This window comes from Papaver somniferum, unplaced genomic scaffold, assembly GCF_003573695.1.
Source record: "Papaver somniferum cultivar HN1 unplaced genomic scaffold, ASM357369v1 unplaced-scaffold_10, whole genome shotgun sequence".
Classification (NCBI taxonomy): domain Eukaryota; kingdom Viridiplantae; phylum Streptophyta; class Magnoliopsida; order Ranunculales; family Papaveraceae; genus Papaver; species Papaver somniferum.
Genome location: NW_020618825.1, coordinates 5,203,665 through 5,275,753, shown reverse-complemented (window position 1 = coordinate 5,275,753; position 72,089 = coordinate 5,203,665). Strand labels below are relative to the sequence as shown.

General features: G+C 38.1%; 2 protein-coding genes across 2 annotated transcripts; both read left to right on the top strand.

The window, feature by feature from the left end:
* The first annotated feature begins 48,024 nt into the window (after positions 1-48,024).
* On the top strand, positions 48,025-50,855 carry LOC113326204. Its single transcript, XM_026573973.1, has 6 exons — positions 48,025-48,716; positions 48,797-49,132; positions 49,218-49,314; positions 49,403-49,896; positions 49,998-50,088; positions 50,550-50,855. The coding sequence occupies exons 1-6, from the start codon at positions 48,025-48,027 to the stop codon at positions 50,853-50,855; spliced, it is 2,016 nt and encodes a 671-aa protein (XP_026429758.1).
* Positions 50,856-52,080: 1,225 nt separating this feature from the next.
* On the top strand, positions 52,081-54,929 carry LOC113326203. Its single transcript, XM_026573972.1, has 7 exons — positions 52,081-52,504; positions 52,594-52,803; positions 52,913-53,178; positions 53,267-53,461; positions 53,527-53,728; positions 53,878-54,513; positions 54,721-54,929. Exons 1-7 carry the CDS (start codon positions 52,081-52,083, stop codon positions 54,927-54,929), a joined length of 2,142 nt encoding a protein of 713 aa, XP_026429757.1.
* The last annotated feature ends 17,160 nt before the right edge of the window (positions 54,930-72,089 follow it).

Here is a 72,089-nt window from a genome sequence, read left to right as displayed (position 1 = left end):
ATATGGAAGGACAGTGTTGAGTTCGGTTAGAACGTGTTTTATTGTTACCCTAGTTTCTTCACCCAACTACCTGGTATGAAGAACACGAAGAACAGTTCAGTTCTATAGGATTTAAAACTAGGTTACCGAACTATGAGTTCGGTTATTTCGCAACAATCGTTGAAACTGCCATGTAACCGAACTCTACACATATTACCAAAAAAAAAAAAAATCCATGTAACCGAACTGTTTTATTTTTCTCAAAACTTTTAGTACCTACATAACCAAACTTTAGCAATTTTGTTTGGTTGTTTCGCATAAATGTTTAAAACTGCCATGTAACCGAACTCAACCTGTATTACAAAAGAAAATTTTTTTTGTCATGTAACCGAACTGTTCTTTTTTTCCCTATATGTTTAGTACCCATACAACCGAATGTTTTCCAATTTGTTCGGTTGCTTCGGAAAAAAATTTGAAACTGTCATGTAACCGAACTCTAACCATATTTGAAAAGAAAAACAAACTTTTCCATGTAACCGAACTTTACTATTTTTCCCATTATGTTGAGTTCTTTTATAACCGAACTATGTCCAATATGTTCGGTTTGTTCGCAAAAAACCTTGATAAACCAAACTCTTGGGTAATTACATATATATGTGGAGTTCGGTTTGCTCGCAAAAATTCTTGAGTGACCGAACTCTACCCTGGAACACGATTTGTTTTCTTGAGTTGTTTTTTTTCCGTGAATTATTCCTTATTTCTTTTGTTTTTTTGTTTAGTGGCAAAGGTAAGAAATCCAACCAACCATTACTGGATTTGAGAACTCCCAAGCCTCGAGGGAAAGTACATTGTGATGTCGGTAAGTATGGACGTGGGTCATTACCGGGTGTTGTCATCCAAGACGATGTCAATAGAGATAATGTTGACAATGTGATACAACAATTTAATCAAGAAATTGTGTAAGACATGGGTAATTAAGAATATAATCAAGGAGGAGAAGAGGAACTAGCTGAAGTCATGGGTGGAAATGAGGATGATGGGGATGACAATGAAGAAGATAAGAAAGATAGAGATAAGGATGATGGGGATGACAATGAAGAAGATGAGGAAGGTAAGAATAAGGATGGAGATAATGAAGATGAATAAGCAGAGGACGACTCAGATGAAGAGGAAGTTGAACAGGAAGAAGTCAAGAAAAAACCTATAAAGGCGGCTAAAAAACCTTGTGCTAGATATGCATACATTCCTGATGATGATCTGTGTTTGCCACCAAAGAACCCAACTTATGGTACTCCAAGATATGGAGGGGAGGTCTTGTTGGCTACAAAAACTCATGGGCTTCTAAGATCTATTCGGCTAAGGTATTGAATCTTGACCATGAAGATTTCTCAATGATTTTATTATATTTTGACATATATTTTTCTATATATATTAGTATATAAGATAGGATGTTGTTATTTTAGGACCATAATAATGTTGTCCGTGTTTTAAAACGTCGAAAGAACAAGATATAGAATATAGAAAATGAGTGTGATGAGGTCCAGTTGGCGGCATATGATTGTGTACTTTGGAACGCGATACAACACGTCCACCAAAAATTTGATGCTGTCACTGTTACTGCATTTGCCGAGAGGGCTTATCCAGTGACTGATACCTTTCATCTACCATTTGGTGAGATGACATTAACTCCGGATGATTGTTTTAGAATCACATGCCTACCAATTACGGGAACAAGTGTTCAAGAAGGCTATGATCACTCAATGAGTTATGAACGTCTTGAAAAGTTGGTCGAAAAGTGTCTAGGATGGAGATCTAGCAAGGCACAATGTGAGTTTATAAGAGTTGCAAAAGAGACTGACGAAGGTGATGAGCATAATTCGTTTAATAAAGACCGAACGTGCAAGAAGATGTTGAAAAAGATCAAGATGACAACCTTGTTTGATGAGTTTAGTGGGACGAGCAAGTTGGTTCTTAAAGGAAAGTCGGTGATGACCGAGGAGAAGATTAAGCACCATATGACTGCTTATTTGTTATATCAACTAGGAACCATTTTCTTTCCCGAAACTTCAGGTCACGTGGTAAATGCCCATTACCTCCAGTTATTGGACCCCCTTGATGAGGTGAACAACTACTGTTGGGGCATTGCGGTTCTTTCATTCATTCAAGCGGAGCTCAGAAAAGCTTCGAGGCTTAGGAGTGTTTTCTTTGGAGGATTATACACCCTTGTCCAGGTACGCCGTTGAATTATCCTTTGTGTGTTTGAAACTTCTCATTGCGAACAAATTGAACTTTGTTTTTGATAAGTGAATGAATGTGTATTGTTACTAATCATACTGCGGATGTATCATTTGTGGGTTATTCTCATAGGTTTGGGTGTACAACCACTTCCCTAAGATGATATTGTCTCATGCTCACAACCCTTGGCCTTATGGGAAGCCTACAGCTGGTAAATATGAATTTTGAACTCACAGGACAAGAATAAGGAAGAGAAGGTGTTGAGGTTGAGGGAGAAATTGGATGATTTAACGGTTGAAGATGTAGTTTTTCATCCATACACCCTTAATGAAGATGAAGAAGAGGAAGAGGAAGATGTTGATGTTATTCATTTCTCACCTGTCGCGGGTTACAATGGACCGTTGTTTTATCCTGGGGGTTGTACAATGTACAATCCTCGAAGAGTATTGAGACAATTTTCTTGCGTCCAAACTGTCCCAAAAGCGGAAAAGTTCAATTTCAAGGTGATGAAGCAAGGATCTAAGAACACCGAAAAGAATTTTGTTCCCAAATACAAAACTGCTCCATCTGTGTCCCATTGGAACAACTTTGTGGATTATATTGTTTCAAATGAAGACTTGCCAGATTCGTATGATGAGCCAAATGCCGCTGATCCAGGATACATTCACTGGAATGAAATTTTTTCTCATCCTCGTGTGATAAACAAAGTCCAACAAGCCCGTGCTGAGAAAGCGAAAGCGAATGAAGTGGAGAAACAAGATCAGAAGATTATAATGAATATGCCTACCTGTGGTGATGAGGCCTTGGTCTTATGGAATGCGGCGATAAGAGATTTACTCTTTTTTCTGCTTTTCAAAATGTTATGAAATATTGAAAAATAAATAGTCATTTATTTATGCTTTTGATTGCAAAACGGTTAAGTCAGGTGTTAAATTAATGGCAAAGATTCAGACTGGAGACCCCATGGACACTCGAGAAGAAACTGACCTCTACAACCAATTGTATATTGTTTTTTCACCCAACAATGTTGATGATCCAATGCCGGTGAAAAGAAGTCTCCAAGAAGGGAAGATTCGATTCGAATGGTTCAACAACAAAGCAGTGGAGAGGACACTCATAGTGACGAAGGAAATGCTAAAGCTCCTAAACGCAAGAATAGAAAATTTTCTCGTAGTGGTCGTCGTAAATGAGTGATTGCAACAATTAGTACTTTGTTTTCATATGTTTGGAAGACTTTTTTATTGTGGATTTGGAAGTTTGATTTCTTATGTTTGGAAGACTTTTAAATTGTGGCTTTGGTAGTTTATTTTCTTATGTTTGGAAGACTTAAAACAATTAGTTATGGTATCCTTATGTTCTTGATGTTCAACTCATGTTTTCCATTAAGGTAGTTCGGTTTGACGGCTATATTTCAGGTATAAACGAACTCACAGTTCGGTTTGATCGCAATATTTCAGGTATAACCGAACTCACAGTTTCGCTTTGATCGCAATATTTGAGGTATAACCGAACTCACAGTTCGGTTCGATTCAAAAATTGAGGTATAACCAAACTCAACACTAAAAAAAAACTCAGAAGTTCCATTGTTGGGTTCGGTTACCTGGTAAAAAGTGCCAGGTTACCGAACTTATTTGTTCAATTCCTGCGAAAAACGGTATGTTACCGAACTATGGGGTTAAAAACGTTGTCCTATCTAATGTTTTGTTCGGTTACCTGCAGAAATTTACCAGGTAACCGAACCCAACACTGGAACTTCTGAGTTTTTTTTGAGTGTTGAGTTCGGTTATACCTCAAATTTTGAATCTAACTGAACTTTAGCTCTGAGACAACAATGTACTTGATCTGACTCAAAGAACGACTATTTTTAAATCTGTTATACACATCAATGGTATATATATGTGTCTCATGGTTACCATTTTTTCAAATTTCATAAAAATGGCAGTTTCTAGTCATAAATTTACTTTAGAAGAAGATCTTTCTCTTTGTAGAAACTACGTACTATGCTATCCAAAGAGTGGTGATGAACGAAGAGTGAATGGTATTATGAGTAATAGTTTTTGTGGGAAAATTCATGAGAAATTCTGCTCCGACACAGGTAACCCTCCTAACCTTGACCAAATGGCTTTGTTCATTCGATTTCAAAAGATTAGAGAAAGAGTTGTGGAATTTTTGCCTTTATTTCGGATTGTAAGGAGGAATTGACTTCAGGGTGAAACATACGAGAAAATCGTTTTAACATCAAAAAATGAACGACGACGATGGAAAAGAAAGGATTTCAAATATGAAGATCATTTCCGCATCTTTAAAAACTTTTTCATAGCGTGTATGTGGTATTAAGTGTTATGTAATTTTATTTCGGCAATGTCCTGTAATTTCATTTCCTAATCGAACTTATGTCATGTAATAGTTTGAAGATGTCCTGTAATTTCATTTATTCACCGGACTTATATAAGATGCATTTCAAAAAAAACAAAAATATGACCAAATAACCCAAAAATAAGACCAAATTCCAAAAAACACAATCTTTCATTCTTATGTTCATGTTCAAAGCATACTTAGTCTAACTAATGGTACATTTAATCATCCTCAAGTGAAATTGTTCCTTCGTGTATAATTTTGTCTGAATCCCACAAAGCTTTCCACATCTCCATGTTATGTTCTTACATAATGCACGAACCCAACATTGTGTCGGGCCGGGTTAAATCCATTCCAATAAGAGTGACTGCATATCAGAGTCAATGGACAATTTTGTTGTAACCGCAGACCGATAAAATAGTTGTTTTCAATCAACGCAATCACCACTCTTCTACATCTAAGTTCCTCGACACATATGGTTGTTTTCGGAGTGTATGTGTGTTGATGGTGGTTTTTAACTTAGGGTTTAAATCGTAAAACCGCACATCTGACATGACGTCAGTATGACCATTAGCACATTTAGTGAATATATCAGCATGCATATGTAAGAATTACCAGGGTACCTTTTTTTTTATGTGTCATGTTCCAGGGCAGAACCCTTTTTCATCTGCCAACCATGCCAGCCGCACCACTGTGCCAATGGCAAACCATGCCATCCACATGTCCGCGCCAATGCATGCCAACCATGCCCTCCGCACCACTATGCCAATAGAAAACCATGCCGGCCATGTCTCCTCGCCAAGGCATGCCAACCATGCCAGCCACACCACTGTGCCAATGGAAAACCATGTCAGTCACATCTCCGCGCAAAGGCATGCCAACCATGTCAGCCGCACCACTGTGCCAATGGAAAACCATGCCAACCACATCTTCGCGCAAAGGTATGCCAACCATGCCATCCGCACCGCTGTGCCAATGTCAAACTATGCTAGCCATATCTCTGCGCCAAGTCATGCCAGCCGCACCACTGTGCCAATGGCAAACCATGCCATCCACTTCTCCGCGCAAAGGCATGCCAACCATGCCATCCGCATCACTGTGCCAATGGAAAACCATGCCAGCCACGTCTACCGCGCCAAGGCATGCCAACCATGCCAACGGTCACCCATCCATCCTATATGAAAATCCTAGCCGTCCAAGGTCGCCAACAACGCATGGTATCCTTTGGCCCAATACCCTAGTTTTGGCCACGCCAAACCGCGCCATGGAATGCGATGCCACATGTTCCAATGGCATTCCAACCACCTTGTCGCGCCATACCATTCTGGCCTTCCCTATTTGGCTACCAAAACGAAGGCGTGCGACGATCAACGGCCACCCTTAAATCCTAGCCATCCAAGGTCGCCAGACAACGCATGGTAACCTTTGGACCAAAACCCTAGTTTTGGCCACGCCAAACCGCGCCAAGGCATGCCATGCCACATGTGCCAATGGCATTCCAACCACCTTGCAGCGCCATACCATGTCGTCCTTCCCTATGCAATTACCAAAACGAAGGAGTGTGATTATCAACGGCCACCCTTCAATCCTAGATGCAAATCCTACCCGTCCAAGTTCGCCAGACAACGCATGGTAACCTTTGGCCCAAAACCCTAGTTTTGGCCACGCCAAACCGCGCCAAGGCATGCCATGTCACATGTGCCAATGGAATGCCAACCACCTTGCCGCGCCATACCATGTCGGCTTTCCCTATGCGACTACCAAAATGAAGGCGTGCGACGATCAACGACAACCCTTCAATCCTAGATGCAAATCCTAGCCTTCCAACGTCGCCAGACAATGCATGGTAACCTTTGGCCCAAAACCCTAGTTTTTCCACGCCAAACCGCGCCAAGGCATGCCATGCCACATGTGCCAATGGCATACCAACCACATTGCCGCGCCATACCATTCCGACCTTCCCTATGCGACTACCAAAATGAAGGCCTGTAACAATCAACGACCACTTTTTCATCTAAGGTGCAGATCTTCCAAGGTTACCAGCTAACGCATGGCAACCTTTGGCCCTAACTTTTTGCCGCGCCTAAACTAGGCCATTTTAAAGCCATGCTGATCATGGTTTCATGCCACTGGATACCAAACGAAGGGTTGCAATAATCAACGGCTACCTTTCCTCTTAAGATGCAAAATCTCAAACTTCGAAGGTCACCACCGAGACGGAAAGTCTCCCAAGCTCAACTTGCCAGACAACAACAACGTGCTACATGTTTTCCACAAAAACACTCGAGACATCAACGCATGTCACAAACTAGGGGATGCTCATTGGGTATTGGATTGGCGGTTCACAGCGTGCGGCATACACTACGCCCGTTATAAGAAAGTGTCATAAGGATGAGGCGGTTAGTAAATACAGGGAGTGATGGTGAAACTCTTTCTTTTATGGAACATCAATTCCAAGAATTACCGGTTACCACCTCCTCCCATTTACTCACCCGTTTTCCATTTCTTAATGAGACCAGAGTACGTTTCACTTCGGCTTGTATAAATAGGAATTACCTATTTCCACCGAACAACAAGTTCTGGTCAGGAGCATACAACAATCAGAAAACGCTTGCTAGCTTTCCCATCTGTTAGCTTCCCACTTTCGGATACAAGTCACAAAACAACTACTCTTCCATAATCAACTATTCTGGTCTCAACACTCTCTTCGCTTTCCTCCCCAAAACCAACCCTTCTCCTCCACTTTGTGACCGAAGCAAGTCTGGAACGACCATTTCTTGGTTTATTCCGGACTTGTACATATTGATCTCTCGAATCTAAAGTACCCCCTTGCAGTACATTGTTTAGGGTTTAGATTTGTTTCTCACCCATATCACACCAAATTACAAGAAACCAGCAGAAACTGTTTTTACCCTCAAATAATTGGCGACCACAGTGGGAGATTGGTCTTTAAGTATCAATGTCAATTTTGAATCCTCGATCTCATACTTCGACCTAGACGTCAGGACGGTATAGGCAAACGATCCGCTCAGGGATCGACGACTCAGTTACCCGATGACCCGATTACCAGTCATGACACGGCAAGGGGCGACTGGGGACTTCTGATAGACGCATTTATGTGTCTATTTTGATCCCAATTGTATATATTGTTAGTGCTCGATTTTGTGCTTATTTGGTTATTTTATGTCTTTGTAGGTGTTTTTGGAGAAATAAGCTTTTGCGGCGAAATTGGCTCGAAAAGTTACTCGAGGCACCCCGGAGGACAGTTGCTAAACGGACCCCAGAATTGGCTAAGGAGCACCCAAGGTTATGTGTAACCCATATTTGTCCACAACACCCATATTTGTCCTCAGTACCCATTTCGAATAAAAATATCTCTGGCAGTTTTGGAAATCGTGATTTGGAGGAGTTTGAGGTCGATTAAACCTCTGATTTTCATAGGATAAACTCCTTATGGGTCTAGGAATCAGATATGGGTGTTAAAATCGATTAGACTGGGCTCAATCGACGAATTTTTATCACAACAGAAATATATGGAAAGTCACGTGTGTGACCTGTTTTAGGGAATTTTAGAGAGATTAAAGTGCTATGAACCTTCCCAAAGATTTGTATCTATCTAAGGAAGAGTTTATAATAAAAAGGAAAGCTCAGAAACGCGTAGAAATTCTAAAAGAAGAAATTTCCGCATCTTTGCCGTGAAGAGAGGGGAAGAGATTTTGGAAGATTTGGGAGAGACTTAATCGGTGTTTTTGATATAAATAGATTGTTTGGGTCATATAGAAGGGGTGTCTAGAGTTTAGGGACCTGAGGAGGTCCAGAGAAGAAGAAATCAAAAACTTTTATCAAACTCTGTTTCTGCTGCTGCTGCACAACTCAAGAACACGAAGAACATTGACGCACGAAAAACAGTCGCAGAACAGTATCGTTGTTCAACAACAGAAGAGCAGTAACGTTTATATACAACAATTAATCATTGTTCCTCTTTGTACTAGAGATTTGTAACACTTTTACGTTGTTGAAAATCAGTTGCTTTACACCTTTCACTCTTTTAATCAACTTTTGAGCAACAAACATGTATTTTGAGCAAGTGATTAATATGAGGAGCTAAACCCCAACACTGGGATGACGGAGAAATCCATATTTCATGCGTGTGGTAATTATATTTAATTCTTTTTATGACTTTTTTCATTAATTTAATCGTTTTATGATTTTTCTTAATTAGTTGTGAAGTCTTATGATGATGTATGCTTGGTCTAAGTGCTTTTTATGCATCATGCTAGTGATTTACAGTTAATATTTTTAAAATCTACCCTGGCAAAGAATTAGAGTCAATAAACAAGAGCTATAATTGTCTAAGAATTAATTTTTGAACCACATGATATGAGGTTTGGTGGAATCCCGAGTCTCAGTAATCTCTCGACATTGTGACATACCTTGTGTATATATTTTCTTTATTTTTATTGTTTTCTATTTTTAAATCTGAAATCAGTCTCAACAAGTCCAAGAAACGAACACTTTACTTACCACTACAAAATTACATCAATTTTTGAATACCCCCAAACTTATTATTTGCTAGTCCTCGAGCAAATTAAACAAAATAAATTCCTAACTCACTGTCGCAGGCATCGTCGATTTCATTTAGCGTATGCAATAAGCCTTTAAACCCCTAGGTGTCTCTAGTGGCAGAGTGTTGTCTCCGGAGCGCTTACCAGAGGTATACCCACAAAACCTTTATACTCCAGACCCTAACTATCTACACAGAACCTTGGAAGCCACTAAAGAATCTCCTTGGTTGGCATACTTATTGACTACAGGAGGAAGTACCGTGATGCGAAATTCCAATTGTTGTACACGAGTTCCCACTCAAGCATACTAAAATTCATATAAAGTGACAGAGCTCTACTCAGATAGTCGCACTATGGACATCAATATCCGGAGTCAAAACTAATCACATGGATAGATCAAGAAGATGGATATAGAGAAAAACATAGATGGTTTTGATGTTTACTAGGTTAACGTTGTTTCTCATATCTATCTGAAGGCCTCCGCCAAAATGAACCTATCCTAATGGACTGAGATACTAGTCTGATTAATATCAACACACTGGCATATACAAGGGTACCAGTGGTCGATAATCCTAACTCTAGGTCAACACAACTGGCATATACAAGGGTTCCAGTGGTCGACTTTATTGAATTTATTCCAGTTGGTCTGATGGTCTGGTCTCAATTTCTCTTTTTTTTTTTTCTTTCTTTTTTCTCTTTTTCTTTTTCTTTTTCAACTCTTTTTTTTTTTTTTGTATCTCAATCACTCTAATTCACCCTAGCATTGGTAACAACTTGAATCGTGAGCCCCACCTAATCAATTAGAGAAGCATAGTTTAAAAAAAACAAAATAAAAACAGAAGTGAAAAGGACTCAACGAGATATGGTGAAACTATCATGTTATTTCTAACACCTGAGCTTTGTGCTTTTATGAATAAACTCTTTAGATGTTGCCATCTAGTCAGATTGGTTCCTCAACTCCTACAACCACTTAGATTGGTTAGTGCCATCCTTAATAGGCATAAATTTCTAGGCTCTGGAGTTTAATTATGCAACTAAAAAGTTTCTCCTATATCCACAAACTTAAATCTAACATTGTCCTCAATGTTCCAAAGGTGAAATTAAAAGCATGAACAAGGAGAAACTGTTACTATTTGAAGCAAAAGAGATAAGAAAAGATATTACCGTGTTGCATGAGAATGGGTTACCTCCCAAGAAGTGCTAAGTTTAACGTCTTCAGCCAGACTAAGAAAGGATTAGTCACCTCATAGAATCATAAAGTAATAGATGAAATATCTGTGGGTCATCAAAACCAAATAGAGCTATCACAAGTAAAAGTAATCTGCAACATGCCAAGAAAATGATCAAATAAAGCACACCCTTGTCTAGTTTCCTATTTAAGACAACTACATCTAGCTGTGGTTCAGGTTCAGGTTCTATAACTGGGTCCAAATAAAATATTTTCATGGGTTGCGTTTCCTCGTAGCTAAGATCCGGTTCAGGTATTAGAGTCTGGAAAAACTCAAGTAAAAGCTTATAAGCACATAATAATAACCTGAACAATTGCGGATCTTTAAAGTCAATTAGTTTTGACTCACACATTTGACCACGATGAAAGTGATGGTCAATCTTAGGCAAATGTGTCGTTTCTAATATCCTACAGTACTCGGGTTTAGTCTCAAACTCAGTAACTGACACATTTGAAATTCATACATCCCTACATTTGGAAGAAAAATATTTGGTGGGAAAACAAAGTCAATCTTGGTATCATAGCCTGGGAAAACCACATCAACCAGAGGATGGGTTTATAACAACTGAACTTCCTTATGGACATCACTAGTTTCAGGAAAACGTGTATGAAGATAATATTTTAAAATGGTTGAGGCACATATGTCAAGTCCCAAGTAAGGGATCTCTGTAAGAGCTAAAGGTAAGGCACAAGGAGAATGATAATCACCCCCAAACTTAGAGTTTTGGGTGTCTCTAGATAGACTAGCTACAATTTCCCTAATTTCTAGATCATCAGAATCCTGAAAATCCTCGTTCCTCTAAACCATTATTAGCTTCGTAATCAAAAGGAAGTATTACATCGCCTAAAACGGGGGTATCTCTAGTCAAATCCTCGTCCTTTTGAATAGGTGAATAATTATTAAAATTATTTGTATTTGAACTAGAAATAATATTATTATTAAGCTCATTTGGAGTAGAAAATTCCTAATCACTATGTCTATTTATTTCAAATTCTTCATCAACACTATCCTCATCATAATCATTATAATAACATGAAAATGGTTGAACCTCATCTAAAAAACAAGTAGTGTTACCAATTATATCCTCGTCATCTTGATTATGCAAATAACTATCCTTATTTTCAAGGGTAATATTGGAAACACTATATTGGAAATGAAGACTATCTTGAGCAGTTCTTTCTTGGGCCTCTAACAAAATTTTCTGAGTCGACTCACATGACTTCCTGATTCTATCTAGGAAAGAAGGTTCACACGTTGCATTGCTGTTATTTATAACTAAGTTATTCATCTCAGCTGAACTATGTGTCGACTCAAGTAACTTTTGTGTCGACTCAGCTAACTTACATGCGGAATCTAGTAGAGAAGAATCGTACGACCGGTGGGCGTACGGATAGTAATTGGGCTCACCATGGTATGTACCATAAACTTCAAAAGTATGATGTTCCCAAACACTATTCACACTATGGTCAAAGTAGTAACGTCCATTTTGAAACGCAGTCGGATATTCGTTGTATTGGCTATTGTAATACCAGTTCGGCATTCTATTGCAGGGGTGTGAGTTGTCACACAAAATAAAACCCACAGACAGAGGATTCGTGGGTGGATAGAGGCTTACCTCCCGTACTAGACGGGCGATGAACCGTTGAAGTCGACTCAGGCCACCAACTCCAATGTCAGTGTACGAATTCGAGGGGCCGAGACAGTATCGTAACTGTCGTCCTTCCCTGCAAACAGTTTATATTTAATTTTAACCCTTCCTTAGGGTTTAAAAATAAAAATGTCCAGGTCCAAAAATAAAAATGTCCAAAAAGGAAAAGAAAAATTACAAAAATAAACCCTATTTACAGTTTCTAAAAATAAAACAAAATAACTAGATACAAAGTCTCCTTCTTCACTCCTTTCAGATTCCTTTTTTCTTTCCTTCTCTGGCGATGCTTTCCTTTTATAGCACTTTTTCTTTCCTTGTAGATTCGCTCCAAATCTGAAAAGAATCGAAAAATACCAAAACGCGTAAAAAAGAACAAAAATAATAATAAAAAAAAGAAACCTAAAACAAATCTAAATACAAGTCCGCGTTGGCGGCGCCAAAAATTGATGTAATTTTGTAGTGGTAAGTAAAGTGTTCGTTTCTCGGACTTGTTGAGACTGATTTCAGATTAAAAAATAGAAAACAATAAAAATAAAGAAAATATATACACAAGGTTTGTCACAATGTCGAGAGATTATTGAGACTCAGGATTCCACCAAACCTCATATCATGTGGTTCAAAAATTAATTCTTAGACAATTATAGCTCTTGTTTATTGACTCTAATTCTTTGCCAGAGTAGATTTTAAAAAGATTAACTGTAAATCACTAGCATGATGCACCAAAAGCACTTAGACCAAGCATACATCATCATACGACTTCACAACTAATTAAGAAAAATCATAAATTGATTAAATTAATGCAAAAAGTCAAAAAAAGAATTAAATATGATTACCACACGCATGAAATATGGCTTTCTCCGTCATCCCAGTGTTAGGGTTTAGCTCCTCATATTAATCACTTGCTCAAAATACATGTTTGTTGCTCAAAAGTTGATTAAAAGAGTGAAAGGTGTAACGAAGCTGATTTGCAACAGCGTAAAAGTGTTACAGATCTCTGGTACAAAGAGGAACAATGATTAACTGTTGTATATAAACGTTACTGCTCTTCTGCCGTTGAACAACGATATTGTTCTGTGACCGTTTTTCGTGCGTCAATGTTCTTCGTGTTCTTGAGCTGTGCAGCAGCAGCAGCAGCAGAGTTTGATAAAACTTTGATTTCTTCTTCTTTGTCCCTCCTCAGGTCCCCAAACTCTAGACACCCCTTCTATATGACCCAAACAATCTATTTATATCAAAAATACCGATTAAGTCTCTCCCAAATCTTCCAAAATCTCTTCCCCTCTCTTCACGGCAAAGTTGCGGCAATTTCTTCTTTTAGAATTTCTACGCGTTTCTGAGCTTTCCTTTTTATTATAAACTCTTCCTTAGATAGATACAAATCTTTGGGAAGGTTCATAGCACTTTAATCTCTCTAAAATTCCCTAAAACAGGTCACACACGTGACTTTCCATATATTTCTGTTGTGATAAAAATTCGTCGATTGAGCCCAGTCTAATCGATTTTAACACCCATATCAGATTCCTAGACCCATAAGGAGTTTATCCTATGAAAATCAGAGGTTTAATCGACCTCAAACTCCTCCAAATCACGATTTCCAAAACTGCCAGAGATATTTTTATTCGAAATGGGTACTGAGGACAAATATGGGTGTTGTGGACAAATATGGGTTACACATAACCTTGGGTGCTCCTTAGCCAATTTTGGGGTCCGTTTAGCAACTGTCCTCCGGGGTGCCTCGAGTAACTTTTCGAGCCAATTTCGCCGCAAAAGCTTATTTCTCCAAAAACACCTACAAAGACATAAAATAAACAAATAAGCACAAAATCGAGCACTAACAATATATACAATTGGGATCAAAATAGACACATAAATGCGTCTATCAACTTCCCAGAGGTTAAAAGCAAATGATCCGCCCAGGAATCGAAGACTCGATTATCAAGTGACTCAGGGACGACTGGGAACTTTCCACGATTGCGGTGCTTTTCACAAAACTCGGACTTGCACCTGACTCATTTTTCGTTAGCAGATCCAGAAAACCGAGTAAGTCTTGCCTAGAAAAAATACATGGTTTACTATTTCAAGTTTTCACGGGAATGATAAAATCGATAGCCATCATATGTTTCATCCCATGTCATCTACCGACACACAACGTTCACTGTTCCATATTTTTCTTGGGATGTTTTTGTCACTTAGAATCATAACCAAAAACGGCATCATTTTAAAACAGTTCATCCCGAATAATAATCCAAAGCTCTCATAGGTAACACTTGTCTATCAACCCAAAATTCCAGAAAATAAAAACCATAAAGCCAGGTGTTTCATTTTCCTTTCAAAAAAAAAAAAAAAACAACAAAATAGAAGAATTTCAGAAAACAAAAGTGCATTCAAGGAAAGCCATTCAACGGTGTTTAGCTCTTCTCGAAGAAGGCGTCCTTCGTCATTTGGAGGACCGCATGTTTCAGCTCCAACTCTTTAGACAGCCTTTCGACCTCCGCTTCTTGTTGTTTGACCACGTCCGCTGAAGGACCTTCGGTCACCTTGGCCTGCAACTTTTGGATACCAGAGAAACCCTAACGCCCAGTTCCTCGTGGAATCAATCACCTACGCGTACGTACCTACTTTGCATAATAACGATTACCAGTCACTATTCATGAGGTAACCGATGCTACTACAGTGATATTCGAAGAGAAGAACAATATTTCTACAGATTCATGGAAGGCATACATATGGCCAGGATTTGCCCCAAAACAAGAAAACAAATTGAAAGAGAAACGCTGGAGTACATAGATGGAATACGCTTGCCCACTTTATTGCTACCGCTAAACACCAGGACGTAACAACAAAGATACGAGATAAAAAGGAGCGCCAACCCCTTTCATACGCATAACACTTTTGGAATTTGAATAAGGAAATGATTTCCTATTTGATCTACGTATGGAAAGAGGCAATTGGGCCCGCAAGAACAAGTTCGCGCCACGCCAAGCCAGCGTCCACGCCAAGCCAACGCCCATTTCAAGCCGATCCAGCGCTAACAGCTTGCATCTTTTCAGCGCCAGCAGCTTGCATCCTTCCAGCGCTAACATCATGCATCTTTCCAGCGCCAGCAGCTTTCATCCTTCCAACGCTAACAACTTGCATCTTTCCAGCGCCAACAGCTTGCATCCTTCCAGCAGCTTGCATCCTTCCAGCGTTGCCCTTTGAACGCCCAGTAGAAGGGAATCAGAAATCCAATTTCATCACACGTAAAGATCAGGAACGACTTCTCCAGAATCGAAGCAAAGAAAATCAACAACACCCCCGAGTTCACAAAGACTCTCTTCCTGTCAGGAGATGCATGATTTCCGGGGACTTTGCCCACAAAATCGTGCAGTCTATGAGATTCTGTAAGCACAACGTCAAGACATATTCGCAGCCCTCAACCGCACTGCATCAGGAAGCAGCTGTTTCCAACCATAGAAACCGTTCCAAAACCCCAAACTCTCCTGGAAAGCATGATTGATAGATAGAACTGGGTACTCCTAACCATTGTTCTCTTGAAGGGTGCCCTGTTTGACAGCATACTGATTAACGTAGCCGTTCCGCTTCAACGTTCGCTCCAACAGCCGCTTCACTTCAACGTCCTCCAGTAGCGGCTCCGTTTCAACGTTTGCTCCGACAGCCGCTCTGCTTCCACGCTCGCTCAAGCAGCCGCTTCTCTTCAGCGTTCTCTCCATAAGATGCTCTAGAATCCGAAGCCTAAGCTTCAGCTTTTGACTACTTAAGTTTCAACATCCTTTCCAAGAGTCGAAGTTGTTTCAATGTCGTTTCTTCCTACAAAGGATCGTACCACCACGCTCCCCTTGTCAGGGACCATGATCACAGCCAACCAACCTTCGTAGTCATGAGCGCCTTTTGATCCATCTCGCCAAAACTCGTGATCATGGACAGTTTTCTCACCTATGCGTCTAGCCAATCCTTTTACTTCCATGGATGCCCATACAATTCCAGCCAACCTACTTTGTTACCACGACAATGTTGTCTCTTCTGATTGCATCTTCTACCAAGAACTGTTGCCGCTCATTTGTTGATACCAGCTAAATCTTCACCAAAGCAGTAATCACTACAAAAGTTACCTGTACTCCTCCATATTTTAAGTTCCACGTGGAAGAAATAACAAAATCACCAGTACGAACGCACGACGTTAATGTATTTATTATGGTCAACCCACTGACTATACAAGATGGAAACATGTAAACCATACTTGGGGACTGAGGATATAGACGGAATCCCTTCAACGTCAAAGCTCAGAAGAAACGTTCAACCAAAAGGTCATAGCCACAACAAGGTCATGTACTCTTCAAGGGTGCAGCGCAAGAAAATCATCACCTATCTGTCCAGAAGACGCCTTCAACACTTTACAATGCCACGGAGGATCCCAAGCCTGCTCAAAGGAAAAAAACTTCAGAAACTGAAGAAAAATGCGACTGGGGACTGCTCATCGCAGTCCATCCCGACGACCATCAAAGACTCATGAGATAACTCCAGAGATGCGGCTGAAACATTTTCTTGAAGAAACAGAGGGAACCATGATAAACAACATAACTCTATCATTCCTACCACTTCACTATCCAGGATATTTCATCATGTTATATTCTGATCACCCCAGCGTCACATCCAGAAGAGTACGATAAGCTTATATCAAATCCCGTGGACGTGGATTCAAAGCGATGCAATGAAAGTAGGTTACACATGGGGACTACCAACATGGGACGCTTTCACTCCCCTCAACCAGGTTATTTCTGATTTCAATATCAACACTGTTGAAGTTTTACAAGCCGAAGGAATTTCTCAACATGAAGCCGTACATGTGCGCCGAAGACTCGAAATGCACGCCACAAAGATACATTCACATATTCGGCCAAGCCATCGGATCTAACAGAAGCATAACTGGGGACTGCTCATCACATCCCATTCCACATGATAGTCCAAGATTCGGAAGATGGTTCGAAGGATGCCACTTGGAACCAAGTCCTTGAAGACTTGATATTAGCACATCTCCACCGAAATGTCTCCCAACTTATCTATTTCATCCGGTGTCTCCGGAAGATTTCGACCAATACAAGCATCCACAACATATTGTCATCGCGATCAAAGGGTCCAGGCACTGAACAACCTAAAATCAAGGATAGACCGAAAACGCAACCACATCCATCCGTCCCAAGAATGCAATGGAGTTTGATAAATTTTGGAATCCACTGGAGAGACACTTCATACGAAAGCAAGGAAACGGACGAGCAACAGAAAACAGAAGAAGGTCAATATCTCTTTTCATGAGGACGGAGTTTCTAGAGTTTGAAAAAAAAAAAGATTCCTTCTCGCTCCATGAAACGGATGACTGGGCGCGACTATGCCACCTCGGGCCCGCAACATCCCTCATGAGTTCTTCCTGAATTTTACTGTCGAGTTGTTTTCGCCTCCCGAACGAGCTCAAAACCTAAATATTCCCGCGGCGGGAGATAGGAAATTCTTTTCTGTTTAGAATGGAGGGGCAAACCGTCAAAATCCGAGTTCGTACGAGAATTTTATAGCGATTCTAGTAAGGAGCGCTAATTAGGGTTGTAGTATGCTAAAATCTGAAGAAAGTTGTTACCTTCCCGAAGCCAGTTGTCACCTTCGCAGGGAAATGAAGCAAGTTTTTATCTTCCTAAAGCTAGTCGTCACCTTCCCAGGGCACTGAAGCAAGTTGTTACCTTCTAGAAGCCTATCGTCACCTTCCCAGGGAACTGAAGCAAGTTGTTATCTTCCCAAATCCAGTCGTCACCTTCCTAGGGAACTGAAGAAAGTTGTTGTCTTACTAAAGCAAGTCATCATCTTCCCACGGAACTAAAGCAAGCTCCCATCATTCCACGGGCCCGCAATTCTTCCTGAATTTTACTGTCGAGCTGTTTTCACCTTCCGAACGATCTCAAAACCTACATATTCTCGCGAAGGGAGATAGGAAATTCTTTTCCATTCAGAATGGAGGGGTGGACCGTCAAAATACGAGTTCGTACGATAATTCTATAGCGATTCTAGTAAAGGGCGCTAATTAGGGTTTTGGCATGCTAAACCCTAATTCAGACAAAGTTGCCATCATCCCATGAAACTGAATCCGGTCATCATCCTTCCACGGAACTGAAGACAGTCTTCATCCTTCCACAGAACTGAAGCCAGTCTTCATCCTTCCAAGGAACTAAAGCTAGCTCCACTCCAAGCCGAGCAACGCAAGCAGTTATATTTCAAGACGACCAATGCTGACGGCTCCCATTCCAAGACGACCAACGCCTGCGGCTCCGATTCCAAGCCGAACAACACCTGCGGATGCCATTCTAAGCCGACCAATTCCTGTGACTCCCATTCCAAGCCGACCAACGCCTGTGGCTCCCAATCCAAGCAGACCAACGCCTGCGGCACCCAATCTAAGCTAACCAATGCCTGCGGCTCCCATTCCAAGCCGACCAACGCCAGCAGCTCCGCTCAAGCCGCACCAACACCGACAACTCGCTAATCCAACGCCTTCCTGACCATCTTTTCACGACTTGTTGTTTCGATTTTTGTCCTAGACTGTCACCATCTTATGATTATCATGCAATGATGCTCCCGTTCCGAGCTAAGAATGTAACTTAATATTGATGGTGGTTTTTAGCTTAGGGTTAAAATCATAAAACCACACATCTGACATGATGTCGCTATGACCATTAACACATTTTTTGAATCGATCAGCATGCCTATGTAAGAATTACCGAGGTACCTTTTTTTTATGTGTCATGTTCCACGGCAGAACCCTTAACATTGACCGACATCATCTATGCCAAACCCTAATTCTCATGCTACCGCGCCAAGGCATGCCAACCATGCCAGCCGCACCACTGTGTCAATGGCAAACCATGCCAGCCACATCTCCGCGCCAAGGCATGCCAACAATGCCAGCCGCACCACTGTGCCAATGGCAAACTATGCCAGCCACATCTCCGCGCCAAGGCATGCCAGCCGTACCACTGTGCCAATGGAAAACCATGCCAGCCACATCTCCGCGCCAAGGCATGCCAACAATGCCATCTGCACCACTGTGCCAACGGAAAACCATGCTAGCTACATCTCCGCCAAAGGCCTTCCAACCAGCGGCACCACTGTGCCAATGGCAAACCATGCCAGCCACATCTCCGCACCAAGGCATGCCAACCATGCCAGCCGCACCACTGTGCCAATGGCAAACCATGCCAGCCACATCTCCGTGCCAAGGAATGCCAACCATGCAAGCTGCATCACTGTGCCAATGGCGAACCATGCCATCCACATCTACCACGCCAAGGTATGCCAACCATGCTAGCCGCACCATGCGCCAATGGCATGCCAAACCATTGGCCCACCATGCCAAGCCAAGCGCACCTTTCCTTGGCCCCAACCATGCTAGCCACACCTTGCGCCAATGGCATGCCAAACCCTTGGCCCCACCATGCCAATCCCACCGCGCCTTGCCTTGGCCCCAACCCGCACCATGCGCCAATGGCATGCCAAACCCTTGGCCCCACCATGCCAAGCCAACCGCACCTTGCCTTGGCCCCACCATACAAGCCGTCCGTACCAAACCCTTGGCCCCACTATGCCAAGCCATCCTCGCCATTGGCCTTGGCCCCACCATGCCGGCCTTCCCCATGCGGCTACCAAAACGAAGTCGTACGACAATCAACGGCCACCCTTCCATCCTGGATGCAAATCCTAGCCGTCCAAGGTCGCCAAACAACGCATGGTAACCTTTGGCCCAAAACCCTAGTTTTGGCCACGCCAAACCGTGCCAAGGCATGCCAAGCCACATGTGTCAATGGCATGCCAACCACCTTGCCGCGCCTTACCATGTCGGCCTTCCCTATGCGGCTACCAAAACAAAGGCGTGCGACGATCAACGACCACCCTTCAATCCTAGATACAAATCCTAGCCGTCCAAGGTCACCAGACAATGCATGGTAACCTTTGTCCCAAAACCTTAGTTTTGGACACGCCAAACCGCGCCAAGGCATTCCATGCCACATGTGCCAATGGAATCTCAACCACCTTGTCGTGCCATACCATGCCGGCGGCCTTCCCTATGCGGCTACCAAAACGAAGGAGTATAACAATCAACAGCCACCCTTCCATCCTGGATGCAAATCCTAGCCGTCAAAGGTCGCCAAACAACGCATGGTAACCTTTGGCCCAAAACCCTAGTTTTGGCCACGCCAAACCGTGCCAAGGCATGCCAATCCACATGTGTCAATGGCATTCCAACCACCTTGCCGCGCCATACCATGCCGGCTTTCCCTATGCGGCTACCAAAACAAAGGCGTGTGACGATCAACGACCACCCTTCAATCCTAGATGCAAATCCTATCCGTCCAAGGTCGCCAGACAATGCATGGTAACCTTTGTCCCAAAACCTTAGTTTTGGCCACGCCAAACCGCGCCAAGGCATGCCATGCCACATGTGCCAATGGAATGTCAACCACCTTGTCTTGCCATACCATGCCGGCCTTCCCTATGCGGCTACCAAAACGAAGGCGTGCGACGATCAACGACCACCCTTCAATCCTAGATGCAAATTCTAGCCGTCCAAGGTCGCCAGACAACGCATGGTAACCTTTGGCCCAAAACCCTAGTTTTGGCCACGCCAAACCGCGCCAAGGAATTACATGCCACATGTGCCAATAGCATGCCAACCACCTTGCCGCGCCATACCATGCCGACCTTCCCTATGCGGCTACCAAAACGAAGGCGTTCGACGATCAACGGCCACCCTTCAATCCTAGATGCAAATCCTAGTCGTCCAAGGTCGCCAGACAACGCATGGTAACATTTGGAACAAAACCTTAGTTTTGCCACGCCAAACCGCGCCAAGGCATGTCATGCCACATGTGCCAATGGAATGCCAACCACCTTGTCGCGCCATACCATGTCGGCCTTCCCTATGCGGCTACCAAAACGAAGGCCTGCAACAATCAACGACCACTTTTTCATCTAAGGTGCAGATCTTAGCCGTCCAAGGTTACCATCTAACGCATGGAATCCTTTGGCCCTAACTTTTGGCCGCGCCTAAACTAGGTCATATTAAAGCCATAGTGATCATGCTTTCTTGCCACTGGCTACCAAACGAAGGGTTGCAATAATCAACCGTTACCTTTTCTCTTAAGATGCATGATAGCCATATTTTTTTGTATGATATAATCTCAATTGTATATATCGTTAGTACTCGATTTTGTATTTATTATGGTTTTTTTTGTCTTTGTATGTGTTTTTGGAGAAATAAGCATGTGTGGAAAAAATGGCTCGAAAAGTGTTTTTTGCGTTCATGGGAGGAGATTTGCTATTCGGACCCTCATTTTGGATAAGGGGTAACCTAATTACTAAGGGGAATCCCATTTCCAGTCATCTGTTAATCGCACCCCTACTCTGGATAAGGGGCAACCATCTTCACCATTCAAAAATCAGGTTTTGGCGGGAAAAAAGTTTAGTTAAAGAGCAGTTTTGGCAATCGTGATTTGGAGGAGTTTGATGTCGATTAAACCTCTGATTTTCATAGGATAGACTCCTTATGGGTCTAGGAATCTGATATGGGTGTTTAAATCGATTAGATTGGGCTCAAACGACGGATTTTTCTCACAACAAGAAAATATGGAAAGTCACGTGTGTGACCTGTTTTAGGGAATTTTAGAGTGATTAAAACGCTGTAAACCTTCCCAAAGATTTGTATCTATCTAAGGAAGAGTTCAGAATAAAAAGGAAAGCTCAGAAACCCGTAGAAATCCTAAACAAGAAATTATCGCAACTTGGCCGTGAAGAGAAGGAAAGAGATTTTGGAAGATGTGGGAGAGATTTAATCGGTATTTTTGATATAAATAGATGTCTTGGGTCATATAGAAGAGGTCTCGAGAGTTTGGGAACCTAAGGAGAGCCAGTGAAGAAGAAATCAGAGCTTTACCAAACTCTGTTTCTGCTGCTGCTGCTGTTGAAGAAGAAGAACAGCTGAAGAACATTGACCCTCGGTAGACAGTTGCAGAAAAGTGTCGATGTTTAACAGCTGAAGAACGTTAAGTTGTTCAGGGAAGTCTTATTTCAGGGCAGTCTTAAATCAGCGACAAAGCAACAGTTTTTCTGTAACAGTTCCATTGTAACAGCTGTTTTGCAACACCAATACACTGTTGCAAACAGTCTGTGTTATTACTTTTCACTCTTTTAATCATCTTTTGAGCAACAAACACATATTTTGAGATCATGATTAATATTAGGAGCTAAACCCCAACACTGGGATGACGGAGGAAGCCATATTTCATACGTGTGGTAATTATATTTAATTCTTTTTATGACTTTTTGCATTAATTTAATCATTTTATTATTTTTCTTAATTAGTTGTGAAGTCGTATGATGATGTATGCTTGGTATAAGTGCTTTTGATGCATCATGCTAGTGATTTACAGTTAATCTTTTTAAAATCTACCCTGGCAAAGAATTAGAGTCAATAAACAAGAGATATAATTGTCTAAGAATTGATTTCTGAACCACATGGTATGAGGTTTGGTGAACCTGAGTCTCAGTAATCTCTCGACATTGTGACAAACCTTGCGTATATATTTTCTTTATTTTTATTGTTTTCTATTATTAAGTCTGAAATTGAGTCTACACAAGTCCGAGTTGAACGAACTTTATTTACCACTTTCAAAACTACATCAATGCAAAATCTCGACCGTCGAAGGTCACCACCGAGCCGGCAAGTCTCCCAAGCTCAACTTGCCAGAAAACAACAACGTGCTACATGTTTTCCACGAAAACACTCGAGACATCAACGCATGTCAAAAACTGGGGGATGCTCATTGGGTATTGGTTTGGCGGTTTACAGCAGGCGGCGTACGCTATACCCGTTATAAGAAAGTGTCATAAGGATGAGGCGGTTAGTAAATATAGGGAGTAATGGTGAAACGCTTTCTTTTATGGAACATAAATTCCAAGCGTTACCAGTTACCACCTCCTCCCATTTACTCACCCGTTTTCTATTTCTTAATGAGACCAGAGTATGTTTCACTTTGACTTGTATAAATAGGCATTACCTATTTCCACCGAACAACAAGTTCTGATCAGGAACATACAACTATCATAAAACGCATGCTAACTTTCCCATCTGTTAGCTTCCCACTTTCTAATATAAGTCACAAAACAACTACTCTTCCAGAATCAACTATTCTGGTCTCAACAGTCTCTTCGCTTCCCTCCCCAAAACCAACCCTTCTCCTCCACTTTGTGACCGAAGCAAGTCTGGAACGACCATTTCTTGGTTTAGGACGGAGTTGTACAGATTGATCTCTCGAATCTAAAGTACTCCCTTGCAGTACATTGTTTAGGGTTTAGATTTGTTTCTCACCCACATCACACGAAATTACCGAAACCAGCAGAAACTGTTTTCACCCTCAAACAATGTGAAACTAGCACCTTTTGAGAAATAGTGAACCACGCAATTGAATGTGTCGGCGATTAAGTTCCCACATATCGGCATGATCATCCAATGATCCCTTGTGATTGGATTGGCCTCGTGGAGACGGGTTTGATACCTAACAAATTCCATATTGAGACTAGCATCCCCATCGGACAATATTGTCTTGTAAAATTCCGGTTTCTCCTTTAGCTTCATCAACAACCTTTGACGGACATAAGTGATTTGATTATCATTATATAACTTGGCACCATGAATGAAAGTCCCTAGTTGTTGTACGACAACATGGAAACCGCAATTACCATCCGGAGGTACGTCATCGGTGGATATGACGTAATCTCTAATGTAAGGAGGTAGATCTTCCAAGAACCTTTTATCAAGATTGGTCCTTTCTTGAAGAGGTGGTGTATCATTAATTGGAGCCTTGAACTTCACGTCTCGTTGAGTTGGTTGGCTTGGTTCCGACGGAGTAGGTTGAGAGTGCAACATTGGTCCTTTCTTCTTCATATCACTTGTCTCACCCTTTTCAATAATATTCCTAGCCCTTTTCTTAGAATCTTCTTGGTACTTCGCCGCGGTATGCTCATGCCCCGAAGGATCTCTAGTAAAATGGTTATTTCACTTTTCTTCTTAGCTAACACCTTTGCGTATTCTCTAGTAAAAGGGGTCATTTCACTTTTCCTCTTAGCCAACACCTTTTCCCTTTCCTTTATTCGGTTCTTGCACATTCTAGAAAGTGCGTGGATAAACGATTGGCCGCATGTCATCCCAAAAGATTTGCCTTTCGAGTTTTTTCTTGTTCCGATACATCTCGATAACGATTCTACCCATTTCATTTTCACCAAACTCTTCTCCGACATCGCCCTTCGGAGGAGGGACAAAACTTAAGTGTTTCCAATGTGGATCTATATCGCTTGAAGGGATTATTCCATGTTCATACTTAGCTATCATATGGCGACAAGGGAGTCCCATAGACTTCATCATACTGCAAACACACACCTCGTCCGGCTTGGTTCCCCATATGTCGATCAAATTCACCTTAACCATTAAAATATTAATGGAAGCATGTGAAACATTATAGTGTAGTCCCTTGAAAAACCGAAGGTTCTCCATTTTATTGATGTTACCACCTTTGTCTATAATCTTTTTGTACTTCATGTTGCGGCTTTTTTGAAACTTCTCTTTAATTCTCTGTATCTCGCAGTTGAAGTAACTCTCCATTGCGTTAAACACAACCACAAAATTATCGACACATCCAAAGAGATTTTTCTTCAATCGGTGGTGAGCCGATTCTACCAAACTTGTCTCTTGGTTCCCAAAGTATTTATGGTGGTTGGTAAAACCATAAGCGAAGCGCTCTTTGTGCGGTTCCAACCATTGCTCCACCACATACGTTATAATATCCTCGGAATATTCGGGGCTAAACCAATGTTCGGTAAATTCGGAAAGATTTAGATAATACTCTTCTTCGGTGAGAGATCAAGTCAATGCCTCCCATTCCCCGGAGAAGGCAACCCATTTAGCATGATTTATGGTGTATTGTTTATCGAATACCTCTTTTGCATCCCCTTGTTTATCTTCTGGTAGCTTACTAATATCTTCCAATCCTATCCTCTTAGGTGGACAAAGTTGAGGCTTGCACCTATTCATCACATTGCACCATATATGAAATGTACAAAGCATATTATGTGCCAATGGGAAGACTTTCTATATTGCGTTCATCAATGCTACCTCATTGTCCATCACGATAACCCCGGGGATATCATCATCTCGGTAGATCGCCTTCACTTGTTGTAGCGCCCAAGTGTAATAACTTGGTTCTTGCTCGTCCTTTAGAAAACAAAAAACAACGGTAAACGGTGACTTCGTCGACGTACGACCAACAATGTTCAACAATGGCATCTCGTATTTGTTTGTCTTGTAAGTGGAATCCATTATAAGAAATTCATGGAAGGATTGAGCCAATTGAACACTCTACGGATGAGCAATGAAGAGATGAGTTATTTCGTCTTCCGGACCTACCTTATTTTGAACCGCGTAGCCTTTCTCTTGAGCCAAAAAAAAACAATTGTTGCATTACTTGTCTATCCTTCCATTCATTCTTTTTAATTGTCTCAATTGCATTGTAAATGGTGGACAAAGATGATACGTTATCCGGGTTATCTTCCTTTAATAAGCGAAGCATAACGGAAGGTGGAATACTCATTTTCCTATACTTAGAATTTTTTTCCATTTCTTGAGGAGTGAGCCTTGCGGCTATTGTATGTCCTTCAAGATCTTCCGGACGAGGGTGGTTATGACGACCTACCACCTTATCCATAGATAGAAACCATTTCTTCGTTAATTTGCTCTTGCTGAAAACTATCTTGAACGGGCATTTAATTTTCTTTGAGCATGTTGTGTTCTTCCTCGTCGTCTTTCCTTTATACTCATAGCCCTTCCTCTTGTGACTAACATCGGGATCTCCACTTCTCTCACAAACCTTTTCAAAATGAGTTTGGCTTTCTTTTCCATTCAAAACTAAGACGCACTTGAATCTCTTAGCATGTTCTCTAGCCCAATTCTTCGCATCAATAGGTAAGTCAAATACCAACTCATTAGCATAGTGATGAGATGTATCTTCGAATAACATATTAACCGGAGAAGGTTGATCATCCATTGGTATAGGCTGGCATTCCATCTACAAGAAATGTAACAACATTAATTAGAATTACATTAGAGTTCGGTTACTTGTAAATTTTATCGCAATAACCGAACTCGAGGTTCGGTTCATAAAGCAAAGTTGACATGTAACCGAACAAAGAACAAATAAAAAGTTCGGTTACTTCCTATTTTATCTAGGTAACCGAATAGAATCCTGGAACTTCAGATTTTTTTTTGTTTGTTAAGTTCGGTTGTTTATGACATTGTTTCGAGTTTGCGAAACAACCGAACTTAATACACTTAGTATACTCTTATATTATGTAAAGTTCGGTTAGCTAGGTCATAAACATGCAGTTCGCGAAACAACCGAACTTTGTACACTAAGTTAATTCTTATTTGTATGTAAGTTTGGTTAGTTATTGGTTAATTGGTTGCGAACCAACCAAACTTTGTACACTAAGTTATATCTAATTTTTACGTAAAGTTCGGTTTGTTAATTTGTTGCGAACCAAGCGAATATAACACTGGAATCCTAGAAACTTTCATTAATGGAGAGTTCGGTAACCTACGTGTTTCGAGAAAGTAACCGAACAACACTTTCAGATGAGTTCGGTTACTTGCGTGTTTAGCTAACGTAACCGAACTACACTTCCAGATGAGTTCAGTTACCTGTTCTTCACATAAGGTAACCGAACAAGCCCAAATCCACTTGAAAAATTTACATTTTTAGGAAATTTTTGACCAATTCAACATACATTATCTAAGTTTGAGCATACCTGGACACCGAAATACTCTTCCTCCGGTTGTGGTTGATAAAATCCATCATATTCATCTTGAGATTGAGTTTGGGGAAGAATAGAATCACCATCTAAGAAATAACTCATATCCGGATCATTGTGAAGATTAAAAAATACTCTAGGAGAGGATGGAGATGAAGAATCAGATGAGTTTTCATCACTTGAATACCCAAACTTGGTGAATTGGAAAAAAATTTTATTTTCCATGTTTTTCTTCTTCATCTTCTCTAACTTGACTCTCTCAATAATTCTACTCGTCTAATAAAAAACCCTCTTTTAATTTAATCTCACCAATTATTTTTAACTAAATCATTTCACTAATCATAACCTAAAATTAATTATGAGGATAGTTTAGGTATTAATATAAATATCACATATGGGGTGACCTAGATTTACTTCTAATGTATTTACCCAAAATAAAATCATGGTCCCCCAAAAAACAGTGGTGCCCAAAAAATCGTTCTTTCTAAAACAGAAATGTTTGGTGTAGCGCAGCAATACACCCTGATGTGCACCGTGATGTTTGATGTGAGAGAAAAAAAAGATTGTGGACCCCACCTTTAACCCCACCCCTGCAAATCTCTCCACAGCTGTCCTAATGGCCCTTGGATCTGATCACGGTGCACTGCTTCGGTACTGTATCATTTATGTTCCTGAAAAGCCAATTAAAGAAAGAGAAAACAGCTGTTGATCTATCCTTTATGAAAACAATTTTCTTATTGGAATCTGACAAATTTAGTTGCTCTGATCCATAAATATATCCATGATTCCATCACAAAAATTAAAAGAGAAACTACATCCATATCACTGCAGGACGGATTCGTTGTCGTATTCTTCTTATTTCACATCATAGTCCACAAAAATGAAATGCATCCGTTTAGTTCGTTGTTCATGAATATAATATTTTAATTCAATTAACTGTTTTGGGAAAGAATCTATCGACGACCGTGAATCCGGGAGTCCACTAAATTACTTGTTAACTAACTTCATTTATTTATTATTTAATTAATAACATTTTCTTATGAATAATGATCTAATCTAAGCAGTGTTAATCAATTAATTGATTGACAATATTTAGATTTATTCGAGCAAGGGTTAGTGATGGGAGCTCTCATTGGATTTGGAGGAGTTTGATCAACATAAATCAAATTAGGTGTTATTGTGGAATGAGAGCTCTCACCCGCTCACCAAAAATCTTACATGCATTCATTCAATCGAATGAGTTTCCAACGGTTTTCACTAGAAGGTTGAAGATCTACCTCCGTAAAACGTTTGAAGTTGCGCGGTCATGAAGTTGAGAGTCTGATGTTCAGCGTCTTGAGGAGATATTTAGTTTTTTTTGTTAGGTTTTAAGCTCTTTGACGCGGGTTCCGTAAATTTTTTATTAAGATAATAAAAAAACTTAGGAGACACATGTTCAACAGCTTGGAGAGAATTTTTGTCTCCAGACAGCTGAACATAAGCCTCTTAGTCTCTAGTTTTGCTCTTCCATGGTCAGATTTCACTCTTCAAACTAGTGCCTCGTTGGATTTGGCAGTAAATGAATGTTTTAAAAACACTCATTCCACGGCCCTTACTCTTAGCAATGACCAAAGTTGTTTTCTTCTGGCGCCATTGAGTAGGTTCAAAGGCATATTTTGGTTAGCACATTGCTCTTTCTGATTACTAATTAATGCCAGTGATTTAATTAATTTTTAATACAAAAAAGGTTATTCAGTTTTACTGGAATAATCATCATAATTATCAATATAGACTTAGAACTTGTCTGTTTTAATCAAACATAACAATAGATATATGGGATATTCTTATTATGGGTCAGAAATTTTATTTATTTAGAGTTTGGGTCACAAGATCGTCGTTGACCATCTTGACAATAAGGAAATAATTTAACTTATGTAGACTAAATTATTTTCTAACTTTTAAGACGGACAACGACGGTCTTGTGACATAAATCTTAATTTTAAAAATATCGTGAATCGAAGGAAATTCTGGTTACTTTTTGTGACCCAAAGTCAAAATATCCCTAAATATATTCATATGAATACAAGAATTATAAGAGATACAAGATATATATAGTTTGGGTTACAATATTTAATTAAGGAAATTAGAAACAAACATGATTCACTAGTCATGTTTGTTATATATTTAACACTCCCCATCGATCTAAGTGTGTTGTAGATGACATCGAGCTTAGAGCGTAAGCCATAAAAGTGATCATCTGGAGTAGACTTCGTAAAGATATCTGAAACTTGATCCTTAGAGGAAACAAAAAATACATCAGGATATTTTATGCGAACATGAAGTACTGATTCATTGTGAAATATATCCAAGGTGATTACACCAAGAGTGCGATGAAATTGAATAAAATCCTTTAGTTCTCGAAGAAGAAATTCAATCCACATTAATTCAGCAGTTGCAATAGCCAAACCACGATACTAGATTTCAATATTTGACCTAGAGACTATACGTTGCTTACAAGAATTCCAAGAAATAAGATTAGAACCAAGATAAACACAATAGCTACTCGTAGAATGAGTATCAAGATGATCACCCGCAAACTCGGCATAGATATTAGTCTAAAAACTAAGTTGCAGATTTTGTTCTAGACGAAGAATAATACCAAAGGTAGAAGTATGGTGCAAATAATGAAGTATATGCTTAAAAAGAACCAAATGAATTTTTGTAGGTTTATGCATGAATTGAGATACCTCACAAAAAGCTAAGAAAATGCCTAGTTTTTCCATAGATAAATACTGAAGACCGCCAACTAAACTTTGTACTTAGAAATACTGAATTGACGTACCGACTAGGGCTGCTTAGAAACCGAGCAGAACCGCCAAACCGAACAGAAACCGACATAACTGGACTGAAACCAAGCCGAACCGTTCATCTAACAGTCGGTATCAGTTTGAATTTTCATAAACGTTAGATCTTCGGCTCGGTCAACAGTTTGACTATCCAAACTGAACCGTACGCGAATCGTCTACATATATACCACTGATTTAGAATTTTATTTTTAATCCTTGCTGTTAGAGCATAAGTCGGTTGAACCCACCAAGCGTTGGTATGCCAAGTTTGATTGTCATATATTAGTGAACCAAAACTCATTTAAAGAGTCGCTTGATTATATGATAGAGTCAACTTCGTATAGGTTAGCTAGAAAGTTACTAGGATATGATACTTACAAGTATTACGTGAAGACTTGAAGAATGTGAAGAAGTAAAGATCTGCATCGACAACATCATCCTTCCTCTTGAGGTTAGTAATATTTGACTTGAACTTTTTCATTCCTAACGTATCTTTCAAGTCGTTCATATTGAAAACATATGTGAAGCTGTGAATATTATACTCTAGTTAGACATAGTATTAAGGAATTACAATACGAAGTATAACGTCTATCTTTTGAACTTCGTATATAAGACATCGACATAATCGTATGAATGCTATTGTGATTATGTACAGGTATGGGTGAAGATTTTGTCCTAGGAAACAATGTTTTACATTCGTTTGAAGGAAGTAAATTCGTGAACTTGTTTCTTGAATCGAAAGGGAAATCGCTAGGCTTATTGGTATTGTTATTCATTGCAAATCTTTGGATTACCAATATGTGTGTTTAGTATAACCGTTCATAACTTGTTTATGTATCTTGGTAAAACTATTCACAAGGCCTGACTTTTGTATCGGTATGAGTTTTATTAGTGAAACTGATCTTAAGTAATCACCTAAGATGGTAATATAGAAATCTTGAAATTGGTGTGACTAAATACTATTCATTGCGTAAACGATCCTAGTAAGAGCTGTGACCGACCACAAGAGAGTGTAATCTATCCTTGTAAGAGGTTTACCAAGTTTAAGTAAATTGGTGTAAATGATCCTATAACTTGGTCAACCAATCACAATTTCTACCTTAAGAAAGTGGTAACCGATCCTAATACTTAGTTAGCCATTTTATGGTAACTAGTGTAACCTATACTAGTACCCACTTGGAGGTAGAACAGAAACTTTGTGTTGAGGTAGAACCGTGAAACCCGTTAATGGTGATTTGATAGGATAATCAATCACATGGTTCTTGGAAGTCAGGTGACCAATTCTAAACTTGTTTGGAAGTGTGGCAAATCGGTTCCAAGATTATAAATATGAAAAAAGATTTACAAAGTAAAGATGTCGACATACTTTGAAAGTGTTCAATAATTCTTATCCTTTATTATTCAAAGATATTCCTTAATAGCTAAAGGAGAATCCCGAATCGAAATAAATTAAGAATCTTTTAATTAAGGTTTTTAGTTTTATATGCTTTTAATTTCCAGCAATTAAAGTGCATATCTTTAGAGAATAAAAATTAGTAATGTGCATTTACTAATTGGAGATTTTCTACTGAGATTTCGGTCAATATTTGGACAGTGCATTTCCAGGAATTATGAAAACCGATTTTGTGTTTATTGCATATCTTTGAGAATATTCGGTTTTGGAAATTCCTTGGTGTCCAGACTTCCTTGTCTATAAATACCGAAGTTTTCATTTCTAGCAAACTAATCCTCAGAGCCAGAAAAACTACCTAGTTTTGTTGTTACTGGTGGAGCCGTCTATTCGTAGAGGAAAGTACCCTAATTCGGCGAAATCTCTTACGACCGCTCATTTTAAAGATTTCTTTGGGATTGGGAAGCTCTACGAGTACCGTTGGTGGGAAACTAGATAATTTCAGTTTATTATTAGTTTTCGATTGATTTGATTGACTAACGGTTGTTGAACTTTGATTGCACCTAGTTTGTTTATGCTTGAGAATCTTCTATTCTGATATAAGATTCACTCATACTAGATCGAAGTGTCGACGAGGATCTTTAGAACTGTTTGTAGATCTAAAGTCGTCTTGTGATAATCCATCGTTAACAGACTCCGTTCTGTGTGTGATTGATCACAAGAGATTCAAGTTATTTGTGTGCATGTGTTTATTGAAGATCAAAGAAGATTTGAAGACAAACAAAATATTACTCCACTTAAAAAATATAAAGTTCATTAGATTTTGTCATCTTTTTATTTTCATTCATTGATCCATGCAAAATCATTATTCTTTATGCAAGTAAATTTTATGGCAACCTACAAATGATATGGAGGTAGTGAAGGGATCCCCTAACATTGTGTACTAAACAATCATGATTGTCTGGCAAATTCATACAAAGAAAATAAAAATGGATAACTACATTAAAAAACCTTAGAGTATTTACTAACAGGAAAATCATTATTTAAGGTATTTCGCGGAGCATTCACTATCTAATTCATATTCAACCAAGGACATGGGGCAAAAACAAAAAACCGATAATAAGCACGTCACTTGCCCGTTTAAATGGAATGATTTTTTAGAGACCATGATTTTTTTGAGGGGACCATGGTTTTATTAGGCCACCTTCCCTATAGTTATATGGGGTGTCCTAAAGTGTTGAAATGACTAACCTACCCTTAACCTAATTTAATTTAAAACCAACCTAATAACCACCTATATATATATAAGCACCACCTCTTCCCACCACCACCGCCGATTATCACTACCACCACCTACTCCACCCACCACCAACAATTACCACCACCACCACCCCCACCACCGATTACCACCACCACCTCCGATTACCGCCACCACCAACCAACACCACCTCTATATATATAGCTTAATTTAAAACATTAACAAAGATATTCTCACAAACCCGTTACTTGTCATTCGTTTTTGGTTGAATAAATGAGAAGTATTCATCAAAATGAGTTGAAAATGGAAGTTGCAGAGAGATTTAATGGAGGTTTTTTTTCTTCATAGAAAAGTTCGGTTACGTCGCAAAAAACAAGTCTCGGCCGGAATTTTAGTTCGGTTACGTCGCAAAACGTTCGGTTTCGTCGCAAAAAGTTCGGTGATCACGAATTAATTTTTTCTTAACCGAACTCAGAGTTCGGCTGATTCGCAAAAAATATTTTTAACCGAATTCCTTGTATTAGAACAACACAAGTCCATAAATTCAGTTCCTTCGCAAAATAAGGATATCACCGAACTTTAAGTTCGGTTGGTAGAGAAATTTGATATGTAACCGAACACACAAGATGTACCCAAATAAATTGTTAAGTTCAAAGTTCGGTTACCTACCATTTTATACTAGGTAACCGAATATAGCACTGTTAGATACACTTTTGGATAAAAGTTTGCGAACCAACCGAACTATGTACAATTGGTAAAATTTTATTTTCACGTAAAGTTCGGTTAGTTATTGTTTGCAAAGCAACCGAACTTCTAGACCCTAAAGTTCGTTTACATTGCGGGCAAACCGAATATTACACTGTACGACCAAAACCTCCATTAACGAGCGAGTTCGGTAACCTGCGTGTTTGGAAAACGTAACCGAACTACACTTTCAGGTGTGTTCGGTTACATGTTCTTGACATATGGTAACCGAACTGGCCCAAATCCACATAAAAAATTTCATTTTTGTGAAAGTTTGGAGCAATTAAACCAACATTATCTAAGTTTGAAGCATACCTAATAACCTAAATGCTCTTCCTGCGGTTGTAGTTGGTAAATTTTTTCATGTTTTTTTTCTTCATCTTCTTTAACTTTAATTCACTAATCATTACTCAAAATTAATCAGGAGGATAGTTTAGGTATTAATATAAATACCTAGATAAGGGGTGACCTAAATTCACTTCTAAATGTCTTACTAAAAATAAAATCATGATCCCAAAAAAATCATGATCCCCAAAAGTCGTTCTTTAAATGGAAGGTGTGATAGGACCAAACCTGCTATATCTGATGCCCACCTGCAGCAGTGTTTTGAACTTCTAATTTCCTAAGCCTGGTGACCATAAATGATGTAAGAACAATGTAATGACACATATACAAATCTAAGTCCAGCTGGTGCAAGAGCCTTGGACTCAATAACTTTGTATGCAACAACATTAACCTCATGATCATATAATAATTCCATACATAATTTAGGACATAATAACAGAAACCTCAAAACCCCATGATCACACCTCTTCTAATGAATTGTAGTTATCAGTTATTTTGGAAGACATCTTATCAAATTGTTTATGCGTTCATCCAGCTTGATCACCCCCATTACTTTGTTGTGGTTTCCATGGCTAGTAAATCAAACCCATGCAAATACGACACCAAAGTCATAGTACAATAATATTATGGGCACATCAGGTTATTCCAGAACAATGAGCCAAACTAATAACCTCTAAGTAGTGGAAAAAGTTTCTTTAGAAAACTTACATAAATTACATCCTTTAGGCAAAGAAAATGAGATCCCTAAATCAGTGCGCCTTGCTGGTAAGTTAAGCATCTATTGACGCTTAGTTTGTGATTTCAGTGGATGTTTGAACATAGTGCAGAGGCTTGATCAATCAATGAACATAATTAAGAAAAAATTAGCAAAATGGAGGAGATTCATAAGTACAAATGATAAATTGTCATGTAAACAAAATCAAAATCAAAATCTTTAAATCCCTAATGTAAGTTTTCTTTAGCTTTATTCGTAGGTGTTTGATTAAGAAGCTAGAGAGATTCTTCAAGTGCGTTCCGCAAAAGATTATAAATATCAGAATCTGTCTTACATTCAAATAATATACATATAAGAAGCTATTGGGGAAAACATCTATTGGGGAAAACATACAACGATACCAAAGGTGAAATAGAAAACATGTTGGCAATAGAATATTACAAAGGGTTTGACATATAAAAATTGTATTCACCTAAAAATTTCAAAACAACAGGTTAGGCATTTGATTGAAAAATCGTGCTTCAAAGGACTTGATAAGGGAAACATCTTACGAAGTTTCTGAAAACTTAAAGATGAATAAGCTGGGAACTTTGCCAGGGGAAAGAAATTACAACCTAAATCGTGGCTACTTCAATCACAAAACCATAAACTGCAAATGACTGTTAGAGTTAAAGTTATATTTCCAAACCATTAAAATCCCACAACTGTTGGGAGATCAACTGCCCACGTAAACTCGCGGTCCCGCTTTAGAAAACCCATACACAATTCAAAATAAAATTATGAATATTAACAAAGAAATCCAAAATAAAATGAAATCAAGGGTTTAAGATTTAACATTCCGTTTCATGACAGGCGATCTTTTTCCTCTCACTAGTTTCTTTAACCCCCGCAATGTTAAAAGAAACGGATGAAGAAAATAAACATAATAACAAAGAGTCATCGGACATTTTAACATCTAGATTTATACCAGTCTTTTATAAGCAACCTAGAATGAACCGTCTAACAAATCTCCGTGTTATCAAATCCTGAAAATTTTAAACGCAAAATGACAAACCCTAGATCACCACATACAAAAATTATACCATGCAAACTAAATCAAAACATCAAAATCATTCTTGAGTGATTAAAAAATCATGAAACCTCGTTCACAAAAAATCAAAATCCACATCAGTACATAAAATCAAGAGTAAATCAAATATATACAATTTCAATAGGAAAAATAAAACCCACAAAAGAATAGAAGAAAATGGCTTGCCTTACCGAAGAAAACCTGTTTGTTTGAGCATATGTAATGAAAAAAAGATAATTAACTTCACCTCAAAGTGCCAGATTTAAGAGGAACGACTTATTAGAAAAAAAGACTTGAGTGGAACCCAAAAGTACAAAGCTAGACCGAACTGGTGCATATGGAGAGTTTTGATCAAACTCTTATTCAGACAAAATGAAGATGAACCATTCAGTTTTTGCTTCCGGTGAAATTGAATTATATAGAGGCTTAATTCCGATTCTTTATGAACATTTATTCACAACATGCAATCACATTTGTCTCCATAAAGAATGCACCACCACCTCCGTGGGAGAGTAAATTTCAACCACCACTTACATAAGAAAGTTAGCCAAACATTGTTAGACAAAAGAATCCTATGATCCGTAACACATTGAAAACATGTTATGGATAGTGGTAAACTTAACTACATCTACCATAGAGTTTTTTTATAAAATTTGTCGTAGAATTAGACAGATATCCTATAGTTAGCACTCAAAGGTTCCATGTAGTATAGTTGGTTCGGATGCAGAATCATACAACATGATATGACTAAATATTTCCATATCATTAAAAAAAATTAGTTCAACTACAAGCATATTTGTATACAACAACTTAGTCATCTTTTCATCAGAGATCATCCGGTACAAATATGCAGCATTGGAAGCAATAAATTGCTTAATCCTATATATCTTTGAAATTTCAAGTTCGATAGAAGGAAACAAATATTACCTCACTCGAGAGTATAACCAACTTTTTTTATTCATCCAATTGAGAATGTATTGCAGATTCACTTCCAACTGTTTTTAAGCAAGCAAGGTAGATTTTAGAAATTAGACCCCATTTTTTAATTAACCTAAATTTGAAAATTTGAGGATGATGAAAGAACTTTAAGAATCTTCCGAACTGAGAGGATACTGGAAGAACTTACCGCAGCCGCTGGTATTGTTACGGATCATATTATTCGGGACTTTCCTTTGAGTCTGTCTTACGCAAAATGAAAGTCCAATCTTTCATATGTTGAATTGGAAAGAGAGACACTAAGATAAAATAATTAGAGTCTGTCTTTCATAGCTGGTATTGTTACGAATCATATTATTCGGGACTTTCCTTTGAGTCTGTCTTACGCAAAATGAAAGTTCAGTCTTTCATAGGTTGAATTGGAAAGAGAGACACTAAGATAAAATAATTAGAGTATTTCAGTAAGCAGAGTCAAAAAATTTTATCAAAAAAAGAAAAAAAGTAAACAGAGCCAAAAAAACAATATCTAAATCAATGTAGTTAATATCGGATATCGGTTAACTCGGGCCGATACACTGGTACGACTTTATACCAGGGATATTATCGTTGAAATATCGGTGTAATATCGATTTCAATTTTAAGACTATAATTTTGTAGCAAGCATTTTTTTCACACATTTTCTGTTAAGATATAATAGATACCATCAATTTTATCAAAAAACACAAAAGAGTAACTATAATAACTTTAAAGTTCACTACCTAAAATGATATTGAGAAGAAGAACATGATTTGTTGAACTAAATTTCTGAAGAACGCTGTCTCTTTTCCTTTCACTTCTGTTTTTCGACTGAAGAACACTTCATTTTGGATCGAGTTTTAGGGATTTATCCCTTTAATTTCATGAAAAACCTAAAATACCCTTGATCTTTACCTAAAACGACTCAAAAAATCAATACCGGATTATTGTGAAAATTTTGTATCGTCTCATATCGGCCGATATTTTCGGGTAAATATCGTATCGCCAATATACTGCTTCTCGTATCGTTCCAGAGCAATATCCGATATTTCGGCGATATATCGACCGATACCGCCGATATTGACTACGTTGATCTAAGTTACTTACATAATTTAGGTTTCAGAGGCTATAACGTACGGAAGAAGCATGATGATCCACCAGATTCCCTTGCAAAACCATTAAAATCGATTGTGCTCTTTAACCTGGACCAAATGAACCACTAATCAATCTTGAGAGAGACTAAGTATAAACCCTAAAAATCAAATGACAAACAAATGCTAACAGAAAAACAGCAAAGGTACAGAAAGAGAGATATAAAAATAGAAACGCTAAAGAGATTAAAGAGATGAGATCATGAGACTGATTACCTATAACAATAAAGGTCTTGCATAAATCACATTTTGCAGGGGGCGGAAGATTTAGGATAGGTGAACATCTGCTCCGCCATTTTTAAGTTTTCATTGAGAGGTGATAAACATAACAAAATGAATAGATTTTATCAACTTGAAATTAAGACCAAGAGAATACAAACAGGATTAAATTACCTTCTCCTTAATTCATAGATGGGGTTTGATTCTTCAATTCTGGTAGTTTTTTGGGCAATTTACAGAAATAGGCCTGTTTTTTTTATGGTTTGCAAAACTAGGCCTTCTTATTTATTTATTGCAAAACTAGGCAAGTTTTAACCAAAAGTATGGATGGAAAGTTAGTTGCAGTTATCTGCCAACTGTCAAAAGTTCCCCAGCTTAAAAGACGTTTTAGTCCTTCAATGTTCCATCAAATACACAGGTTGTCAAAATGGATCTAAAATATATCGGTGAGTTGACTCGGCTAACTCTGATTCAGACTGAGTTTTGGATTTTTGGCGTTTCTCAGGTCGAGTTCTTCTCATTCCGGCACAATCATCTGCCAATTGCAGCAGCACCAGAACCTTGTTCCTGCAATTCTTCTTCGTTTTTACATAATTACATGATTCAGAACAACGCCATCTCTTTCTGCATCTTCAGTCATTGCAAACTGCACCATCTGTAGATGTACAATCTATTGCAGCAGCATCAACAAACTGGCATTATGACCTGCAATTCATAACCATCCATCTAACTCATTCATCATAACTCAGTCCAATTCCTTGTTCCAGTTGCAGAACCAACTCAAAACCACCAACAGCCACTGCAACAGCAAGAACAGCTTCATAATCTTCATAACCTAATTCAGCTTCTGAAACCTTTCAACTCTTCAGCTGCTTCAATTTGCAAAATCCTTAAGTTCCAAATCCCCCTCCTCAATTTCAGATTCAAACACGATTAAAGAACCTTAATTCCTAATTTATCTTCTTCGTGAGTTCTTCTTGAACAACAACTTCAAGTCAATCTTGTTGAACTCAGAAAGGGTCACCAACAACAGCAGCTCATCATCTTTTCTTATTTAAACCCATCTCTTCAAAAATCCACAAATTCCTTCCCAGATTCATGTGGAACTTCGAATTGAGAATAACCCATCTGTTATATTCCTGAAATCTCTCTTCTCCATCTGTGAAACAAATTACTAGACTTCTTTTCCAGATTTTGCAGCAAACCCTAACCCTTGATATATTGATTCTTCTGAACTCAAGAATGAGATGAAAGTACATAAGGAGATTAAATTTATCTAATCGATCGACATCAACATCTCCATCTTCTCATCACAATAAAACCGTCGAATCTCTGAAAATCATTTCAATTCCTTATGAATTTCATCTCGATTGCAGATAACCACACAACCCTAATTTCTTTGTAACATCTCCAACTAGAGGCAGATTGTAAATTCGATCGAAACCCAACTCAAATCCACCATAAATTACTTGTGTTACATCACCATCTCTCAAATCAACTGCAAGTCATGGCTTTCTCAGTTCGTAACCAGAGAGAACCAGGAAGAAGAAAATCAAAATCGATCTCTCTATTTTCTGCAATTAGATGGGTTTTCCCCCGTATCATCTTTCTATACTAGCATCTAGACCGTCCAATTTCTCTGAGATTTGGATATGTCAGATTACTCATTTTGAGACCGACACGTGTGACGTTAATTCCTATCATCGTAGTCGTTCAATTATCTTCGAGATTTCAGCACTCTTAGATTAGGCTTTCAGATTGACACACGTGGGTGAGATTAAATATCTACTGACACACATACAGAAAGGGAAATTTAGTACTCTTAGCGCCTGCATGAGATCTTTCGATACGAGATTTTGGCGAGATATTGACAAGTCAACAAAAGATATTGACTGAGATAACTGATTTGGATGGAATCCGTTCGATAGGCTTAGATTTGCAAATGAGGGTCCAGAACCGGCCTAGAAACGAAAATGAGGGTCCAGAACCGGCCTATTTCTGCATATAATCCTTGTTTTTTTCCCTAGGGTCTGAGCTCTTCTGTCTTGGTGCTTGAACATGAGCAGCATAAAACGACTCTAAAAGTGTCTTCCCATCCAAAAATATTTGGCTTTATCGGTTTATTAAGGATACTAACATCCTTTGGTTTAGGGTTTTCTCTCCTTCTTTTGAATTGTGAGAGATATTCATTTGCAAGGCTTCAATTGCTTTCTCTTTTGTGAATTATACTTTTTTGAATCCGATTCTACTTTTGGATATTAGAGAGAGAATTTACTATCTAGTTTTATTGGAAGGTAGCTTTCGTTTCAGATTCCGCCATTTTGATTTTGAGATGGGAAGACGAAAAAATCATTTTCTTTCTCAATTAAAGCGGGCATATTCATGGGAATCACCTGAACCGTAAATTTATCAATTAGGAGAGCAAATATCAACCGCCACATGTGCGAGCAGTAGGGTGTGGTATGGAGAACTACAGTCATGGATTTATCTTTTGAGGACAAATCTGGACCATCACTTACACAGTCAAACTTAGCCAAACTGTGTTTTGTACTCTTGATTATTTTGAAAGTTATGATTTTGACCCAACTAAAATACTGCCCCTAATATATTTTCTAAAGTGTCCTTACCCTTACCCATGTAACACAAAGTTAGCGAAGATCAATGTACTACAATTTACATAAATTTTGGGCTCGTCCAATTCAGTTCAGGATTGGTTCACCATTTTTAAGTTCGTTACATCAATTTCCAAATGATTAATCATTGCCAAGTGTTTTGGGATTTTAGCTGGCGGAGAATTGATATTGTTCGACATTTCAGATTGATTCAGTCTGATTCATGGATCGTCACATTGCTTTCAAATTTGTCGAACCTGGTTCCGGACCCTTACACCGTTTTTAGGATCATCGAATCATTTATCCTCATAAAGAAACGCAGTTTAGGAATTAATATAAATTTTTGTAAGATAAATGCCAATTTACACTGTCTCGATGAAATATTCCTTTTGAATAAAATTGTCATATTTAGGTTGCCTTAAAAAGGGAAAACATGGGCATAGTATTTTTTCGTACCTCCCAAAACAGGGGTACTTTATAGAGATGGAACGTAAATTTAATAAATTCCATTTGTCAAACTTGAATTTTCCGAAGAGAAAAGCATAGATATGAGAGTATGAAAATTTAAATGATCTAGTGCGTGAAAAATGGTTTTTTCTCATATCCTCAATCTTTCATTACTTGCATTGGTATATGTTATTCTTTTGAAGTACGATATGCTTAAAAGGGGAGCCATGTATCCAATTTTATTTTCAAATGAAAAAAAAAGTTCTGGTTCATCACCGATGTACTTCAACCTTAACAATCCAATAGAGAAAGGCCACAGATGCATAAAGAAACATTCTGAAAGCACCTACAAAATATCATGGATGCACGTTGCCGACAAGTGAAAACAATAAATGAAGCTGACCTTTTTAAAAAAAAATTGAAGGTTATATTATAGTTTAAAACTTAAAGAGGTTTACTACCTACAAGCCCAGGTAGGTAAGAAAAGAAAGAGAAAAATCCCCCAACTCGATGCTGACGATTTTCGAACTCAGGTTACTGGTATCATCACCCAACGACTTTACCATTGTATTACAGTGACATCTGCATAAATGAAGCTGACCTTGATAACATTAAAGCTAACTAAATTATACTAGTACTACTACAAGAAAATCTACCTATTGCTACACTTATATTGTCTCATCTTCAATATATATGTACTAAAAGAAAAAAATTAGTCGCAAAAGTTCTGAAGCGCAGCTAAAATCTATAATTTAGTAGCCGCAATAGTTCTCAAGTGCAGCTAAAAGCTATAATTCACTGTTGCCGTAAAAATGTAACAACAATATAAAAAGAGTTTGACAAAAAAAGTATAATCTCTTGCTACAGGGTAAGAAAATTCGCCAATCATTTACGGAACCTCTTGGGGTCCTACTGCAACTCTAAACCACTTTTCGGACCAGGGTTAGCAACTAGAGGTATGGAGAAGTCCACAACTGCAAATGTGCGAGTAACTTTTTTATTTGGCAAAATGTAAGCCCGATCTACTATTCGGTCAACAATTCGTGATTCAAAGATAATGTGGAACTACATACATGTTGTATTCTCATTGTAGGATACAAATTCGGCGCCGAATATTGCATACACTATTAATTCATAAATAAAATACTATTAACATGATCTTGCCTTAGGTACCACGATTTTATGTTTAAATGAACTTTACATATGATTTATGGAATTAATACAATATAATCAACAAATAACATATATGTATACGTTGATAGTTTGAGGCTTAGATCAGCGTATGCAAAATTTTAAAAATATAAATGTGGTTAAATTGGTAATTAATTTGGTAATGATTTTGCAAATAGATTCAGATGGTAAAATCTGATTCGCGATTTTACTTTACTAATTAGATTATGGGTTTTTCCATCAAAAATGGATAATCCGCATCATAGACGGGTTTGTGATTTGGACAACTCATTATTAGCTAGCAAATTTAGGAAGCTGATTCAACCTACCTGGTCAGGATAGTTCAACTCAGATTTTACAGTGTCCTCTTATTCCTCAAATTAAACTAGAATAGAGGCGTCCTTTTGAAACGGATATTGCTTTGTTATTCCCAATGTAGTCAATATCGGCCGTATCGGCCGATATATCGGGGATATTTCGGATATCGGCCCAAAACGATACGATAAGAAGGATATCGGTGATACGATATTCGTCCGATAATATCGGCCGTATCGGTCGAATATCGGTCGTTTCGGTCAAATATCGGCCGTATCGGTCGATACGAAATTTTCCTACATTTCCTGATATGAGACGGTATTGGTCGTTTTCTATAAAGTTTAAGGGTAATTTTGGCGAAGAAAGTCTTCCGGATGGTAGTAGAGGTGCATGTAGCTCTCGAAGCAAGTCTACTAAAATTACTCTTTTGTTTTTTTGATAAAATTGATGTTATCTATTATATCTTATCCGAAAATGTGTGGAGAAATGTTTAATATAAAATTATAGTCTCTAAATCTAGAACCGATATTTCAACGATAATATCCCCGATATAAAATTGTACCAGTGTATCGGTCCCGGCCGAGATGAACGGATATCCGATATTAACTACATTGGTTATTCCTAAGGTTTGGTAATGGTACGATCCATTTATTCGGCCACTTAATAAGCTGATTCAACCCACCTAGTCCACCAGCTACGATGTATGAACAGGCCACACATTTTTCATTGGTTAACAGGGCTCACTTCACGAAACTAAAACTAGATGTTTAGGGGATTCGAACGGGAGAAAAACTATTAGATAGATGCCATATACTTCCTCGATTTATGGAAACATAAAATTAGTCAACTAATCCAATAGCGATAATTCCTGTGTGAAAAAAACATGTAAAATTTGATACGGTATAAATAAACGAGAATGTAAAAATAGCCAGGATGTAAACAGTTTTATCTTATCAATTTTCAAATATTTTTTCTTATTTTTAATTTATATCAGGATGCATCAGTTTCATCCTCGCTCTTTTTTAAGTTTACTAATTTTTACTCTTCCATTAGAACCATGTTTTAAATAAAAATATTTGGGCAAATGACGCATTTGCAGAATTTTTAAGGTAAATATACGAGAGAGTAAGTTTTAAATTTATTTCCAAAACCACTCTCAATAAAAACACTCAAAAAACAATTTAATTACCACTATTATCGTTAATATGTGAAAGGATAGTTTCGGATCTTAAACCTATTATAACTGAAAGTATCTCTTTTATAGATACAAAATTTGAAAAAAAAAAGGTAATTTTTTTCCTGAAACGGAGGTAGTATTATACGTCAAAATATTGATCGTAGAATCATAGTGCCGAGTTTATATGTGTCTGAACCGAATTATACACGTGCAAACGTGCTCCCAAATTATTTTTGGCCACCAAATTCACGTCTTTAAGGAAACGAATAATACCCAAATTACACACGTCTCAAATATTTCTTAAGCGCGGAATTGGTAAAATTTCCAAATGAAGTAACAACTAACACGATTTAGTGCCTCTCAGATCCAGCGGAATTGTTCTTTCATTTTCCTAATATTTTTCCCAAAGGACAATGAAAGTTAAAGGCAACAACTTCCGCATCAATTCCATCCTTTAAAGAATCTGAAATCTAAACTCCTAAATAATGTTAATATTTTGTTTCTGTTTTGTCCTGGGCAGCAGCAGCAGGTCATCGTGTCCACTTGAATTTCTCAAGTACAGTGCTTTTTACATGGGACTCTAACTTTATGTAATCAATTGTTTATTTGTTTCTTTTCTTGTTCTTTCTTTCATCTACTGTTGGTAGAAGCGTTGTACATTCCTATTCTTCTTAATACAACTTCTTTTTTGATAAAAAAAAAAATCTAAACTCTTTAATTTCTCGGATTCAAGACTATTTCCGTTTTTGATGATAATGTTGAGACTATTACTCCCACATTATTTGGCAATCTAAGATCCCGCGGTTTATAATTTCTAAGTACTCCTCCACTCATTTCCAATTGGTTTGGAGTTGGAAGCCCACACACTTCAAACAGATAAAATTAATATTTTGATGACAATTATGCATCAACATGTGGTGATGTTCTCGAATTACATGATGTAATCTGACTACAACATCTTATCTCTTTCCGGATAGAAACAATAGAAGAAGACTTTGACTCTGAAAGTTTACTAAATTAATATAATATATATATATATATAACTATGTTAGATGCGATGGTTATAGGCAACTATTTTACTTATGGATTATCAAAATCAACTGTGTTAATCAATTAAGTAATCATTATTTTATTACTGGTGTTCTCCGTGGCCGGTGGATTGTGATAAATTTTGTCGCTAGGTTTCATACCACGGTAGTTCGCGTCATTGGTGAGCTGTGAAGTTTACTGCCACGGTAACCGCTAGTTGCAGTCAAACAACAACAATGAGGCACAATTACTTACAGATTACATGAGAATTCATTGGTTGTTCTCTCAAGAGCCTTTGAGTCCATCTACTATGTACTTTCAAGTTTGTTGCTTCAGCATGTTAACATGTTTTACCACTGCAAATGACGACACCGACACGTCTCAAGTACTGCTCCCTTCTTATTACAACTAGACTAGTTTTTTTAAGACTTATCTTTCCAAAGTCAATGATGTGATTAGACAAATTTTTGCCAGTGGATGACTTATTTATTGGGAGTGGATGACTTATTTATTGGGAATTAGTCATTTCTATCCCAAATTTGTGGGCCGATATACATTCGTGACCCATTTTTTTCAAAACTTATAAAACTGCCCTGCCGTTTAAAGTTACCGGTCAAAGGTGGTTGAGAATTGGAGACTAACTCAGCTGTCAGTTGAAGGTACAGGTATTGTGCGGGTGTTAATATCTAGTAAATGAAAAAAGACGCATACAACCTTCCTTCTTTGTTTCAACTCTATCGAGTATGTGAAGATCAGAAGAAAGATTTCGTTGTTAGAGAAGATGGTGGGAGAGCAGAGAGAACAATCTAATTTGAGAAGATTACAAGTATGATTTTAGGATATATCCCAAACTAATTCAACTGATGTATCCTTATCAAGAAATTTCGCGCCACAAATTGGTTAGGGTTTCTCTCAGATTTTTGTTACTCTATCAGTATATAAAGAACCAAGATCTAAGTTTGTTTTCTATGCCTAAACCAGTTGATAGAGGGTATTTTCTAGTGAAAACCTATGTAATTTCTACCGTGTAATTTCTTTATTTTTGAAGAAATGGGGAAGAAGATAATGGTTGATGAAGGATTAATGAACAAGAACACTGCCGCAACTCCAAGAAGGCATATTTTTCACGAACTTAACTCTGTTTCTCTTCTTTGTTGTTATGAAATTTGGGTTTTTTGTTTAGTATAGGGTTTCAATTTAAGGATTTTCAAATCGATTTGAAAATTAGGGTTTTCAAATTTATGAATTTTTGCAATTAGGTCTGTATAGTTGGTTATGAGTTGTTCCTAAAATGGTATATATTCTGTTGTTGAACATGATATGTGTTTTGCTACTGAAATGGTCTATTAATGGTACTTTGTGGGTATGTTATCAGTCTGAAATTGTCATTAGGTTCGCAAAAATGATTTTGTCAGGTTTGAGAACATCTGTTTTATTAGCCTGCTTGTTATATGTGAACCGTGGTTTTACTAGTTCGATCGAAAATAGTCTTTAAAGAATCCATCTAATTTTATGAAAGGTTTAAAGATGATTTTGATTAGAAAGTTATATTCTTATATTTGTGTGGTTGTAGTAGAAGGGGTTTCTAAGATTACATCTCATTAATGAGTTCCTGAAATTGAATCTTCTTTTTGTTATCCTTTTGTCTCTAGATTTATGGGTGTTTCTGAGATTACATCTCATTACTTAGAGCATTATACTTGGTTTTTGATAATATATAGATGTTTATTTTGGTATTGGTATGTTGCATCATGTTTAAGAATTACGAGATTGGTTTTTATTCAAGTGTTTTACAAGCACTTTCACCAAAAAATTTGCAGTGGTCTAGCCAGGGTCTCTTAAACTAGTATTGACTGATACTTACGAGATTGAGAAAGTTGACTGATCATATATGCTATACGCATTTTCTGCTGAAGTTTTGCGTTCAGGCACTTGTGTATCTGTTTGTTTAGTTATTTTATCATTTTTGTTTATGAATTTTATTGTAAATATCTGTTGTAACTTAATAACTTATTATGAAAATTCTCTTGCAGTCACATGGAACCTGATTCTGGACATATAGTTACAAATAGTTGGAAACAGGCCCAAGCAAATAACAGGTTAGATGTCTCTTCTGTCATGTTCTGTTAGTTAAGATGATATGCTTTTATTTAGTTAGTAAACTGATTAATTTCAATGTATTGACGTTAATTTTTAGAGAGATATGCCTACCCCTCATGATTCTATTACCATTTTGCATGATTTTTAATGATATTTTGTCGTGTTAAACCATGCTTTACCTAATTCTTAGAACCTGTTGTCAAAGTGATCATATTCTGTTCTAAAATTCGTTTTTTTAGCATATGATGAATATCAGATAGTGGTAATGCGAGTTTGCACCTGTATCCGAGTTTGCTGGTAATGTGTGCAGCACTTCATATCAATGACCGCATGTTCACATTTGAAAAAAGATTTCTGTGGTGTGTTGGCTTGTAGTTTTATTTTGTTTCGTACTTTCATCTTGATCACTTTGCTGTGTTACTGTTTAATGCTTCAGATAAGAAGTATCTTTCTTATCTAATAATTGCTTTGGTGATATATTTTTGTTTAATTTGTTAGATGGTAGGCAGTTAAAATCTAGCACACTGTGAGCTGCTATTTAGTTTTCCTCTTACCACAGTTTAATTTCTTTCCTATTGGTGTATGTGCCTATGCTTAATGTCTCCCTCTTTTTCATCTTCCTACATTTTTAATCAGTCTGTTGTCTAAGCATAATCAAAAGAGAGATTACTTCCATGATACAGAATATTCTTTTCACTGGCCCTGTTATTGGTCTATTGCTTACAGTTTGATTGTTTGACTGCTAGTGTGATAATATGATGTATGTTGGTGATAATTTTTTTTTTAGCATATGATGAATATCTTTTAGTGATAATGCTCTTTTTTTATGTAACAAGGATTCAACACCTCAGAAAGGGCCAAGGGTTAGTTTATCTCACAGGAAAAGCCCGAGGATGATTGAAAAAGCTAAAAAGACAGTTGGTGTTAATTTAGCAAAGATGGTTCTGGATTTTGAGAACCATGTTAAGGAGCCGACACAGGCTAGTAGTCAGGTCATTGTGAATCTAGATGATGATTCACTAGGTACTGAATTCTGGAAATCAGCTGCGGATAAAGTAGATGTTGTTGAAGAAGTTGTCAATGCGACTAAGGAATCAGTGTTGCACCTTCAGAATCTTAATGCAGATGATTGTCACCCGGAAGACCAACCATGAAGCCAACCACTCATATACAGTGAGGGTGAAGATGCTGCTGATTGGAAGGAGTTTTTACACAATTTTAGTATGAAAAGCAGTGCTGGTAAGGATAGTGAGGAAGACGATGAGGGTAATGTTCATATTTTGAAATTTAAGAAATCATCCATTATGTTATGTTTACAATTTGATATTAATGTGTATTTGTATATGCCTCTGAACATGTAGATGATCATTATGACCAGTTGTTGGAGACGGATGATGAAGTTAAACATAGTGTTGGTTTCTCTTTAAAAATTGGTTTTTATAATGATATAATGATACCCGATGTGTTAATTACTTTTTCCTTGTTGATTGTCATGACTTGCAGTTGTCAAAGAAGTTAAGGAACCACTGATTGATTTTGAGATTGAAAAGGGTAAAGGGAAGGAAATTGCTAATGGATCGTAAGATGATTATGTTCCTGAAATGGTTGGTAGGCCATTACCTAATCATGAAGTTAGAGTGGTTGATAATGGGCAACATTGGTTTGATGATAGTGATTTTGAAGATTTCCTTGTTGCTGCTAATTCAGTGGATAATGAGTTATTCCCTGAACCAGAAAATGAAATACAAGTTGTAGTTGATGACATAATTGATGAGGGGATGGAATTTCCAGACAAGACCGCTTTTAAGAAACATCTCAGAAAATACTGTGTATCTACTAGGACAGAATGCAGGTTTAGTAAGAGTGATAATATTAGAATCAAGGCTGTGTGTAAAGGATTTGGAGAGCCCATTCTATGTCCGTGGTATATATCTGCAAGGAGGATCCCTGGTGAGGCGACTTGGAGCATAAGAGATTTCCACTTGCACCACACTTGTATTGGGGATCCTTATGAGAGGAACTCATGTGCAAATCCAGAATTTGTAGCTCAACATGTGATCAACAAGCTAAGGGAGTCACATGGAAAGAATGTACCTAAACCTTCTGAGATTGATGCCGAGTTTTGGACAAGCCACAACACCTTGATCCCGTATCACGTTGCATGGAAGGCTAGAAACAATGTGTTAGAGAGGATAAACGGAAGCTTTGATGAGAGTTTTAGACTCATACCAAGTCTGTGTGAAATGATCAAAAGGACTAATCCCGGATCAATTGCTACTTTCACTTACGGAAGGTAATATTATTTCTTTAATTGTTCGTAAAATTGATTAGTTTGAGTTCTAGTTTTAAAACTTTCCTTGTTTCTTCGTGCAGAGACAATCGCTTTGAATCTGTGACCATATCTTTTGATGCCACAATGAGGGGTTTTATAAATGGTTGTAGAAATGTGGTTGGGCTGGATGGTTGTCACCTGAAGGGAAAGTATGGTGGCTGTCTACTATCTGCCACTGCTCTTGATGGGCAGAATGGATTGGTTCTTTTGGGTATCATGGTTTGTAGAAACGAGTGTGCGGAGAACTGTTTCTTGTTCTTGAATAATCTCAAGCATAGATTGGTTGATCATCTCGTTGAGCCAATCAACTTCATATCTGATAGACAGAATGGTTTGAGAGACGTTGTCCAAAAGTTGTTCCCTACTTCACCACATAGGTTCTGCTTCAGGTTACAAACTAACCTCGAACCTGATCATTTTATTGTTACAAAATACATAAAGTATGTTCTATATTCATGGCAGGCACATGTATGAAAACTTCAAAATGCACTACAAGGGATCTAAACTACACACACTATTCTGGAATGCTGCTAGAGCTTATAAGCCTAAACACTTTCAGGTTTGTTTTAGTCTGTAAATGAAATGAGTGACATTTTTTATTCTTAGAAAGTAAAATTCTTGTAACACTAAATATGTTTCAGCTGTAGGCACACATGGATAGTATGATGTCAAAGAATGTTAGTGCTTGTCAGTATTTGATGGGCGAGGATCCTAAAAGCTGGTGCAGGGCCTTTTTTGACCACAAGAGCGCTTGTGAACACTTGAGTAACAACTTTTCTGAAAGTTTCAATAACATGATAACCAACATTAGGGAGAAACCTTTCTGCAAGCTAGTTTTGATGTATGGACAGCTGGTGATGGGGCTGTTTTACAAGAGAAGAAATGCTTGTGTTGGATGGGATTCTGGGGATTTGGTTCCTACTGCTAAAAAATTATTGAAGAAGATGTTTAAGAAAACAGGGGAGTATAAGGTAGAAGGAGCGGTTGCTGGCAAGCTTTATGAAGTCACAAGCATACATAATACAATATTCACTGTTGACCTTGAGAAACATACTTGCAGCTGCATGCAATGGCAGCTGAGGGGTTTCCCTTGTCAACACGCAGTCTGTGCTCTGCAGCAAATCAGGCCCAATTGGGTTGAGTAAGTGTGCATAACATATGTAGTTTTATCTATGATTCTTTCTTTATTACCAATATGTGAAATGTTAAACCTGTTTGTTTTTCTTGTGTGCATTTTTATAGGTATTGTGCCAGATACTACTCAGTAGATAACTACAGGACCACCTATGCCCCTGATATGGTGCCATTGGAAGGGTCTGAGGACTGGGATGAGGTTTTTTCCTAACTCTCAACTATTCATGTTTACTTGTCCTTAATTGGATCTGATTTATGTGTGCACTATGAATTTAGACAACCTTTTACATTACATTATTAGGTTTATCTTAAATATCTGTGTGTATCTACTTAAAAGTCAATTGTAATACATGAATTCAAAGTACTCTGTGAAATATCTGAACTCAATTCTTATCAATTCTTGTATGAACCCTGTACCTAGCTACTTAATGGATTTTGGTGTTTGGAAGCCGGATTCCAGACCCTGCGGTAACATATATAGTGTAGATATTTAGGATGTTTAATTTTTGCGGCGGCTAAGTAATCATTTTTAGTATTTTCATTGATTCTTTTTTTTTTTTGCTATGTCTATTACTTGGGAAGATTATTGTACACCTATTACTTACTAGGTTGTTTATCTCTTTATGCAATATTAACTTTCTTTGTTCTTCTCTTATACAGCCAAGAACAACTATTATTCCTCCATTGCTCATTAGGAAACCAGGCCGGCCTAGGAAGAACAGAAGGAAGGTCTATAATGAGACCCTATCCGAGAAGAAAGTCAGGTGCTGCAGCAAATGCAAGCTGCCTGGTCACAACAAGACAACTTGTCCTGGTGGTGCAATTGGCTCTAATACAAAGACAAATAGGTCTACATCTGAAGAGGGCGGACTGGCATTTCAATCCCAATCATCATCACAAGATGGAAGTGTTGGTGGTTCTATGCCTGCAAAGAAGAAGCCAAGAAAAGCTACGACTCAGCAGTAGTGTTCACTGAAGATTTACTTGAAACTAGTTTTGGTTAGGATGTCTTTTGTTTTCTTTCAAGTGAGACCTATGAAACTTCCTGCATTTGCTTTGTTTATTTGGTTATGTTTTAGTTTAGCTTTTACTTTGTTTGGATATTAGCTACCTCCCAGAGATATTGTTTTTGGATGTTTTGAGTATTGGATCTTTGATTCAATGTTATCAATAAATGGTAGTATTAGTGTCATTAGCTTGCCTTGCTCTGTTTTTAGGATTTTATGGTTCTTCTGTCTGGTTTCTAACAGGTGAACAAGACAAAGTTTTTCGATGACTCTCCTGAAAAAACGAGGAAACAAATTTAACTGAAGGGTATATTGGGCATCTTAGGTCACCCTAAATCTACCACATGTCAGTTAACACCAGTTAACTTGTAAATGGATGGAATCTTTGTAACGGGACTATTTTGTAAGTTATCAAAAAAACGGAATTATTTTGTAAACAACTTTAGAAAATGGGACATATCTAGGGATGCACAACGGGTAGGGTGGGTAGGATATGGCCTATAACTGCCACCCTACCCGTTTACCGGCGGTTAAGAAAATCTTTACCCGCCACCCTACCCGCCAAATAATGGATAGGGTAGGATACGGTTAAAAAACTGGCGGGTAGGGTAGGGTTGGCGGGTAGGAGTAGGGTATGTGCACTTCTAGGTAGGGTGGATAGGATATGGCCTATACCCGCCACCCTACCCGTTTACTGGCGGTTAAGAAAATCTTTACCCGCCACCCTACCCGCCAAATAGTGGATAGGATAGGATACGGTTAAAAAACTGGCGGGTAGGGTAGGGTTGGCGGGTATGGGTAGGGTATGTGCACCCCTAGACATATCTGTAAATGACCCTTATTTATTCCTACACGGTATATTGAAACATAATATCTCTTTCTTTCATATTCAAATCATCAACTGCGTTTCTCTGCAACTTCTGCGACGATTTTCAAAAGGTAAGATTGATTGTTTTTCTTGGATTGTTCATGGAATTCAAGATTAATAACCAACTGAACATTACTTCTTTTCTTGAAATTTTCTTTCAGCTGACTTATTCAAATGGAGAAAAGGGAAGAAATTAACAAATTGGAAAAGGTAGAGAAGAGAGGTAACATTGCCTTCTTTTCAGCATATCGGCTACCGATGCCGCTTGACATTCTCTTCCCCGATTTCACCAACATCGAGCCAGGATGAATTTTGCATGACCGATGGGAAGTCTTACAATTACAACGGCACTGTGATTCCACCTGAATCCCTTATGAAAATCTTCACCCACACAAGTTTGACTGGCTATGGCACCCAGGATGATGTAGATTCCGGTCGTATCACAGGGATGATTTTCGTCTCCGAACGAGAAAACCTTGAATTGCTTCACATAGCTCTCCGTCACAATGATGTCAACCCACCCAGGGTAATAGTCCACAGCTTAGGCGACGTTTTAATAAGATCCCGGGATGAACATCCATTTGAAGATGGTGTTCGCCTGGAAGACAGTGGGTGTTTTGCCGGTGATTATCTCATCTATGTCAGCACCAAAGAACAAGCGACTGAACATCGCCAGCCTTGGACTGCTGTTTACAGAACCAATATTACCACCGGAATAACTGACCGTCTCACACCAAGAGGTACCTAATCTCCTTTTATAATCATGACATAAATCATGCCTTGTTGATTTGATGTTGAATTTCTTCTTATTGGTTATGCCTTAAATCAGAGCATGCTGATTTAAGCCCCTCGGTATCCCCGTCTGGAAAGAAGATAGCAGTGACGTCATTTGAGGGAACGGGAGGTTGGGATGGTGCAATTGAAGACCAAAAGACTAACATTTACATCATGAATGTAGAAGAGCCTTACGATCGTAGGTTGGTTGTGGAAAATGGGGGTTGGCCGACTTGGGGAAGTGATGATATCATATTCTTCCACCGCAAGGATGACAAAAAAACCTTCTGAGAATCCAACAGAAAGAAATTATTGGGGTGTGTATCGATCCGACATTGGCAGTACTGGCCTTGTGCCTGTGCGTGTGACCCCAGATAACATTGATGCGTTCACACCGGCAGCCATCGACGCCACCACAGTAGCTGTCGCTACTATTCGGCAGAAATCAAAGTTCGGTGATACGCGTGTTGAAGCACAATATCGGCACATTGAGATTTTTTATTCAGCAGGAGGGCAAGAACCCACACAAATCACTCAAAAAGTCAGACCAAAGGGTGACTATTTCAACGTCTTTGTGATAGGTGATGGGATTCATGGGAAGCGTGTTGGCTACCATTGTTGCACCAGTGAGCCTCTCAAGGTAATAAAAGCCAGTTTGGGTTCATTTAAATGCGTCTTGTCTAACCTAAGCTATGCCCACTTATTCAAATGTTTATTACTTGTGACAGGAGCAAGAAGAGATTAAAAGACAGTTTCAAATCATCACTTCTCCTGATCCAGATGTAGGACTGTTTAGAGTGGGAGGAGGATTTCCAACATTTTCCAAAAGCGGAAACAGACTTGCATTTGTTGACAATCATTTCAAGACTGTATATGTACTTGACAACCAAAAGCTATATGAAGCTACCGAGGTATCAGAAAGAGTATGAAATATAATTTCTGAATTCAAATTATAAAATTGTTTGCTTATATAAGTTTCTGTTTTCAGCTAACTCCAAACAGCATCTTCTCGCCAGTTTGGAACCAAAGTGATAGACTGGACACACTTTATGTATGCATAGGACCTTCTTTCAGCCCTGATGCAATTGTAGACATATATGCGGTCCGAAATGTATCTGGTGGTAGAAGGCAACTTCAACCGCTCACAGATGGAGGGTTCAATAACGCCTACCCATCCAGCAGTCCAGACGGTAATTTAAATTTTTTGTACAGAATCATCCTTATACTTATTCTCTATTTCACAGCGCAGTTGCTTAAGTTAAATATACGGTATACAATGGTAGACTGTATTAACGTCGTTGCACCAATCTGTTTATTGATGGGTAAAAAATTGCAACAGGAACAAGATTAGTTTATCAATCAACAAGAGACGGATACAAGAATCTGTACATAATGAACGAAGCTAAGGGAGCAGTTAAAGGAATTGAACCTGAAATCCTTACAAATGGGGATTGGACTGACACACAATGCCAATGGTCTCCCAAAGGAAATTGGACTGTATTCTCGTCAAACCGCGACAAGCCTCCTGGTGCACCAAAAAGAAATGATGGTCTTGACCCAGGATATTTTGCAGTGTATCTAGTGGATCCGGATAATAAGGATGTGGTTGTCAGAGTGATTGCAAGTGGAAATGATTTTGGGGGGTATGTTAGCTACCCATTCTTGAGTCCAGATGGACGTAGTATTGTCGTGACTGCAGACATTGCTGCAGTGTCAGTCGACCCCGTATCATTGCCTATTTTTGTCCACTCAGCCAGGCCTCATGGAGACATCTTCACAGTCGACATTGACTCGGATGACATAAAAAAGAACAACGATCTGAATATTTACAAACGCCTCACACACAGCAGATATGGAAATTCCACCTGTTCCTGGATCGGTTCCTCACCTGGTTCCACAAGAGCCGCACGAAAGCTTCTTCGAAAGAAAGATTTCGCAAAAGAAGTCCCTTGTGCATATCTTGGCACAGACGAAGGTTCACAAATGACTGGACATCCCGTCTTTCCAAACGAATGCGAATTATTAGTGATTACCATTGTTTTCTGCTTCTTTTGTTCCATCTGCTATATTATTTCTTTTCATCCCTTCATGTTGTGATTGTTATTTGATATTCCAAAGTGTAAATTCCACAGTTGGTGACTTCCCCATGTTTTATCACTTTTTTCTTCTTCTTCTTGCTTAGATTTGGAGTTTTGGACTGCATTTTTCGTATCAATGAAAGACAACATTTTGGGAAATCATGCTTCTGCGGCTCTCTTGAGCTCCATCTTGCAATGCTGTTTTAGTAATAATATCATTCCTCTGAACCTCATGCGCATCCCCTTCAGAAATCAACTAGGTGCTGCAATTCAAATGATTCTTGATAATGTTAGGCTGGAAGAATTTGCTTAATGTGTCTTCTCTGTATGCTACAACAGCCTCCTTTCTCGCTTCAATGGTATTGACTTTTAGTTTTTGGAGCAGTGTTGGCTTTGGGCCTTTTGGCAGTTCATGGAAATCTTAAAGCATAAACCTTATAGATAGAGATCTCAAGATGGATGCAAGGAGCAGTACTTATCACCTGCGGGAAGGTTTTTCTTTCTCGAAGTTGAAGGTAGAAAATGTTAAACAATAAGAAGAGTAAGCCCACATTAATATAGGAATGGGTGATACAAATAGCATTTGGTTCTTATAAGCTGAGTTAACAAAATATCCGATAGTTTTAGGTTCTGGCTGCAGAGAACTTGTAAACCATTCACTGCTACTCTTTCCAATTGCACATAAGTAAGTTTCCCTTGCACTCAGCCCATACCTGAGGCAAACTCCATTACAAGCAACAACTTTTGTGATAGCTTTTTGTGTTCTATGACTAGCTTAGGGAACCAAATGGATACCTTGTAATAAAAGTTCTCATTTTTAAGAGAAGGGTCTTTTACAGAAAAGGCTAATGGAGACTCCAATAAATGCAACAATCAAAAAGCAATATTTGATTACATGAAAGTTCAAATATTAAAATTGAAACCAGAAAAGATCTCAAAGTAATATAGAAATGATAAAACCTGCCATTACGGCCTACTAATAATAGGAAACTGCAGGTTTCTCCCCAGCATCAAATTCTTTATCGATCCAAAAAAAAAACAAAGGAAACTGCAGGTTTCTTCTTGTAATTTAAGTAATTTTTGCAAAATCTACAAATCAAAGAAGGTAAAACGTCCATTTCACAATCTCCCTCTGCAACTCTAGAGCAAGACTGGACTCCCCACATTCTGCTAACTCCACATATAAGTTTCCCACTTGTAACAGCATCGAGTTGAATTCTCTTTCTCAGTTAAACTCTTGCACACAAAGCCACTTAAGTTGTATTATAAAAATTAAGTCGTATGAGTCAGGATCATAACCCTGCAGAGAGTTCAAAATTGCTGCAGAGGTTCCAAAAAAAATGCTCCGTCATTTGTTCTCACGCTCCATGATACCGTGTCCTGTCCAAAAGTTTTTTGGATGTAACGCTGCCGTTCTGCAAATGATTCCTGATGATGTTAGGACTTTTTTTGCCAAGGAGAAACACCAATCAAACAACAAAAAACCTCACATAACCACTTAATCTTAAGCTCAGGATACTCGACAAGGAAGCAGTAATCAGATAAAACCTGGAAACACTGCTCAATGAAACATTATAGTGACACTGGCCAATTTCAGTTGATGCCAATGTCCTGCAGCGGCAATGAAACATTACCTATTTCAGATAGCCAGTTGCAGTAACACCGAAAATGCTATATGACCAGCTTCTTGACAGCTATGTAACAGCTGATTTTGACGTGGCGGAAAGATGCAAATTTTTGTTTTGCCATGTCATCAAAAAACAAGTTACACTAAAACGATGTGTTTTAACTTTGTTGTTTGGGCGTTAACTATCTCCCATCTTCTCAGGATTTCCATCTCACCGCTTCATATTTCACATCCACAACGATCTCCATAGATCAAACTAATATATATTGTCTTTCACTTTCTACCATGGTGATGATTTTTTATCTTAGCTATATCAAATTTCACATGGAAAATTAGGTTATTAAGCTTTTGGCAACCCATAATCTATTTCCATTAAACAAAACTTAATTAGATTCGATCTACAATGAACTAATTCCAGTATTGAAACTCAATTGCATCAAAACTTAATCAGATTCGATCCACACTGAATCTATTCCAGTATTGAAACTCAACTGCATAAATTGTTTTAAAAGGAGGAGAAGATTATGGTTTGAATAGTATTTACAGTTTGGTTGATTAAAAGGAGGAGAAGATTAATAAAACAACAATTTCTAATCTTTGAAGAATTAGTATCTCTGATTGATGGTTGCAAAATAATTTCAAAATTTATGATATATGTCTTCTCGTAGAAATATGATGACTCAAGTCTGGTTCTTAAATAGATCAAGAATGTCAAGGATCATCTGTTACGACGTAAAAATCAAAATTAGGGCATGAAAACAAACAGTGAAAATATATCTAAGGTGTGGTTGCTGATTTGATGACGTGGTCAGGAGGAATGGCCACTTCAGTCCACCACATAGGATGCCACGTCCGATCAGCTGTTAAGTAGCTGTTACAAGGCTGTTCATGTAGCAGCTGTTAGTAGAACGATTGGATTTTGATATATTTATGTTAAGATTTAACAGTTGAATTCATTTCAAAAACACTAAGTCAAAGAGATAGTTAACCCTATCGTGGATTATTCTTGATAGACTCAATTTCTAAGAAACAGTAACAACAAATTAGCTTTTTTAGGATCTCACCTTAATCACTATACTTGAAAACTTCCAATTCCAAATATTGTGCTCCACAAAACATGGAAACCCTCATGCTTCATCATCGGCTGTATTTGCTTCTGCGAATCTTCAGCTCCATCGTGCAGTGCATTTTCCCTTCTCCCCGGACTTGCTCTGTAAATGTGCTCCCATACCTAAGTTCTCTTTGATTTTCTGGATCGATGCAGCCATGGTGACGATTTCCTCAAAGATACAGGCTATTCAATCGTTCAATCAACTAGATTCTGCAATTCAAATGATCCCTCATTAGGAAACCAAGAAACAATGATCCAGAACCGTTCAAGATGATAATTATGTGAATCTTCAGAAGCCATGTTATCACCATAAACTTAATTTCTGAGAGGAAAAATCATTGTGTGAGTGGATCATCATCAAAAACAAGACAAAGGGTTTCAATTTCTTCTAGAAGTTTCAGTTGAATGCTGAAAATTCTAATAGTAGGAGTAAGAATACTGGTGTTTAGATCAGTGAGAGATGATGGTGTCCGTTATTGATGAGACAGAATTTTTTTCGCCAGAAACTTTCAGATCTAAAGGAAATGAGCAAGCGAAGTTTCACTTCGCTGACGGCTGAAATGTCAAGGATACCTAAGTTTCTAGGGTATAAAACAAAATTAGATTGTTTGATCCAACGGCCGGAAATGTTTCAGATTTGGCCTTGGTCATAAACAGTGCCGTTGCAGGCACGTTATAGATACCCCCTTATCAAAAAATGCTAATGGGGATTGGAATGACACACAATGCCGATGGTTTCTAAAGGAAATTGGATAGTATTTTCTTCAAACCGGGACAAGCCTCCTGGTGCAGCAAAAAAAGATCATGGTGTATCTATAACATAAGTTGACATTGACCGGGATGACATAGAAAAGAACACCAATCTGTAGATCTACAAACGCCTCACTCACAGCAGATATGGGAATTCCGCTGGTACTTGGATCGGCTCCTCACCTGGAGGCACAAGAGCAGCACCATAGAAAGCAGCTGTACTTTTCTTTTTACTCTCACTGTAAAAGCCATCACAATTAAGCTTTAGAAACAATTAAGCTCTATGGAATGAAATTAACGATCGAGTTAGTATTGGGCTTCCAAGTGGTAAAATAGGAAAACCATCGCTGGGCTGTTGGAAATCAAGAGCTATAAAATATGTGTCCTACACTTTACACCGCTGTAGTCAACACCAATTTACATCTTCACAATGGGGCAACACATATATATAGTTCAAAAGAATCTAGATTCATTTGCTTTAGAATTGAGCCCTGCGAAGGATGCTGCAATCACATTTCTGGAGATGCCTTCCAAATGTTCGCCCATAAAATTTAGCTTAAAAATGAATTAATGCTTTCCTCTGCTCAAACAGACAAAGAAAATATAACCGTGTAGGCTAATCTTCTTTTTTAAGCTGGAATTGTGATCGACCATTGTCGTTAGTCACTTGACGACATTGTAGTTTTGATAATAGATTCAAACTTCTTAGTTTTAGTTTTGGAAAAAATGGTGTAGAGGTTACACACCATATGCTGCATCATTTGCCAATTTTCCCTCCTCGCTAATTGCATTCAAGTAAGTCTGTACCAGGAATCACATTGACTTGCTTTCTCAATTCTCCTTGCCGTCTTTCATATTGCGCTCTTGTCTTTGATCTTGTGCAACAATGCAGTAGTGGTGAGTGTTAGAAACTAACAAACACACTCCCACATACAACAATCGAAGCAGATATTGTATCCATAACCCCAGTTAAAAACTTGCTTGGTCATACAAATAGGAATGACTTTGGCAAATAGAACTTTATCAGCCACAAATGCATATACATTCGGAAAATGTAGTTCTTCACCTGGCTTAGTTCAAGTATCATCAATCATTTACAACATTCACAGATCAAGTAATTCTAAATTAAAAATTTATAATAGTAAACTACAATGAAAAATTTTGTCCAAAAATTGAAATCTATACTCCGAACTGATAAGCAAAACTTCTATATGTTGAGCTAAGCAAAACTTTCAAACTTCATACACTACCCAAAATAGAGATATGACGAGATACTTGCAAATAAAGTTAGGTTTTGGTTTTTTTCAAAAACAAGTAAAACTCGTAAAAGGAATTTACCACAAATAAAATTCTTAAAATAATATTTTTGGAATAAATTTCCTAAAGAAAAATTTGCCAAAAAATAAATACGAGTAGAAAGGGAACTTGGGCATGGGTCGAAACATGTGTCTCCATTCTCTTCGGTCTCCAAGCTATATATAAAGCTTCCCACATTAAACAAAGACTCCAATCATAAGAGCATCTCCAACCGGTTGTGGTGTGTTTCCTACGTGGTTGGTGTAGGAAGACATCCTTTGGAAACTTATAAACTAATTTTTCCACAATTTTAGGGATACCAAGTTTTAATAATAAACGTTGCCTACTTGTATTTATCTGGTTGGTTGGACTTTTTTTTTTTAGTTTTATCTTTATTTTTTTCAGTTTACCTTTATAACAAAAATGGTGATTACATTCTCTAAGAGAACCTCTAAAACTAGAGGATGACTTAAAAGGATGTGAGAATAACTAACTGGCCAACTCATCCACACATTCAACATTACATTCCCTTTGGAGAGGGTTTTTTGATAAAATTTTGATAAATCCTAAGTGGCCATAAAAATAGGAAATTATTAATGTCCCATTGGAGATGCTCTAAGAACCCATCTAATCTTAGAGACGGCCAATCTCTAATCAGTAGAACTTCGGTTACTCTAATTTTAATTTCCTTTCAGCACCGCCTCACAAACACTGGTACTCTCCCGTCTGAAACTTTGTAAAACATTTTCACTTAAATCATATTAGGGTTTCGTTCATTTATAGGAAAACTTATGTGTGATATACTAAAATACCCTTGAAACTTATGTGATATAATGAAATATATCCTTGAAATAATCCCAATATGTGGTACTCGGGCCCAGTAATTACGATTCTTATCGGTTATGATTCGTCTACATGTACTAGAGTGGAGGTGTTAATGCAAAATCTCCCATTTGTTGTACACCATAATTATAGCATTGAGCGTGTATTTCTTCGACACTGTAGTGGATTAGTTTGCCTAAATCCCTTGCAATTGCGACATATCGATGACCTTTCGACTTTGGAATCACCACTAGGTCCGCTAAATACAAATAAAAATTTCTATGGAGGTGCGGTTGGTTATGATTACAAAACTGGGAGAGTATTATTAGTTATCAAACATAGCCATCATATAAATTGTACTCCTCGAAAATCTAAAGTATTGAATTTCCTATTCACTTTCATCTCAGTGACCTGAATGAAGTGTCCTTTGCAAAACCAGCATATTTGGTATCATCATTCCCCGCCTCGCTATTCAGAATGACCCTTACTGACACTTCAACAGTTCAGGAGAAAGAATGTCCCGGAATTCCTATAGGGATCTAACTAGGTGGAAAGACTGACCTGTTAGCTTAATCTCTCTAGATAATCATCCGCTTGGATCATTAGCTATTGCAAATAATTAACAGTGTCAGGATCTTCACGGACCGCCAGATCCTATTTCTGGGCCCAACCACATAGCACCGATACTGTTCCCACTTAACCACCTGTTGTAGCAGGTGTGGGATTTTAATTTAAAAGACCTCGGTGCTATGTAAGGAGGTGCCCAAGTTTATCAGGCACCACATGTACTTCCTCTTATTCCATGTGGGACTATCCTAGCTATATATATGTGTTTTATATCGCGCCACATACTCCAAAAATCTCCACCTTGGCGAGATTAAACCACCTCACCAATCCAATCATACTCCATCATAGGATCACCGTCTGTATATGCTACCCATCGAATATGATTATTGTCACTACGCGTCCTGGAACCCTACTCCATCTTGAGTTAATGGGAAGGCTAGCACTAACTCCACCTTGAGAACAACCTTGCCCACCATAGAACCCTGCTCCACCTGAGTTAATGGGGTGCGGCATTAACTGCACCTTGAGCGTTATCTCTACCTTGGGCCTTGCCTGCTCCAGCTTGAGTCTGACTCCACCTGCCCCGTATCGGGTGACATCCAAAACCATTTCTCTGTTCAGATAGTAGCCCCAACCATAGGCTCTGATACCAGTTGTTAGGATCTTCACGGACCGCCAGATCCTACTTATGGGCCCGATCACATAACACCGATATTGTCTTCACTTAACCACTTGTTGCAGCAGGTGTGGGATTTTAATTTAAAAGGCCTCGGTGCTATTAAGGAGATGCCCAAGCTTATCAGGCACCACGTGTACTTCCTATTATTCTATATGGGACTATCCTAACTATAGATATGTGGTTTACATCACGCCACGTACTCCAACAAACAACCCATACGTATGCAAAGAATTATTTAATCTCGTCTTCAATTAAAGAGTGTAATATTCCAAGTCTAAGTGCATCCCAGTGTAACAAAGCCTAAAAATATTCTGGTCTATAATCTTTGGGTTGATCACCTGCTATGACACATTGACACTAAAACATTGACAAGGGATTAATGTTTTTCCATCATTTTGCCTCGTCTGGCTAAAAGGCATTCAATGCATGCATTAATCGGGTTTTCTTGTTTACAAACGCATACAAACACATTCAAAGTGGGTATTTGAGTTTCTTAACATAATACATGTATGTTTGATGCATCATTAGTTTCTATCTCGGGTGATTCTCCGTTTTCTTCCATGAAAGCGTCGTCTAAAGATTTCCTCCATAAAAGTTTGGATCATTCAACATATATCCCAAATAGTCTTCTCTAAACGGTCGCGAACCTTCAACATTATGTTCCTCACGATGACTCTCAGCTTCTTCTTTGTATCCATCCGTTTTTGTTGATTATTAAAAAGAAATGGTTTTTCCCTTTTTTCCTTCTTCTTCTTCTTCTCTATAACTCAAAAATTACAACAAATGAAAATAATTAAACAAATTTCATCCAAATGTTAACCTGACTACGATCGGAAGCAAATTGTTTATTTTATCTACCGAATTCATTCGGAGGATAAAAATATTATAATATCTACCGAATGTGTAAGGGCAATTTTACAATTACGATTTACGCGAGATAAGGGCTAGCTTCAATTTACGTTTGGGTGATTCTATTTTGTTTTATTGTTGGTCCCTAATTCCTTTTGAGTGGCGAGGTTAATAAAATATGAACTTTGTAGAATGATTTTGAAGTATAGAAAGTAGCTTTGGTTGGTTGATTTTAATGTACGCAAATTTCAAGTTACCAACTGTTGACATAAACTGCTGGTTGCGTTGCAGCTATTTCAAGTTACCAACTGTTAATGTACTATTCCCTTTTTTCTAAGTTTATCGGAACCTCGCCGTTTTGGATTCATTTGCCCAAATATTTTTAAAACATGGTTCAAATTGACGATTAAAAATTAGTATGGATGAAATGAACACCAAAAAAGTAGCAAGAATGAAACTGGATTCATCCTGTCTTAAACTTAAAAAAGCGCGAGGATGAAACTGAATGCATCCTGATGTAAATTAAAAATGAGAGAATGGGTAGGATGAAACTGTTTACATCCTGCCTATTTTTACATGTCTTTTCATCTAGGAATTGTAGTTATTGGGATAATTGACCAATTTTGTGTTTTAATGAAGCAGAAACTAACCAGCGCAATCCTGCTATATGATTTGTATAGGTGTCAAGTCCTACAACAGTAATGAAGATCAATGGCTGTAAAGCCTATAATTATGATGTGTCGTGACTCCATTAAGTTTCAAGTCTCCATTCTCTCCCACGATGACTAAGTTGCATATAGATGAATGCGTGCACTATGTTCCGGGTAACCATGAACAACATTTTGGTTCTGACTCTTCGAATTCATAATAAATTGAGTTGGTTTGATTGCTAGGTTGGTAAACTACTAGTATAATCAGTTAAATACCCGTGGGTGGTGTTGTATTTGTTTTGATATGCTATTTAAGAGTTCATACTTTTTATTTCTTCTTTTTGGTTTATTATCAAGCTAACACTACGTTTGTTTATTCCTGACTCATCTGAGTCGTCTGGATCTGAGTCATCTGGATCTGAGTGAAATCACCTGACTCATCTGGATCTGACTCAATATGTTTGTTTTGAGTCAGATCTGACTCATCTGACTTAAAAAGCGTGAGTCAGTGGTTTGGTCCCGTGAGTCAGGGGTATTTTGTTGCCTGACTCAAACGGTTCCGAGTTAGGGGTTATGTCTGAGTCATAGGTCGAGTCAGATCTGACTCAAAATGCAAAACAAACGGTCTGACTGCTGACTCGGCCCGAGTCAGAGGTTGACTCAGATCCAGACGTCGAGTCAGCTGCAAACAAACAAGATGTAAGTCTGGAATTCTCTAAAACTAAATACAGTATCGAACTTTTTTACTTGAAAAGAAAAACACTTCATAACGAATGTTAAATGTTTATGCCCGAACGAAATTATTAGAGATACTGAGATAATCTAATTGCTGAGATATACCAATTAGGAAAACTAAGAAAGAAGCAAACTTATATCACTATAGAATAAAGAAAAAAAAGTAACGCAGTCACAATCTTGAAATCCAACCCAAACTGAATTAGTAAAATTCCTAGTAATCCCAAAGAAAATTAACAAGAGTTTAATATCTAAACATGTAATGATGTCAATGCATACACATATATCTAAACTAATATATTGGTGGCTTTAACCTTGCTAATCCGATGACTTGTTTGAATATTAGCTGTATTATCTTGGTTGCACATCAAGTTCCTCGAAAGGAACCCAATCCTTAAGAAGTGTGCAACTATTCATCAATAATTTTTCATTGGTCGGTCCACTTCCACAACAACAACAGTCTTTTTGTTTTGATGTCAATTCTAAAGTTTGTTTGTCGAGACAGTGCTTGTTGTTCATCATTCGGTTTAGTTGTTCTTGTAGTTCTGTTACTTCATTCTTCAATGTACTGATGTCTCCGGTCAACTCTCTTTTCTTGTCATCAAGTCTAGCAATGTGAACTTCTAGAACAGCATGTGTATCCTCTCGTGCTTCCTTATCATATAGGTGTAAAATCGCAGTTTCTAAATCTGAATATATTTTTTCTTGTTTCTCATCTTTCTCTCTTTTGACTTCATCTTGAAGAGTGGAATTTTCTTTATGTAATTCAGAAATCTTCTTATTCATCAATTGTTTTTCTTCATTGTTCTGTTTGACTTTATTTTGGAGAATTGAATTTTCTGCGTCTAGCTCAAATACTTTTTTGTCCTGAGATTGTTTTTCTTTTTGGTTCCATTTGATTTCATCCTGAAAAGTAGCATTTTCAGCTTCTAACTTAGATAACCTCATGTCAGTTATTTGTTTTTCTTCGACATACCCTTTAATTTTTTCTTGAAGCAAGAAATTTTCTGATTCCAACTCAGAAGCTCTTTTATCCATGGATTGTTTTTCTTCTTTGTTTCTATTGATTTCATCTTGCATAGTATAATTTTTTGCTTCTAACTTAGAAACTTTGTTGTCAAAGATTTGTTCTTTTTCTTTGCTCATTTTTACATTATGCTGCAAAGTGGAATTTTCTGTTTCCAATTTGGAAAGTCTTTGATCTAGAGCTTGCTTTTCTTCATTTTTCCTTTCGACTTGGTCTTGAAGGGTGGAATTTTTTGCTTCTAATTCCGAAACCTTTCGCTGAAGAGCTTGTTGAAAAGTAGGAAGATTATAAAACGGCGACTTTATTTCCTCACGCGACCAGGTACCTGAATATTTTTGTCCATCCCAGTTAACCACCACACCTTGAGAGTTAACAAACTTTAAAATATTTTTGGGGAAGCTAGATTTGAAAGCAGCATAATCGTCATCTTTGTTATGGCCCAAAGAAAGATGTTTCGAGAAATCTAAACTTTCGAGATCGGCCAAATCACTTAACAATACAAGAATACCAGTCTCTTTCTTAATCCTCACTATGCGAAACAGTGAATCTGCACCACGAAATATAAACAATTGAGGATCTTTGTACCATGACATAGTTAATTTGATCGAGAGAAAGAATGAGTCAAAGAAGAAATTTTGGTAATGAGCCGGAAGAAAATAGTGAGGATAAGAAATCTTATTGTTCCCTTTAACAAGTTCAAACGCTACATGTCTTAAAGAATAGACCACAGAGGGATAGAGATTCCTAATACACATCCGTAGTTTAAATTCTCAAAAGCAAACAAAATTCCTTTAAGTTGCCCACACTCAATGTTCTTCTTGATCCTCTCTTGTTTTGTGAAACACGATCAAGTGATTCATATTACACGTAAAAGACCGAAAAGATAACAAAAACAGAGTAGTCTTTCCTTTTCTATGCTAATTTTTTTTTTTTTTTGACTCAAGCAAAGTATATTCTTTTGCAGTCTTTTTCGTCACCACTTTACTGTTACAATATTGAGTTTTTTTTCTTCTTTTCTTTCTCTTTGAGAAGATGAATATGGGTAGACTTTTATTAATTTCATCAACTAAGAATAATTCGACCGGCTGCATTTAAACTGTAGACTAACATTGGAGACTTGGAGTCTCTCGGAATCATTGCCGATTCACTAGTCAGATGCAAAATGATTAAAAACCAACTACCTTTTTTGGTTTGAGATAAAAAAAAAAACTTAAGAATTTCTAATGTTTTGCATCGACTCGTATTTCTTAGAAAATGTTGAAAGACAAATAACACGACTACAAATGGAAGTTCTAGACTACAAATATGAATATGGCATGACATGTTTCGAGTAGTTTAGTGCAATGTAATTGTCTGGTTTAGCTATATTCAAGTAACTATTGGTGATTTTAAATTTCCCCAGATTTTCTGATCAGTAATATAACCATTCGTATTATTAGGTACTTAAGGATCTTGCTCTTTACCGGTCCTAACCCACAGACATTTGTATCAGAAAAACAATCACAGCCGCCAACATTTCAATACACTTCGGTCAGCAGTTACGGTCAGTCATAAAATAGGCGTGAGCCGTTCAATCAAATGTTGATGTAAAATCAACGATCACAAATATAAACCTAGACCGAACGGGCCAGATCTCTGAGCCTATAAGAAGATTAGTTACAACTGCCTCCGTCTTGTTGAAGTGAGAAAAAATATCCAAAACATAAGCCTAAAAAATCAACACCAGCAGCAAACAGATCTATCTGATCATTTTCTTCTTCATCTTAGTGTTCTTGCATCAATGGAAACAAAAACGAAAATACATGTTGTATGTCAATCAATAACAACCAAAACACAATGATTTTTCCTCTCAACAAAGTATCATGAATTCAATCTTTGGTCCCGCCACTTGCTTGAGTTCTTTTGTGTGTCGTCATCGGGAATGCTGCGCAGTTGGTTTTTCTGTTGATGTAACAGGATGGATTTTCTATTGGAAATTTTCCACCAGTGATTACATCTGAATTTTAGATAGTCTTTTTTTTAGACATTTATGTAAATGCTGTGCCTTTTGGTGTTCTGATTGGAATATTCTTAGTATCATCTATATTGCTTTCCTGATTTTGATCTTGTTCTTATGTCTCCCCCAATTTCGATTGGACAAAAACCCTAATCTTTCTTTCTTTGTAATAAATGTATTTACTGACTAAACCCTTATAAGAGACCTCCAAAAAAAACGCCACATGTCGTCTCCATAATCATTCTAATCTGTGGTTAATCCACATCATCGAACAGTGGCACATAAAATTTTAGGAGAACCAATAAAAAAATGCCTAGGGGTCATTCCGTATTAGTTTTTGCCTAACAGAAAAGACACGTCTTTTGGATTGAGATTGTTATCTCCCAGAATCTAGGAAAAGATTCAAACAAATAACTGTTTGCACAGTACAGGAGAAGTTAGCTTTTGGTACACGCCCTATTTGCAAATATGTCTTCTTTTGCGATGTTTCCAGAAGGACGTCACATACCTTCATCTGCACAACAATGATAGTGATACTCTCAAGAACAGACATTATTCGTAGGTGAAGTTCAGATTTCCTTGCATGGGTTTTATCTTTATCACGCGCTACTTTGCAAATACGTTTTCGTTGGTTTTTCTCACTTTAACATTTCTTCTATCTTCGCAGTTGCAGAACGAAGAAAAGAAGAAGTGAGAAGTAACGACGATTTGAATTTTGAACGAAAAGTGTCAGCACAAGTAATGAATCAGTCACACCTAGCTGTCAGTCATCTGCACAAAGCTCGGAAACAGTTCAACAAATCAAAACTAAGTCTGGTCTATAACCTTGTCCGACTACTATCTAGGATCTGCTAGTATTTCTGTTTTACAGTTTTGAATAATGTGATCTATAATTCATATAAATACAAGTTTCAATCTCTACCCAAGTTAGAGTTGGAAATGGTAATACTTTGCAGATTGCACATATTGGTAACGCAGTATTCACATCTAATAATCGCAAATTTCTTAAATAATGTCTACCATGTGCCAAAAATCAAGTCGAATCTTCTCTCTGTTTAACAATTTTGCAAGGATAATCATGTTTACTTTGAGTTTCATACAAATTTCTTTGTTGTGAAGGACAAAACCACGGGAACAATGCTGCTAAAGGGGAGGAATGAGAATGGCTTGTACATGTTCAATGGTATAGGTGACATAAACCAATCGATATCTCCAAAGTCCTTTTTCTCTGCAAGTCTACCTGTTTGGCACCAGCGTCTTGGTCATCCAATGCTAAGCACGGTTTCGAAAATAATTAGCAATTTTTCACTTCCAGTATTGAATAAGAAGTTTGATTTCTTCCACTTTTGTCATATTAGCAAGAGTAGGCGTCTACCTTTTTCTCGTAGTGCTACTACTTATGATACACCATTAAGTCTTATTGTTTCAGACATATGGGTTTCTCCACAAACTTCAAGAAATGCTTTTCGTTATTACAGGTTATTAATGAATGTTTTCTCTCATTATACATGGGTATTTCATTTGATACAACGATCTGATGCTTTAAATGTCTTTACACAGTTTCATAAGCAAGTAAAGAATTTAACTGTTCATAAAATTAAAATTTTCCAGTCTGACAATGCACTTGAATACAAAAAATTCACTTCTTATCTTAACAACTCAGGAATACAACATCGTTTCTCATGTCCTCATACCTCAGCTCAAAACGGTCTTGCAGAGCATAGAATTAAACATGTCACTGAAAGTGGTCTTGCATTATTGTTTCATGCCCGGCTTCCCAAATAATTTTGGTCTGAAGCTTTCACTGCTGCCTGTTATCTGATAAACACGGTACCCAAGTCTTCTACAGAATCCAAAACTGCTCTTGAGTTACTCTATAACAAAAAGCCATATTACTCTTTTCTCCGTGTCTTTGGTTGCTTGGCTTATCCGTTTCTTCATCCTTATAATGCCAATAAACTCTATAACAAAGACAAATATAACCCTTACAGTTCAGCATATAAGGGTTATATTTGTCTTCACTTACCAACAAATCGACAGTATATATATCAAGACATGTTAAATTTGGGGAAACCAATTTTCCATTCTCTCCCCCTCAACAGCGAGCTCCAGAGGTAAGTTCGACATATCAATGTACTAGCACAGATATATTTGCATCATCTATTTTTATGCCGGCTCAGTCAGTGCCATTGCAGGTGCAACAAACTGAAGCACCAGCAATGCAACAACCAAACTCACCAGTACCGGGTCCATATACCACACCTCAGCAGTCTACAGGGTCTTCAGCTGTGCTACCTTCAGGTTTACGTGGCAAGGTGGATGACGCGGCATGCCATTGGCACATGTGGCATGGTCGGCATGCCTTGGCGTGGTTTAGGCGCGGCCAGTCTAGGGTTTTGGAGTTGGGACAAAGGTTACCATGCGTTGTTTGGCGACATTGGACGGCTAAGATTTGCATCTAAGATGGAAGGGTGGCCGTTGATCATCGCATGCCTCGTTTTGGTAGCTGCATAGGGAAGGCCGACATGGTATGGCGCGGCAAAGTGGTTGGTATTCCATTGGCACATGTGGCATGGCATGCCTTCGCGCGGTTTGGCGTGGCCAAAATTAGGGTTTGGGCCAAAGGTTACCATGCGTTGTTTGGCGACCTTGGACGACTAAGATTTGCATCTTAGATGGAAGGATGGTCGTTGATCGTCGCCAGCCTTTGTTTTGGTAGCCTCATAGGGAAGGCCGGCATGGTATGGTGCAGCAAGGTGGTTGGCATTCCATTGGCACATGTGGTGCGGCTGGCATTGTTGGCATGCCTTGGAGCAGAGGTGCGGCTGGCATGGCATGCCATTGGCTCAGTGGTGCGGCTGGCATGGTTGTCATGCCTTGGCGCAGAGGTGCGGCTGGCATGGTTGGCACGCCTTGGCGTGGAGGTGCGGCTGGCATGGTTGGCATGCCTTGGCGCGGAGATGTGGCTGGCATGGTATGTCATTGGCACAGTGGTGTAGCTGGCATGGTTGGCATGCCTTGGCGCGGTGACGTGGATGGCATGGTCTGCCATTTAAAAAATGGTGCTGCTGGCATGGTTGGCATGCCTTGGCGCGGTAGCATGAGAATTAGGGTTTGGCATAGATGATGTCAGTCAGTGTTAAGGGTTCCGCCGTGGAACATGACCCATGTAAAAAAAAGGGTACCCCGATAATTCTTACGTAGGCATGCTGATTGATTCAATAAATGTGCTAATGGTCGTAGTGGTGTCATGTCAGATGTACAGTTTTACGATTTTGTCCCTAAGCTAAAAACCACCATCAACAGGATGACAAAATGGATAAGCTCATCGAACTTCTTAAAATATCACAAGAACAAAGGGTTGCCAAGTATGAGACTGAAGAAGAGTACCTTAAGAAACACATGGAAAACTCTACAATCTTGGCATAAACACAACAAAGAGAAGCCGATTTGAAGGTCCTACGCCAAAACATGGATGAAGTAGAGGAATGGGATAAACCCCTCTACAAACTATGGGAGAATGAGATTTTAGTCCGTAATGGATTACCACGTCTCCCCTAAATTAAGTTATTTAGAAGTTCATTTCAAGTTTTAATTAGAAGTAGAATTTTAATTTCAGTGTACTTTCTTTTTTTAATTTTTAGAATTATCTTTTTTAATTTTTAGGATTAGAATTTTTAAATTCGATGTATGTTTTTAATTTTTATAAGTAGAATTTTAATTTTAATGTACTTTTTTAATTTCTTAATAAAACTTTCTAACATTGTTTTGCAATGTAAAGAATGAAAGGATTTCAAACACTCACAATCCAACAATTGAAAACATAGCCATCGGTGGTGTAAACTAGGTGTAGGAAAGAACGAAAACATTTAAAAACTCAAAATTTTAAAATAATATTCGTTGCTGTTGTAAATGAGGTGTAGGAAAAAAATGGTCAAGCGATCTATGGTTCAGTGCCAATTGTAGTGCCTAACAAAACAGCGCCAAAGCTCAGTTTTGCACTGAACCATTCAACGCTTCAATCTTGCTGCTAGTTCATATGCAAGCAAATACTAGTAGAGAGAACTAGTGTTAACAAATAGACCACACTTTTTTTTTTTAAACTGCAATACTTAACTGCTAATCTAGCAGCTCGATCTAGCCCATAGTACTTAGCCTTATATAATCTTTAAATGGCGGTGAGTTTCTATATGGAATGTGAAGAATAAAATTTACTCCAATAAGGTTGGTTTATGATACCAAGTTCACTGAATAAGTATTGGGAGGATCACAATGGGACTCATGCCAACTCCAAGTCTTGGGATGATTGTTTCTATGTTGTGCATCAAATTCGTGGATAGTACGTATTAACCATCCTAGTTAAATGAGATACAAAGCAACGAAACACGACAAGAGCAAATTTTAGTATGATTAGTTCGAGTAGCATTAAGAAGTTTATTGTACCACAGCAAGGCATCCCCTCTCTCAATGCGGCTTTGGCAATTTCCCTGAAAAGGAGTTGTGATATCTTTTTTGGCACATGAGATATCACATGATGTAAACATTAGAATTGGGTTAAAGGCATTCAGGCCAGGCTCCAACAACAAGCAAAAGTATCACGAGGACACCGCGCGAGTTATCCCAAGAAAAAAAAAGTTTCGTAATCAGAGGTCAAAATACTATTTCATTGAGCCAGATTAGGGATGGCCATGAACCCATACCCGCCCCGTTACTCATATGAATTGGGGCGGGGCGGGTATGGAAAATATTTGTATGGGGCAGGTTTCTCATGGGTTACTCGTAACACAGTGTTAATACATAAATTTATTTATAATCAAAATTTAAATATGAATCAAACAAAAACAGTAACATATGAATAATGCATTCTAAAATTTTAGATACCGAAATTCATCTTAAAATGAACAAAAGAGTCTTTAGATGATTTATTAGTTTTTCTAATTTTTCGTTTCTCATTATATCTTCGTCCATGTTAACCATTTCATTAACCTTCATTATATGTATCATTTTCACTATTTTGACTTTTAGAGAATGTGTCTGATCACAACAATGAAGCGAAACTGATGAATATAAAAAAACGATCAAGAGTATAACAAATAAAAGAAAGCCCCACTAAGTAGTGGAAGTATAAAAATTCGATACAAATTCTTGCATAAGAATATAAATCCTTATAATATGAAAGGTACGGGGTAGGTATGGGGCGGGGACCTTGAATCCCATCCTCGTAGCTTAGTTTTCGGGTCTTACCCATACCCGACTCCATCTCTATTTTTGCGGGTAAAATCCTATCCAAACAGGATGGGTAACCACGAGGATGGGTGTGGGTAGCGCAAATGGCCATCCACAAGCCAGATAATATGAATTTAA

Coding starts and splice junctions, on each gene's coding strand:
- LOC113326204 (XM_026573973.1), top strand. CDS start 48,025: ATGGTTGGTAGGCCATTACCTAATCATGAAGTTAGAGTGGTTGATAAT. Junction 49,315..49,402: donor ATAAGCCTAAACACTTTCAG/GTTTGTTTTAGT, acceptor TTTCAGCTGTAG/GCACACATGGATAGTATGAT. Junction 49,897..49,997: donor ATCAGGCCCAATTGGGTTGA/GTAAGTGTGCAT, acceptor GCATTTTTATAG/GTATTGTGCCAGATACTACT.
- LOC113326203 (XM_026573972.1), top strand. CDS start 52,081: ATGACCGATGGGAAGTCTTACAATTACAACGGCACTGTGATTCCACCT. Junction 53,729..53,877: donor CCCATCCAGCAGTCCAGACG/GTAATTTAAATT, acceptor AAATTGCAACAG/GAACAAGATTAGTTTATCAA. Junction 54,514..54,720: donor ATATCTTGGCACAGACGAAG/GTTCACAAATGA, acceptor CTTCTTGCTTAG/ATTTGGAGTTTTGGACTGCA.